This window comes from Aotus nancymaae, unplaced genomic scaffold, assembly GCF_030222135.1.
Source record: "Aotus nancymaae isolate 86718 unplaced genomic scaffold, 86718_ANA_hifiasm-v0.15.2.pri h1tg000022l_1, whole genome shotgun sequence".
Lineage (NCBI taxonomy): Eukaryota > Metazoa > Chordata > Mammalia > Primates > Aotidae > Aotus > Aotus nancymaae.
The window spans coordinates 45,676,494-45,747,162 of NW_026988435.1; the positions used below are offsets into that span (position 1 = coordinate 45,676,494).

Here is a 70,669-nt window from a genome sequence, read left to right on the forward strand (position 1 = left end):
GTGGTGGCATGCACCTGTGGTCCCAGCTCCTTGGGAGGCTGAGGCACAAGAATCACTTGAACCTGAGAGGCAGAGGTTGCAGTGAGCCAAGATCGTGGGACTGCACGCCAGCCTGGGCAACTAAGCGAGATTCTGTCCCCCCTCAAAAAAAAGAAACAATGTAACAAAACTTAGAACAGATGAAATACTTGATGGCATCCACCCCTGGGTTCCTGGGCTGAATCGCACCCACTACTAGTGGCAGATTGACCTTATCATGCTGCTGGACTCTACTAATATTGATGTGGGGTTTTTGCATCCATATTCAGAACTAGGAGGCGTAGTTTTGTGGGCCATTTTGATCAGTATCACACTCAGTTCATAGAATTTGGAAGCTGACCTTTTTTTCAGGTTGGAAATATAAGTGATGATGCCAACTTGGGCCTATGAGACCGAGATGCTGGGCGTCTGTTGCAGCCTGTGTTGGCCATCCGCTGTCCGCCTGATGTGACATGGGACCCAGGCTGCACGGACTGTAGCAGAAGGGCAAGGCCACTGGGCCTTTCTAATTGCAGAAGCCAACACCCCTTCTTGTTGTTGGAGCTGGTTGATTAGGCAGTCTGGCACCTGCAGCGGATAGCATGCTGGGAGAGCCTGGTCCACTTCGGGTCTCCGAAGCGGTTCCCTCTTCTGCAGAGCGAGATTCGATTTCTCAAGAGCTTGTGTGGGTCAACCAGGATAAAGAGCTACTCTAACGAGGTACCTTTTCTTCCTGCTTTGTCCCATGTCAACCACAACTCTCCTTGCCGGTGACTGAATTTTCAGGGAAGGTAAAATTCAACTTCCATGCCCCGATGCCCTGGTCCAGTTTTGCTACTTCAAAGCCCTTGAGATTCTAACCCTGCTGTTCCCTGCTGGACCTCTCACTTCCCAGGCTGCTCATCTGGACGAAGGGAGCTCTGGCAGCGGAGCAGCGGTTCCTAGAAGCGCTGCTTCGACCTGAGCCCCGCTTCTCAAGGGCAGAGGCGCAGCATTCGCCAGCCAGGCACTGTCTTGCTCACCACCTCTGGTGTGCACGCATGTCCCAGCGTCCTGGCGGTGCTGGCCATCAGGTGGCTGCAAAGCCCCGGAGCCTGGCAAACGTGAAAAACAAGCCACTGCAGGGAGCGTCTTAACACAGAACATACTAGAGGGGTGTCCTCCCCTGGGTCCTCTGCATAGGGATGCAAACTTAGGTGCGCAGGGTAAAGCCTGTGTGTTTTTGAGACGGAGTTGCACTCTGTCACCCAGGCTGGAGTGCAGTGGCGCAATCTTGGCTCCACTCCCAGGTTCAAGTGATTCTGTCTCAGCCTTCCGAGTAGCTGAGATTACAGGCACATGCCGCCACACACGGCTAATTTTTTGTATTTTAGCAGAGATGGACTTTCACCGTGTTGCCCAGGCTGGTAAACTCCTGAGCGCAGGCAATCCACCTGCCTCAGCCTCCCAAAGTGCTAGGATTACAGGCGTGAGCCAGTGTCCGGCCACATGTGGGCTTTACTACATTCCCTACTGTCATATATGTTTAAATATTTCCAAAATACAACTTTTCTTTCATGAAATGATGGTAAAACTTGAAAGCAAGCTAAAAAGTCCCACTTGGCAAATTAAAAGTTGGAAATCCTATGTTGATCATATTTCTTCCACAAAATTTATGTGGAATGTGAAATTCATGGTCTGGGAACTGCTGGACTAAATAAAGTGTTTTTTTGTTTTTGTTTTTGTTCTGAGACGGAGTCTCACTCTGTCGGCAGGCTGGAGTGCAGTAGCACGATCTTGGCTCACTTCAATCTCTGCCTCCCGGGTTCAGCGATTCTCCTGCCTTAGCCTCCTGAGTAGCTAGGATTACAGGCATGCACCACCACACTTGGCTAATTTTGTATTCTTAGTGGAGACAGGGTTTCTCCATGTTGGTCAGGCTGGTCTTAAACTTCTAACCTCAGATGATCTGCCCACCTTGGCCTCCCAAAGTGCTGGGATTACAGGGGTGACACTTTGCGCCTGGTCTGTACCAACTTTTGAGACATGGAGCACAAGGGCATAAATGACCTACATTGCCAACACTGCCAATAACCCATTGAAACTTATCTGCCCACGACTGTAATACACAATTTTTTCTAAGTCAAGGTCTCACTGTTGCCCAGGCAGGGAGTGCAGTGGCTATGATCACAGTCCACTTCAGCCTCCCAGGTGATCAACATGACCACCTTTTAGAATTTCATCACACAAACGGGCTTTCGTGAGATACATGGGTCAAGTGGTGACAATCTTCACTGAGTGTGAGTTAGGGCCTAGCCACTCCCCCACCTGGTCAGCGGGATCTGTCAGGGAGGCCCCACGGGGAGCGGAGCAGGACAGGAGAGCCTGGCGACTCCCACGCACAACTGGGAGGCTTCTGAGGGTGAGGTACATGGCCACTGGGGCGTGGTTTGGCATAGCCACTCTTTGAACGTCTCAGTGTTAGGAGTGAAAGACCGAAACGTTCAAAGTGTGGCTATCCCAAAGGCTCAGCCCCCAGTAACTGACTTACGGCGGGATCCCTGTATCGGTCAGCTGGCTGTCACCGCGGTCACACCACCAGCACGGGCGGCCTGAATTCCTAGACACAAGCAGCTCAGGGAAAACACCAGACAGCGCCTAAAGGCAGATCTGCAGCACAGGTTTCTGGCTCCCAAAGCCATCGAAGAAAGGAAACATGGACACAGACCACTGGCCCACGGTGTGCCACACGAGCATCCACTCTCCCTCCCACGTGCCTCCCTGGAATGCACTGGGCTCTTGAAGCAGACTCAGGAAATGAGAGAAGGTAACATAGGCCGAGTGCCCCCCGTGTCTCATCACAGGATGCAGTCTACGGCTTGTGTACTAATTACGGCCAAGCATTTCATTAACCACTTACAGAATAGAACCCAAAAGGCTGTCTAGGACAGTCTCGAGAGAGTCTGGATTATGTGTTAACAAGTAGGTAAAAAGAATATTTACCCCTCACCTGGTGTTTTATTTCATGCCCTAAGTTAAAAAGTACGATGTCATTTATACTCAAAGTGGGAGATGGATATTATCAATCTTTACCTCCAACACTGATGACTAGCAGGTCTATAAAGAAGACATTTAAAGAACTTCCACGAGAAATAAGTTACACCGAGAACACTGTTATCACTACAAATTTTATTCAGAAACCCATCTTTGTGTTTTTTTTTTGTTGTTTTTTAAAAAAAATTCCCCTTATGAACTGGTTTGGTCAATCAACTACAACACTTTCTAGCAGACATAAGGTAAAAACGGCATGGCTCAGAATCGCCCAGATCTTTCACGATCTCTCGACCGCCTCCTGTCACGCTCCCGTCCGCCGCCGCCTCCACCTCCGCCACCGCCACCGCCACGACCACGGTCTCTAGACCGGGAACGACGCTCACGGGATCGGGATCTTGATCTATGCCTGCAGCCGAAGAACAGAAAGAAAAACATGCCATTCACACCAGAGCGTGCAACAGAACCACCACTCACTCCGAAATACCGTGCATCTCCTCACATCAATGGCACTGACAAAGAGAAACACAGCCAGGCTGGGCGCGGTGGCTCACACCTGTAATCCCAGCACTCTGGAAGGCCGAGGCAGGTGGATCACAAGGTCAGGACATCAAGACCAGCCTGGCCAACACAGCAAAACCCCATCTCTACTAAAAACACAAAAATTAGCTGGGCGCAGCAGCAGGCGCCTGTAATCCCAGCTACTCAGGAGGCTGGGGCAGGAGAAGCGCTTGAACCCTGGGGGCGGAGGTTGCAGTGAGCTGAGATCGCACCACTATACTCCAGCCTGGGCAACAGAGTGAGACTGCCTCAGGAAAAAAAAAAAAAAAAAAAGTGCGGCTTACAAGTGAACAGTGTAATACCTTCCGTCTTCTGTCTTCTAGAACCAGCTCAAATGATCACAGGAAATCCTGACAAAATGAACTGGACACACACCATCCTCAACCCTCACTGACTGACACTGCGCTTCAGGGACTTTCCAACCAAGCCCCCTCTCTTCAGGCGCTTATAGCTACTGTGCCTGTCAGGCCGGTTTTCGGGCTGGGGACAGGAAGGTTATTTTTCTTTTATGCTTCTTTTGTGTTGACAATAAAACAACCACCATCTATTTCCTAAGACACATTTAACCAAAGAGGGATAAGAACCCTTCTAGACTCAGACCTCAATCTAACCAGGAAATGCAACTTGTTAGAATGTGCCATCTTGGTCTTCTCTCTTCTGTGACCTGACTGTCGGGCATTTACATGTAGGATTGGACAGATGTGACCACCAGGCTCAATTCTGCTAGCGTCCCGAAAGTTGGATGCCACCGATCCCCCAAAACAAAATGAAATGCCTTGAAACTAACAAACAAAACCAGAAGCAGCCCCAATGGACATGTGAGATATTTAAAGCAAGCTTGTCCAACCTGCAGCCCAACAGACAGATCCATCAACTTTCTGAAAACATCATGAGATGTTTTTGCAATTTTTAAAAAAGTTATCAGCTAGCATTAGTGTATGTTATGTGTGGCCCAAGACAGTTCTTCCAGTGTGTCCAGGGAAGCCATCCCTGGAGTAAAGGAGGCCACGACATCTAGTAGTAGTAATAGTATCTGGCAGAAGAAACCGAGTGCCCACCTTCTCCAAGAGCCTCATTTCTAAGGCTGCCCAGCTACCCGCCCTCCTACTTGGTTATTAAGCTTTGACCTCTACTTGAGAAGCTGGATAATGAAGTTACCTATGTGCAGGTGAATATTCTTCTCCAAAGAGGATACTTGGATATTTAAAAACATGTACTATGTTCTAAGCACTGCCTTTAAAAAAACAAAAACGACACCTATGCCAAACTGTTTTTTTGAGGGGTGATGGTGTGAGGAGAGAAAGCAGCCACAGAGCGTAACAACGGACACAGGAACACTCACTTCTTGCGACGGCGCCCATACAGCTCCCGCCGCAGCTCTCTGGAAATGGGCTTCAAATGCATGAAGTTGCAGAAGCCGCCTCGCGTGCATTCTCTGTGGGTTGGAAGGAGACACTCACTACCTCGTGTACACAGAGCCCCGGACTGTGTGCAGTCACCACGTCGGTCGCCCCACACTCACCCCATCTCATACTGACGGCAGCAGGCTTCTCTGAAGTCCGTCACGGGCGACAGCTCGGCGTGGATCGGCTGTCCATTAAACCAGCGGTTATTCAAGTCAATCACAGCCTTCTCCGCATCTTCCTCACGGCGAAACTGGAGGCGGAAGACAAACGCGCTTGCCACCCACGCTCTACTAAGACTTTCCCAATGACTGATCCAAATATGTATCAGAGATGCGGAATGGTACTGTAGGGTAATTTAAAAATTCTTTATTTTCAATCAGATTAACTTCAAGATTTTGCCAAATGCCGCTTTCATTTTCAAATTCAACTGGTTAAGGGAGCGAATATGACTGTGTAGGCAAAGAAAGTTTTATTCAATAAAAAAGCAGCCAAACCTGTGAGTAAACCTAACTTTTCCTTAGTCCAAATAGCTTCTAACTAACAGGCAGTAAACATTCTACACTGAAATAATGACTGAGTATACCATCCGTCCTTCAGTTCTGCTGGCCGGGCGCATGGGCAGGCCGGCCACTGCCACGCAACGCAGCCAGTAAGTGGCGAGCCAGCGCACCCGAGCCCTGCTGTGCGTCTGAGCATCCAGGACCCCAGGGTCAACCGCGACGGGCACCCCTCCTGCCGGCCCGAGCACCGGCGCACGAAGGTCTGGCTCCTACCTTGACGTAGACGTTCCCCACCAGGTGGTCGCCCAGGTTATCACAGACGTTCATCTCCTCAACTTCCCCATACTTCTCCTCCATCTCTGTAAAAACCTCCTGAAGGGAGATCACAGTGGTTTAAGGTTTGTTATGCATTAAAAAGTATAATGAGATATAACTCATGTATGTTTATTAGTGGAGAAAAACTTTAAATCCTTCCAAACAGACACAGAAGGTGAACAGGTCTATCAGTTACAGAGGTCAATTCTCTCACCTCAAAAAATTCATCATAGTGTTCCTGCATCTCAACATCGCTCACGGCACCTGGAAACAACAGAAATCTTGCTGGTTAGAACTTGTTAACCCAGTGAACTCGTGCTTAAACTCAAACTGCTACAGTAACACACACAAGATTCTCTAGAGGAAAGCCCAGCAGAGCTGCGCCCTGCAGGAGGCTGAGCCACACGGCTACTTGGGAATGGTGTCCAGTGTGGTGAGATGCTACATGCCCCCATGGCGGTCTCGATTCTGGCCACTAAAATAGTAAAATCACAACCAGTTTTAATCAGCATTGAAAGGGCCACATTTTGAGAAAAGTGTGAGCAAAAAAGTGACTCTCAAACTAAGAATTTTCTTCCCTCCCAAGATGCAGTCTTGCTCTGGCACCCAGTGGCTGGAGTGCAGTGGCACGATCTCGGCTCAATGCAACCTCCACCTTCCGGGTTCAAGCAATTCTCATGCCTCAGTCTCCGGAGTCCCTGGGATTACAGGCACACGACACCACGCCCGGCTAATTTTTAAAAATTTTTTTTAGCAGAGATGGAGTTTCACCATGTTGGCCAGGCTGGTCTCAAACTCCTGACCTCAGGTGATTCCCCCCCAGCCTTGGCCTCCCAAAGTGCTGGGATTACAGGTGTGAGCCACCGTGCCTGGCCTCAAAATAAGAAATTTTAAGATAAAGGGATTTCCAGCTCTCTGGAATCCCCTCCCACATAGTGGGAGCTCAAAAAAAAAAAAAAAATTTTTTTTAAGATAAATTTTTCTTCCTTTTAAGATTTAGAATAAAGGCCAAGTAGCACACTGATATTTTCCCTTCTTCTATTAGTTTAAAATGAATGCCGAAAGCAGGGTAAATGATTTAGAGTGTATGTTCCTAACTAGTCTTTTATGGACCACCAGCCATGGAAAGCTCTGAAATTCTTTCTGATGTGATTAAAACCCAAGCAACCATGAAGACTCAGGAGGACAGTTACCACGCAACACCTCTGGATGCCGCAAATAAAGGGAATGTTACAATGCTTTGTTGATAAAGCATTCTTAAGTTTTATATTCCCATACTATTTTCATCAGTTTATTCTTCATAATTCACATGTATTAAGTAAAATCAAGTCTGTTGTATGGGTAGATTTTGCAAATTTACACTCTATCCCCATTATCATTCTATCAAATTTAATTCTTTTTTTTTTTTTTTTTTTTTTTTTTTGCCAGGCTGGTCTCAAACTCCTGACCTCAGGTGATCCACCCACTTCAGCTCCCAAAGTGCTGGGATTACAGGTGCAAGCCACTGAGCCTGGCCCATTTTATCAAATTTTATGTTCAAATCCTAGAATTCTCTAAACCCTGAGAAATCACAAAGCTAGTATATCAATAAACATGTTTACATCTGCTAGATCAGGAGCTAGCAAAAGCCAGACTGGTTTCCAGGTTGGGCCAGCTGCCTCAGCCTGCGCACCCAACGTGGGCATATGACTGCTGGCACAAGGGTCTTTGAGCTTTGCTTAAAACTTTAAAAATAAATTTTTAAAAATTTATTTATTTTTTTGAGATGGAGTCTCGCTCTGTTACCAGGCTGGAGTGAAGTGGCGCCATCTGGGCTCACTGCAACCTCCGCCTCCCAGGTCCAGGCGGATTCTTCTGCCTCAGCCTCCCAAATAGCTGGGACCACAGGCGCACGCCACCATACCCAGCTAATTTTTGTATTTTTAGTAGAGGCGGGGTTTCACCATGTTGGCCAGGATGATCTTGCTCTCTTGACCTCGTGATCTCCCCAACTTTGCCTCCCAAAGTGCTGGGATTACAGGCGTGAGCCACCGCGCCCAGCCCCCTTTTCATCTTTAACAATAAAAAATAACTTCTTGTCTTTGAATTCTGAGAATGATTTAAGTTCACTTTCTAATCTGGGCTGTTTTAGCTATTTCTGAACTTCCAGGATTCTACTTTGCTTTCAAACCCAAATTTTATTAAGTGTGACTACTCTGCCAGTCGGCCAATCGTATCACAGGATATCTCAATTTAAAAGCTACTGGGAATGTGCCTTCCTCTCTGAGTAGAAATCAAGTTATAAACAACAGAAAAGCAGGCCAAAGAAGCCTGTAACCAAGGGCAGATTGTAATATTTAAAACTCATGTCCTTCCCCACATCAGAAGAGTATGAAGGGGAGAAAAATATTTACATGCTCAAACTTCAAGCAGCTTTGAGAAAAGGTTTTGTGGTGATTATTTTAAACTATTAGCTACATTTATTCTGCTTAAAATGTTTCAGTCAATCAAATGACTTGAAAGGCAGAGATAAGTGCATTACAATATTGATTTAAAACCTATTCATGCCTCAACCTATGTTAAATACTACAACTTGGAAAACAAAGCAGTTTTCTTAACAGAAATATCATTCTTAAACTGGGATTGATACTGAACTTTAACCCACACATGTGAAGCTTATTTTTCTACATACTAAAGGCTATGTTAAAGAGAGCCAGTAATTTTAGGCAACTGATTTCTTCCTAAAATGATGAATTAGAATTTGATCTTATTTGTAGAATCTGGACCCCAGAACTGGAATATATCATAATTGCTAAGCTTTTGGTTTGTAGCGTATACAAAACAAAAGTACTGTGAACTGCAAATAAAGACACAAAGAAAACTAATACAACATTCTATTGTCAATAAAGCATACACAGTCCCCAAATCAACAAGCAGGGCAAAGAATTAATCACTGTTACTCAGTCATCTACTTCCATTCGCTTTTATCCCAGGGCAGGCTTATTAACAAAAATTCTTTACTAAGTGCATATATAAACATTTCCCTCCTCCTATTCATCTTATTTCTTTAAAAAACAAAAGAAAGCAAACAAACAAAAAAACAGGAATTTTAAATCATGGGTTACCAAGTAAATCCTGCTACCATCCTACTCAGGGAAAGAAATCTCTACCGTCAGGTCAGCATCAGCACTGAGAGCACTTAGAGTCTTGGCAGGAGAGGCTGACAAGAACGTCCCCATCCACACGTGGAAATGTGCACCGCTGTGGGTGAGGAAGCACAACCCTGAGGCCAGCTCCAGAGGGGACTGTCCCCTGGATCACGCACCCCGTGCAGGTTACCCTGTTAACTGAGGGGCTCTGGTTCAAGTGTGTACACAGTTTAGGCTTGTGGGTATCCAAGCGCACCTCGATTTTTACTGCTTTAAAACAGAATGGTGAATGGGAAGTGTCCTAACTTTGGTTTGGACTTTTTGATTTAACCAAGAGTCCAGGCGTTCATTTAAATTTATCCATAAATGACTACATTTATTCAAGAGCTGGATGGCTGTAAAAATTCATTTTAGTTTTCTGACCTTTCCAATCATACGCATCTATATCTTGTTCTCTAAGAATTATCTTTAAGTAAATATCCACAATCTAAATTTAATATTTCCCAGTACAGGAAGAAATTGGTAGCATCTACTGAATGCCTAAGTTTAGAGCTATTTCTAAATGGAGCAAACCAATTCCATCTCCTAGAGCTGGAGACTGGATCCATGCAGTGTGTGGACAGAGGGGACAATCTTTTCGGCCAAGGGCCTATCCGTGGAGCACCCCCGCGCAGGTTAGACGGGTTGGCACGGGGCTGCTGGATGAGGAACTCAGGGGCAATGCAAGCTGCAGACCCTCATCTGGGGAACTTTCTAAGAACTGCTCTCACAAGTAAAGGGTGTACTCCAAAATGGAGTTCAAGGAAAAAAGGCTAATAAATAAAATCTGAAATAACTTCTTTTTAAAATTCCAGAAGGTGAGAGAAATGTTCAAATACTGTTGCTCTTAAGAGGGAAAAATAGGACCGACGTTTAATTCCAGTGCGTTCCCTCTAGGATGACGGCCAAAGGAAGGGAAGAGGGAGCAGCAGCAGCTCCTGACTGTTGTAAAGGGTGCCCTTTCCCTGTCCAACACACAGGCGGGAGCTCAAATCTCCAGCACAGGTGGTTTCCGTGGGGTCAGTGGGACGAAAGCTCCTTGCCACCTCTAGTGAAATACGGTCCTTGACACTAGCACGGCAGACCAGATGGAGTGGACACTGAGCTCTGACACGCAAGCCCAGGGAACCGGGGAAGGAACTTGTATGAACTTACAGCGCAAACCGTCAGCAGACTGGGAAGAGTTTTGAGGGTTACGGTAAATGTTCAAGAGGGCAATGGTCTGAAATACAAAACGCAACAACTTTATATTATGGAAAATTAAAGGTAAACACTTAACCGGCTGCCTCTGGCAAGTGCTTCAGTTGAGATTCAGTGCTGAAAAAAGAGCAGGTTATTTCTTCAGAAGCAGAGATGTTTTCTTAGCTGATGGCTGCCTTGAAATACCCTAACACTGCAGTGTAACGGAGGTCTCATGATATGCCAATCTTGTACTTCTGCTTACACAATGTGCAAATTCTCCTTTTTAAAATTCCAATTCAGGTAAAAGCACAATCGTTTGCAGGCTAGCACTAAAATGTTCTTAGATATGACAGAAAATTTTTAATAAACTCAGAAAGAATGATGCCGACGTAAACTGAAGAAAAAAGTTACTGTTACTAGAGAAATACAATTGTTACATATCATGACATCTCCACTTCCTGGGGGAAAAATGGTAATGGTGAAATAAAAGCCACACTTACTGGGCGACTTACCTTACTGATTCCTTAACAGTCCTACGAGTTTTAATTTTACAGAAAGAACTTAATAGCGGCCAGGGGTTCAGTCACTGCAAAGACCAATGAACGGCTCAAAAGGTTAAAATCCGTTTCACGTGGACGGACCTGCTCTCATGACCAATGTCAATCGATGGAGGCGGCCGGGCCAGTGACCTTCCCTAGAAGGGAAAAGCCTCCTGAACGTGGCCGCGTATCAAGTTCTTGCTGTGTGCGCCAAGGAGTTCCGGCACCTTGTCCTGTTTGCAACAGCTCTATGTCAGCAGCTCAGAAGCCAACATTATTGTCTCAATTAAGAGTGGGCTCTTTAACACCATTGTTTTAAAAAAATTTCTCCAACTGTGGGACTTACAGTGTGAGCCGTCAGCCGTCTGTGCACTGTTTTGGGGATTACGATAGATGTTTTGAATCAAGATGGTCTGCGGGGAAAAAAAAATAAAAAGGGGAATTCTACTGGCTGCTGTGCATATATTAGACAATTGCAAAGAGACAATTTGTTTGCAAATGGCTACACGCTTGCTTTCTCCCGCAAGTCAGACACTTGTCTTCTGAAGAGTACACCAAAGCTCTCATATTATGAAAACAGAGCTTGAGCAGTGACTTGGTCAAGTCAGCCAGCGACCAAGAAGAAGCTGCACTGTTCTGAGTGGTCCCCCGTTTCCAGTGTTCAAGTGTTTTAATGCAAGATCAATAATAGAACACTAACATTTTCTTGTACTTCAAGCTAGCAGACACCAAGATGTGGAAAAATTCACATTATAATCATATTCCTCACACAAGGTATTTTTTCAAAACCACATGCGTAACTCAGCTGTCTGCAGTACATCAAGTTCTCTGGTCTCCTAGCAAAACAGGCACACCAAACAGGTTTCTCAACTGTCATGGACACCCGGCTCTGATTGACACTTTCTTGGTGGGATCTCTGTTTACATAATACAATAGCTTAAAACATTTGCTCTTTTCCGATCCTTCTTTTAAGGAAAAAAAATCCTTTTAGCCCTTGTGCTTTAAACTGGATCAGGCAGACTTGAAACCTTACACTGTACCGTTCTTCTTAAAATCAAGTTGTCTGAAAAAACAAACCATGTTTAAGTTAGTAGGCTAATATAGTACATGAATCTTAATGTCCATATCACTGTAAGCAGCTTATAAAGACACCCACCCTAAATTATGCTAGAGGTTTACAAGCTAATCGATCACTCGTATGATTTGGAAAAATAAATGTTTCATCTCAACAGTATGCATGGGAAGCAGTCTGTCAGTGGTGGTTTCACAAAACCAGCCAATTCCATTTCTAGCTCCATTGAAAGGGGAGTGGTTGTATGAAGAGTGCCCCTCGGTCAAAAGTCTGCAGCCGGGAAGCCCACCTAAGAGGGAGGTCTGACAAACTACTGAAACATTCAGACTCAAACTGGCATCTGCATCAGGGCTCGTCTCTTCCCTAAGCTTACATCAAGTACCGCCCGGAGTCAACTGAACTCAGGCCTGGGAGGTTTCCCAAAGCTGACTTTACTCATGACAACTCTGATGAAAAACTAAACTGAGCCCAATTACTCAACAGTAAAATTCACAGTTGGTCTCACTCAGATATTCTGGCAGTGGCTATTTAATGAAGGAAGCTTAACATAAAAAGGCAATGCAGTCCCATTAAAACAGGGGTGGCTAGGATTGCCTAAAACCAACCAGAACGAACTCACACATCAAATTAGGGTGCTTAAGCTGACACATTCTACTGGCTCCATCAAGCTCCAATGGGCTCTCCCCACCACTGATCCGGAGTGCCTAAACTAAGTTCACATTCTCAGGTAATCCCCGATCCAGACAAATATAAAGCAAGTGCCTCTGGCCAGATTAGAGAAAACTTTTAGAATCGGGAACAGCTTATTTCTCTTAGCCACTTGGGACACCCCCTGCCAATCAAAGAACTGGGAGGTCACTTAAGGGGGGCCACTGGCTTAATTAGGGGAGATTCAGTTCATAAATCAAAACATACAAGAAAAAACAATTACAATTTTTTTTTTTTTAACAATTGTAAATTTAAAACTAGTTCTCCAAGATTTTGAAATTCACAAAAAGAGACATGTCGAGAGCTATGAAAAAACAGACTGCTGTTACACTAACCACTTGGTAATTAGGACAATGGAGGAAAAGCCATCATCCTCTTCTAAAAACACTGTGCGCTGTGGGGTTGGCCATGGGCCTCACCAGGAGAAAACCCGTGTTTCCCCTCCCAGCTCATGTATACCAAGTGGCAGATTTTCTTAAATGCGCACAGGAAAACATACACAGAAAGATGTGAGCTCAAAGGCAGACTCTGGCAGCTCCCAGGGGCTACGCACAATACCTACTCAACGGTTCAGAGGCTGCACATTTAGACTTCAAGTAGGGGTAGGGGGTGGCGCTGGAAGGAGCTCCCCAACCCTCCATCTAGAAAGACTTGGGCATAGATTTTCAAATTTCAAATGTTCTCATCAACTTGGGCCCAAGTTTTCTGCTCCTGATAGAGGTGATTTCTCCCTTTCACCCGTAAGTGATCCTTTATAGTGTACAAACCTGTCTCTTCTTCAACTGACCAACAATAAAACTATCAAAAAATCACAGCTTTTGATTGAACTGAACTCAGAGCGGCTCTAAGCCCAAGATAACAGGCACTCCTCAGTTCACTGAACAGATCCGCTCTGAGCAATTTACGGCCCATTTTCTACGTTTAAGCTCCATTTTTCATGTTTCCATGACATGATGCAACTTGCTGTTTCCTCAACTAGGGATGTGAAAGTGAGGACACAGTCAGAGAAACTCCAGCAGCACCGCGGGCCTGGTGACAATCATGCTAGCTCGTACAGTGGCTCCATCACCTCTACTGTCTGGAGACAGCAGAGAGCAGAGAGCCCACTCTGTGTCCACTGGTGCCTGGGAGAGGCTAAGCCAAGGCTGGCATGGCCACCCCCTCTGGACTCATGTCTATTAGAGGGGTAGGGAAGATGGCAGGGCAGCAAATGTCAGGCACAGGCAAGACACAAACATCAAAAACTTGTTTTTAAAGTTTCTCTAATGATAAAAACAAGGAGTGGTGCTCTCAGACCTTCCACTGGGAGAGGACCTGCCTCATTCTAACAAAAGAACACACTTATGAATACAAATGGAAAATACAACTAGAGGAAAAAAATGACTTGCTTAATATGTAGAAATTAACCGTCTTTGAAAAGAACATGAAATTTTTACAATTTACATGAAAAAAAAAAGGAAACAAACCTGGCTAAACGTCGGTTTATTGTGCAACCGAGAGCACCTGTCTCCATGACGACATGCTCCAATTTTGAAATAAAATGAACAGTTGACTCTGTAAGGGAAAATAAGAGCTGATTATTTTGCTGGGAAGATACCAAACACACGGAAATATGTCATCAGCATGATACACACTATCAAAGTACTTTTTAACCTCACAGAAGCATGACACAGTTTTTTGTGGTATTAAGCACCTCCTCTTCCTTGCTGTATTTTAGGACAACTGAACTTCAACTTCCCCTTCTTCAAACATACTACTCGTTCAACAAAGACTATTCTAATTCCAACTTGACTCCTCCTCACTGAAATCCCCTCCACTTTCCTAACTCTACAGCTTTTCTCCTGGTTTTTTCTTCAATGGAGTATTCAATTAGTCTAAAGCTAAATGTAACTAAAGCTTTATCTGCTCTCCAGTTCTCCACAATGAAGCTCTCTCTTGAAAACACCAGTGTAGTGAGGGTTAAGACCCCAACTCTGCTACCAGCGGCCTGGGCTTGGGCAAGTCACCCTAGCTCCCAGGTGTCATTTGTAATGAGGAAAACTCCATGTGGCACTGTTCTGAGAGTCAGCTAGAACGTATGTGTGTTTAATATACAGTGCTCACAAAGTGCTGCCATGATTTAAGGAAAATGGAAAACCAAGTTCAGAGTCTCTCTAAACCCTGATACCAGACCAACAGGGAGTTCCAAAAAATAGGTCTGAAGTAAATCTGAAGTAAATCAATTCTCCTGGTCTCAGTACAATGAAAACCAGCTGTTAGAGGACTGACCAAACCCAGCTTAGGAAACACCTAACTGTCTCTTGCAAAACCCTCCCTTAATACCGTTCAAAGACACTGACAATCCAGATCCACAGCCAGTGGAACCAGCAATCACGCCTGTGTGCCAGCAATGCCAGGTGCGGACGCAGATCTCTAAGGAATTAGGACATCTTACTAGATGGACTCCTTTCAAATTCAATTTTTTTTTAACCAAGTGTCATTATGTTTTGAACAGTCAATCCAGAGTTAAGATCGAAGGGCCTCACCCTCAGTGAGATCTGATGGGCGCTGAAGACTGACCAGCCATCGATTTACTATCAGGCAGCAATAAAGACGGGAAAGTGAATTTGCCAGGAAAGGAAAGTGATTATGTATATTTGCAAACTTATAGGTCTGACTTTAGATTATCTAACTTGATGAGATAATAGCATATCTTTAGGAAGTCATCTGAAAATAAAGATTATTGAAAAACTGCCTCAGAATGGGCAAGCCCTGTGGTTAAACAATAAATATCCGATTATTCCATATAATTAAACCATAGACAAGCTATCAGGATATGCCTGAATCTACAAAACATCTATGACTTCAAATGTACAAATAAGCTGAATATTTTTTAATTGGTAGAGATCTATATTTTATTCTTAGCTTAAGTAATAATTAAAACAAAGTTAAGAGAAACCATCAGCTTTATTTTTTAGGAGCTGATCCTGTTTCCTGGAAGCTAAAGCCCCATTCTCCCTGAAAAGAAAACACAAGTAAACCCAGATTAAATAGTCAACTTTTCTGAATTAAAACCATAACTTTTACAGTATAGCCCAAATAGGCTGAAATATGATTACAGCAGAAATATAGGAACATAGCCTTTTACAAGACACAAAAGTCACGGCACAGATGATTATGAAAAGGTGAAATTAATGATGCCCCCTGACCCTACACGTGTTCAGTTCTTTATCCTAAACTCAGAGAAGCCTCTTGTTCCAGTAGAGCTGTCTATTCATTCGCCAACATCATACCATGAGTTCCTTAAGGATAATATCCAAATTTTACTCATGTTTAAGGCTCCAGAAATTGGCCTATAGTTGACCCCCACTAAATGTTTCTGGAGTGTGACTATTACTGGTGATTTTGACTTAAAATTTTGCTAGAAAGAAATATAGCCCCCTCATCCAAACAACACAGGAGATTCTACCATGTGTGAAGAGAACATTTTACAAGATAGACTCCATCCTGGAAAAGAGAAACATTTTAAATAGCGTTTGAAAAAAGTGGCATTAAAAACATCTATGACAAATTTAGGGGTTTATCATTGAAAACATAAAGTCACGTTAGCTTTGTATGGCACGGAGGAATGCCGAGATAATCTACTTACTGAACGAGATTAAGCCAGATGCCGAGTCTTTAGGTTTTCAAAGAAAGAATTATCCTTCAAACGTCTGAAAACATTCGCTTTAGTCTAAACTACAGCCAACTCACTGGAAATTGATACGTGTCAAGGTGGCAATTAAACAAAGCTGAAATTATGTCTTGCTTTAACCTAACAGTTGATTAGGGAAAGCATGCAACCTTAAGGAAAAAACGCACCAAAACATCTTTTTCTTTATATTAGAACTATGTCAAGAACAGTCACGGACTTAAAAGCTTTCAACTTATACGATGGGTTTATCGGGGTATCAAAGGCATTTTCGATTCATGATGGGTTTATCGGAACGCAATCCCATCGTAAATCGAGGAGCACCTGTATTTTAAGAGCAGATCACGTCTTTTGTGGTTAGACAGTTAATCCAGTAGTCTCCACCATACTTTCCTCGTCATATGTCCTTACTGCCGGCCCAGTGGTCGCTTAAACAGGCAAGAGGCTTGCTAAGTGGATAAAACACCAACGCTTAGGACCCTAAGTTAGACAAGCGACTGAATCCTGGCGAGGCTGGTACCAGAGCTTGCTCCACAGGACTTTCACAGCTGAAAGTTGGAGCAAACGTGTCCACATCGAAAAGGCCCGGATGCGCCAGGCAACTTTCAGCGCTGCTCGAGGCGGCTTCCGGGGACCAGGGGCTGAAGGCCCGGACATCGGGCGATCAGCCCGCCCAGGTCCCAGGGCGGGAGCGAGCGCCCCAAAAAGAAGCCCCATTCATTCGCCCCGCTCCATTCTTCCTCCGCGAGGCCCACGAGGCGGCTGCGGCGCGCGGCTCCCGGAGGGCGCGCAAGGGACCGGAAAGGCCGCCGCACCTTCCCGCCGCCGAGCCCCTCCCCCCGCCGCCGCTGCGCCGGCCCGCTCGGGCCTCCCCGGTCGCCCTTCCGCCGCCTCAGCTGCCCCGCGCCCCAATCGCGCCCAACCCGCGACGGGCGGCTCCCACTCACTTGTCTTTCTCGGTGCCGAAAATGGAGGCCAGATACTCCGCCATTTCCCACCCGCCGCCGCCGCCGCCGACACTGCTGCCGACGCCGCCAACCCTGCAGACGCCCGCGGGAGACGTCACCCTGGCGCGACGACGCTCTTCCCCGCCCCGACGTGGCAGCAATACCCAATCAGGCGAGGCGCTGCCTGCGCGTGGGCGGGACGCATGCGCATAGGAAGCACGTAGTGCGCGCGGAAGGCTCCGCCTTTTCGGCCCCGGGAAGCCGCCCCGCCCGGCTGTCGCCTTCCTGTCCGGCGCTGCCTCTGCTCGGTGCTCCTCGCCGTGGTTTTGGGGCTGGCAGTTCAACCGAACCGGGGCCGAAGGGCTTTTCCGCAGAGCCTCCTGGGGCTCAGTGCGGGACGCTCAGCTCGACCCCAGTGCAGGGAATATTGAGAAGTGCGGCGTCCCCTTCCCCACACGCTTGCGCGTGTTGCGGGGGAACCGTCGACCTTAAAGAAAAAAAGCTGAGGCAAACTTTATATAAGTAGAGAGGTTATTTGGGCCAGGTTTGAAGATTGCAGCCCGGGAGCACAGCTTCAAGTTGCCCTGAACATAGGATTAGCAACCGTTACAAGTGGGTTTATAAAGCAGAAGAGAGGGACAGTTTTTAAATTGCTCACTAAGAATTTACATGAAAGTAACAGAAGCTATTGATTGGCTATACGTTGTTCTTTGTGTCGTAATTGCAGTAAAGGAAGATCATGGGTGAAGGCAGCGGGTCTGGAGCAATAGTGCCTTTAAACAATTGCCAGGCATGGGTGGGGACCGCTGAAGCCCCATAGACCTGTCTCTCAGGGCCTGATTAACCTCGCACACCTCACATAGCTTGGGCACTCTGTGCTGTTTTTTTTCCCTCGCACCCCGCTCGGCTTCCCCCTCCTTGAACGCTTGCCAGCTGCGACCGCCCCAAGACCCTGCGTTCTTTCAGTGGCGGGGCCTAGGCCACCCACAGGTGGAGCTGGAAGGCCAGTGACTTGCCTCTGGGATACCCTTTCGGTCCCCTTAGGGCACAAGGCTGGAATCATTCCGTTGGAAGAGTTCTATTCCTCCCCGCTGTGTTTTAACCACCCCATCAAGTAGCCATTTTCATCTGGTTTCCCACATTCATCCACTCACCTTCGATTTACCTAATTTCCAACCCAGCTGTCTACTCTGGTTGGGTAGAAGTCCGACAGGGCCTACTTCACTTACCTCCCCCTCAAGATGAGCCCCAGGCTGTGGGGAGGAGCGTGGGGTCCTCTTGGCTGGCCAGAGCTGAACGCTGAGCACTAGTGTTTGGACAGAGTTGCGCGTTAGAATTGCATCTCTTGGCAACAGAGCATCTTCCCACCTGGGAAGGATCTGCAAACTGGAAACTTGTCTTAGGAACAGTAGGGACTCGGAGGTGTAAACCAAAAAGTATCTGAGACAGAGCTCAATGAATTTAGAAGTTTACATTGCCAAGGGTAAGGACGATTCCCCGGGGGAAACACGGAATCACAGAAACGGTCTGGGGTCTGTGCTTTTCTCCAAAGATGACTTTGAGGGCTTCATTATTTAAAGGGGAGAAGTGGGCTGGAGGGGAAAGCAGGACAATAATTCCCTAACCCTAACCCCACACATTGCAAGAGAAAAGAAGTGGATGGGGAACAGCGAATTGTGTACTGCTCACACTCAGCAAACCCGCACTTTATGTAAGAGAAGGGGATGTTGAACCTTTTATCTGTAGCCATCTGCTTAGGAACAAAAAGAAAGGCAATTGCTTGCTTATATGACAGCTTTCAGCTCATTTTTTTTTTCTTTTTCTGAGACGGAGTTTCGCTCTTGTTGCCCAGGCTGAGTGCAGTGGCACAATCTCTACTCACTGCAGCCTCCGCCTCTTGGGTTCAAGTGATCCTCCCGCCTCAGCCTCTTGAGTAGCTGGAATTACAGGCATGCACCACCACGCCCGGCTAATTTTGTATTTTTGGTAGAGACGGGGTTTCTCCACGTTGGTCAGGCTGGTCTTGAACTCCTGACTTCCCGTGATCAGCTCACCTCAACCTCCCAAAGTGCTGGGATTACAGGTGTGAGCCACCGTGCCCGGCCTAACTCATTCTTTTCCTTTTGGCACAGTGAACTGGGGTCCTGAGTTTTATGTTCTTTTCGCATAGGTAAGGCCAGAGAAGTGACAAGACAGATGCCAGTCCAGCAGGTGGTCATGTCCAGAGCGTGCAGCCTCAGGACACGGTCTGGGAAGAAAGACTGCTGGAGAGTTGGAAGCTGGCAACAGGGTCTCAGCTGTAAAGTCCCTGGGGTAGGGGAGAAGTGGTCGAAGAAAGCAGAGGTAAGGTCTATGCATGGGAACTGAACTGAAATACAAGGCTTTATTAAAAGGAATTAATCTGGTTACTAGAACCAGGGTAGATGATCAGACCAGGGCCACCAGCAACATCCACCTGTTTTTCCTGAGAAAAGAAAAAATAAAGCAGTCTGAGCTCTGTGAGGTGTGCAAAATGATGAGGCCCAGAGAAACAGGAGTGTGGGACTTCATTCAGTGCCCCTTCCACCACAGAAGCAGTTGTTGGGGGCAATTGTTTGAAGGCATTTTTGCTCCTAACAGGCTGCCTCACCCATTACCTTCATGTTCACATGGAATTAGTGATTCAAAGAACAATGCATAGCCAATCAGCAGCTTCTGTTATTTTAATGCAAGTTCTTGCTAACAACTTAGGGACTGCCTCTTCCTTTCCCCTAAAAATCCACTTAGGCCAGGCTCCGTGGCTCACACCTGCAATCCCAGCACTTTGGGAGGCTGACGTGGGTGGATCATGAGGTCAGGAGTTCAAGGCCAGCCTGGCCAATATGGTGAAACCCCGTTTCTCCTAAAAATACAAAAAAAAATTAGGTGGGCGTGGCGGCACGCACCTATAGTTCCAGCTGCTTGGGAGGGTGAGGCAGGAGAATTGCTTGAATCCTGGAGGCAGAGGTTGGAGTGAGCACAGATGGCACCACTGCACTCCACCCTGGCCGACAGAGCAAATCTCCATCTCAAAAACCCAAAAAACAATACAAAACCCAGTGTAACTGCTGCTAAAAGGAACACATATTCAGGGGAACCTAGCCGGTATGTGCCCAGCTAGCCATCCTCAAGCTTGGGCTCAAATAAACTGTATACTTAATCATATTTTCTGAATTTCATTTCTTTTTTTTGAGACCAGGTTTCACTCTTGTTGTCCAGGCTGGAGTGCAATGGCACGATCTCTGCTCACTGCAACCTCCACCTCCCAGGTTCAAGCAATTCTGCTACCTCAGCCTCCTGAGTAGCTGGGATGACAGGCATGTGCCACCACACCTGGCTAATTCTTTGTGTTTTTTTGGTAGAGATGGGGTTTCACCATGTTGGCCAGGTGGTTTCGAACTCCTGACCTCAGGTGATCCACCCACCTCGGTCTTCCAAAGTGCTTGGATTACAGGTGTGAGCCACTGCATCTGGCCTGAATTTCGTTATTTGAGGTTGACATTTTGGCGACCCAGATAGGAGCTGAAGCAGGCCTTCGGGGATTGCCACCACTTCGTCAATAGTTGAAGCCTTGGTACCAGCACAAGCGACTACTGTTTACTCGACCTCACTGGGGCTGGCAGGGGTCTCTGGTAACGCCTGTCGTGGGATCTGAATCCTCCTGACTTGGTTGAAGATTGAGACTTACACACTAAGAATTTGATAGGGTTGGAACTGAAGCTCCACTGAAAGGCAGGAGTTTCCATTTTTATTCTCTAGAGAGGCTGTTGACTGCAGATTTGTGGTTTTCACTTTTCTCTCAGGTTCTGCTTATCTTACTTTTTAGAGTTTGCAGCCTTTTCCTCATTTGAAATTTGGTCAAGGAGAAAGTGTCATCTTTAAAACTGGGCACATTCTGAAACTTAGTTCAACTGACAAATCTAAACTTTCTTCTTTAGTGACTGAAATTCCTCCCCTTACATATTTTTGCCATCGGCAGAAATGGCAGCTGTATTCATGTGTGTACTCACGGTGCCACCTTCTGTCATATCGAGAAAATTGTCTCTCTTAACCCAGGAAGACCCCAGACTACAATAGCGAAGATGGGGTGCCTTGAAAATACCTAGCTTAGTTTATGCACTCAATAGGAAAAAGCTGTATCTAAAATTAAAAAACTGAGAGAGCTATTTTTCAATGATACTTAGGAGCTTCTAAAAGAAGTTCTGATGAAGTAATTTCTTTGCAAGAAAAAACAAAAGGTTATCTGAAACTATTTCTTTTTGTTTGTTTGTTTTGAGACAGAGTCTTGCTTTGTTACCCAGGCTGGAGTGCATTGGCGCGATCTTGGCTCACTGCGATCTCCGCCTCCCGGGTTCAAATGGTTCTTCTGCCTCAGCCTCCCAAGTAGCTGGGATTACAGGCATCCCTTACCTTGCCCAGCTAGTTTTTTTTTTTTTTTTTTTTTTTTTGAGACACAGTTTCACTCCCAGGCTTGAGTGCAATGGCGCAATCTCAGCTCACTGCAACCTCCGCCTCCCGAGTTCAAGCGATTCTCCTGCCTCAGCCTCCCAGTAACTAGGATTATAGACACCTGCCACCACGCCTGGCTAATTTTTTGTGTTTTTAGTAGAGACAGGTTTTCGCAGTGTTGGCCAGGCTGGTCTCGAACTCCTGACCTCAGGTGATCTGCCTGCCTTGGCCTCCCAAAGTGCTGGGATTACAGGCATGAGCCAGCACGTCTGGCCAGTCCTTTGTTTTTCATTTTTATTTTTAGAGACAGGGTCTTGCTCTGTCACTCAGGCTGGAGTACAGTGGTCCTATCATAGTTCAATGTAACCTTGAACTTCTGGCTCAAGCAATCCTCCTGCCTCAACCTCCCAAGTAGCTAGGACTACAGGTGGGCACCACCATGCCTGGCTAATTTTTTAAGTTTCATTTTTGTAAAGATAGAATTTTGCTGTGTTGGCCAGCCTGGTCTTGAACTCATGACCTCAGTCCTTCTGCCTCAACCTCCTAAAGTGCTGGGATTATAGGTGTGAGCGATTGCACCTGGCCATGTTTATTTTAAGTTGTTTGTGTGACTCTTGACCTTTTGGGGAACACATTTTTTTGTTCATCCTTTTCCCTTCCATAAACTGCTTTTGATTTCCTGTAGTTTCTGTCTGTGGGGCATGCAGGGCTTTTGGATCTTTATGTGTAGGTGCTCAGCTGAGAAGCTCAGGTCCTAGAAAATATGGCTGGGCAGAAATTAGGATTGGACTCCACATGCAGCTAGCAAGATTTTCTTTCTTTCTTTCTTTCTTTTTCTTTCATTCTTTCTCCTTCCTTCCCTCCTTCCTTCCTTCCTTCCTTCCTTCCTCCCTCCCTCCCTCCCTCCCTCCCTTCCTTCCTCTCTTTCTCTCTCTCACTTTCTCTCTTTCTTTTGACAGAGTTTTGCTCTTGTCACCCAGGCTGGAGTGCAATGGCACGGTCTAAGCTCACTGCCACCTCCACCTCCTGGGTTCAATCAATTCTCCTACTGCAGCCTCCTGAGTAGCTAGGATTACAAGTGCTTACCACCACGCCTAGCTAATTTTTATATTTTTAGTAGAGACGGGATTTCACCATGTTGCCCAGGCTGGTCTGGAACTCCTGACCTCAAGTCATCTACCTGCCTTGGCTTCCCAAAGTGCTGGGATTACAGGCATGAGCCAGTGTGCCTGACCATGAATGGTTTTTAGGGGATTCAGTGGGCTTGGACATTGTCTGTTCAGACTCTCAGCCAGAGGCTCAATGACCTTTAAATCAAAATTTCTAATCTTGTAGCTAATTTATTAGTCTTACAAAGGCAGACTGGTTCCTAGGCAAGAAGGGGATCTTTATGGGAAAGGACTATTATCAATTTTGTTTCGGAGTCAAACTATAAACTAAATTCCTTCGCAGGGTTAGTTGGGCCAGTGCCCAGGAATGAACAAAGACAGCTTAAAGGTTAGAAGCAAGATGGAGTCGGTTAGGTCTGATCTCTTTCACTGTCACAATTTCTTCAGTTCTAATTTTTGCAAAGGCGGGTTCGCATTCCTCTTTCTCCTGTGCTGGATGCTTCCTCTGTTCCTCCTGCCCTTGGATATCAGACTCCAGGTTCTTTGGCCTTTGCACTCCCGGACCTGCACCAGTGGTTTGCCTGGGACTCTCAGCCTTTCAGCCACAGACTGGCTTTTCCCTACTTTTGAGGCTTTTGGACTCGACTGAACCGCTCCTGGCTTCTTTCTTCCTCAGCTTGCAGACGGCTTGTCATGGGACTTGGCCCTGTGATGGCGTGAGCCAATTCTCCCTAATAAACTCCCTTTCATATGCCCATCTATCCTACTAGTTCTGGCCTTCTGGAGAACCTGATGATTGCAGACCCTTGTGTAACTTCTTTGGTCTCCAAAATATGGCTTTCTAGCATTTAGCTGGCTCTATTGAAACTCTTTGTAAAAAAAAATTACATAAATGAAATGTCCATTTGTAAGGGTGTCCCCTCCCTGCACCCAAACCACTAGAAAGTGAAGATGGGGAAGACATTGGCTTGAAGTTGACATCACAAATGGTAGTCTTTGGAGACACTTTTCCTGGCAGTCTCATCTTGACTAGGCTTTACCTACACCCTTCTTCCTTGGTATGAGTTTAGCTCTGTGCTTTTGAGATGTGAATTTGTTCTACTTTGTTTCACCTGAGTCATCCCTTTAGAAGTGCACATTTAGTGGTGGGGCATGGTGGCTCACGCCTGTAATCCCAGCATTTTGGGAGGCTGAGGCAAGCGAATCACCTGAGGTCAGGAGTTTGAGACCAGCCTGACCAACATGGAGAAACCCCGTCTCTACTAAAAAATACAAAATTAGCCGGGTGTGGTGACACATGCCTGTAATCCCAGCTACTCGGGAGGCTGAGGCAGGAGAATCGCCTGAATCCACGAGGTGGAGGTTGCAGTGAGCCGAGATCACGCCATTGTACTCCAGCCTGGGCAACAAGAATGAAACTCTGTCTCAAAAAAGAAAAAAAAAAAGAAGTGCACATTTAGTGTTGCCTAGCTAACGGTTGCTTAGAGATCATGTAAAAAGGGGAAATAAAAACTATTTGAGAGTGTAATCAGGCTGAGTATAATGCTAAAACTTACTTTACAAATTAGTTCATCCCACTACAATTTATCTTTGGTAGAAATGGGGAATTTGAGAGAAGATTCTTTATAGAAGCTATAAGATCTGCTTCTGTCTCTATGTCTATATGTTTATATGCGTCATGTGTATGTGACATTTCACTACCAAAATATATGAAAATGCTATAATTAATTGGCTTCAAGAAGGGACCACTTACATATTTTACCAGAAAATAGAAACTAACTCAAATGCCTTTTCATTAACATGACTTGGGTCAATTTTTGGTAAATGAAAGTGTTTAATATTGTTGGTTTATCTTCTGAGTTATCAAGAAATATACATGTATTTAATTTTAAGGTTTTTGATTTTATGATACTTGCCTCATATACAGTAATGTAAAGATAGTTAATAGAAAAATAAACTTGAAGACTGGGTGCGGTGGCTCATGCCTGTAATCCTGGCACTTTGGGAGGCTGAGGCAGGTGGGTCACTTGAGGTTAGGAGATTGAGACTAGCCTGGCTAACATGGTGAAACCCCGTCTCTACGTTATATGTAAATTTTCAGTGCCGCAAAATAAATAGCTCTCCAATGTAAATTTCCTCAGCAAGGCAATTTACTTCTATAGAGGGGTGTGTCTCACAGATGGAGCAATGGTGAGCACACACCTGGACAAGGAAGGGAAGGGGTTCTTACCTCTGATGCAGGTAGCCCCTACTGCTGTGTCGTTCCCCTATTGGCTAGGGTTAGACTGCACAGTCTAAGAATTCCCATTGGCTATTTTAAACGGAGCAGGGGTTCGAGCTGGAGTGGTGGGGTGGGTAGTTTGATGGGAAGGATGGTTATGGGATGGGTCAGAGCAGGTGACTGGGGTGACTCAGGTCAAAGCAGGTGACCAGGGCAGGTGACTAGAGCAGGTGACTGGGATGAGTCAGGATGGAGGAAATGACCGGGGGAACAGATGTGAGCTACTGATTAGAACCACTGGAAAAGGTTGTTTACTGAAACTACAAGGAAGTTAAATTTTAAAATGGAGAATTAAAGAATAAGAGAGCTGAACGTACTGACATACTGATTCTTTGAAGAGAAACTTGGAGTTTACTATATCTAACATCTATTAAAAACACAGAAAATTAGCTGGGCATGGTGGAGGGCACCTGTAATTCCATGATCTCAGCTCACTGCAACCTCTGCCTCCTGGGTTCAAGTGATTCTCTGGCCTCAGCTTCCTGAGTAGCTGGGATTACAGGTGTGCACCACCATGACTGGCTAATTTTTGTATTTTTGGTAGAGACAGGGGTTTCACCATGTTGGCCAGGCTGGTCTTGAACTCCTGACTTCAGGTGATCTGCCCACCTCAGTCTCCCAAAGTGCTGGGATTACAGGCGTGAGCCACCATGCCCAGCCAAGTGACATGTATTTTCATAAATAAAGTTGAAAAGCGAGTAATTTTTTTTCTTTTGCATGAGAGAGAACTTCGTGTGGTCCAAATGATAAGTGGGAAAAGAAAGAAAATTTTTGGCCTAAGGTAGAAGGCTAAAATGAGAAAAGGAGATATAAGGACTAGGTGCAGTGATCTGTAATCCCAGCACTTCGGGAGGCCAAGGTGGGTGGATCACCTGAGGTAAGGAGTTTGAGGCCAGCCTGGCCAACGTGGTGAAACCCTGATTCTACTAAAAATGCAAAAAGTAGCTGGGCGTGGTGGTGGGGGGTGCCCATAGTCCCAGCTACTTGGGAGGCTGAGGCAGGAGAATCACTTGAACCCGGGAGGCAGAGATTGCAGTGAGCTGTAATTGTTCCATTGCATTCCAGCCTGGGCAACAGAGGGAGACTCCATCTCAAGAAGAAAAAAAAAAAAAAGAGAAAGAGAAAAGACAAATAGTGGTTTACAATCAGCTACAGTCCAAAATTTGTCTTTCCTTCAAGGAAATTCATGGAAAAGATATTGACAAGTACTCTTGAATACAGGTTTCTAATAACCTTAGAGATCATACCAGTGGACTAGGTAAAAACTTCCAGACCGCTAATGAAAAATTGATGCATTCATGAAGATTGCTAACCCAGCATCAGGGATTACAATAATTAATTACACTGGACTGAACTGATACGCTGAAATTATTTTAATGACTTTTTTGTTGAAACAATGCTAACTCTTTTTTTTTTGTTTGTTTGTTTCCGAGAGTCAGGAAATTTTTTTTTTTTTTTTGGAGTTTTGCTCTTGTTGCCCAGGCTGGAGTGCAGTGGTGCCATCTCGGCTCACCACAACCTCTGCCTCCCAAGTTCAAGCTATTCTTCTGCCTCAGCCTCCCAAGTAACTGGGATTACAGGCATGTGCCACCATGACTAGCTAATTTTTTTGTATTTTTAGTAGAGACAGGTTTTCACCATGTTGACCAGGCTTGTCTCGAACTCCTGACCTCAGGTAATCTGCCCACCTTGGCCTCCCAAAGTACTGGGATTACAGGTGTGAGCCACCACGCCTGGCCAAAAATGTAAAAAAAAAATCTGTTTAGAGCTTATAGCAACTGGGTAAAATATTTTTTTATGAGCAAAATTGAAGCATTGACCTTTCTTTCTACCTGATTTCTCGAAAAGCAGAAACTATTAATGAATATTCTTAATTTACTGTAATATAGTTATTTGCATAATTTTAGTAAAGAAAATTTTTCCCTTTTTAACAGGACACAATTGAAGACACTGGATATTCTACCAAGGCTTTGCCTGGAGTGACATACTTTCAGATATGACCAGACTGCTTTGAGGGATTGAGATTGGCTTTATAGAGCCAATAAAAAGCTACTTGGAAAGACTGGCCATGTACCTTGTCTATATAGTTCCCTTACAAGGTTCCTGACCTTGAGGTAAGTAAATAATTTCCCTTTCTGATAGGCCCAGGAACCGCAGAATATTTTGGGGCCTTGAGAAAAGAGGAACTCACCCAGTTGATGCAGGTTTTACAGGCACAATCTGGTGATGAATCAATCTTTGGATTTTCAAACCCTCAAGGCTTTAAAACGTCTAACCTGAAATTATCTATGAAAATTCCTCAAAGCCAACTTGAAAAGAACCTTTATGGTCAATCACGACTCTTGCTCCACTTTATACAAATAATGAGTCTGAGTATAATGCTAAAACTTATCTTACAAGTAACTTGGTCCCACTAAGATTTATTTTTGGTAGAAATGGGGAGTTGGAGAGAGAAAAATTAAGTTTCAGAAGAAAACTGTTATATACCTACTATTAGATTCCAGCCTGATGATTGTTTCTGAGTTTTTATTATTTTCCTACAATCCTTAATTATTTCATAGCTACAAGTCTTTAAAGAACGGCTGGCTTTTAATTTTCTTTATGATGTTTTTAGTTCATTCATAAATTGAATTTTTTTTCTGTTCAGGCATACACATTTCTTTTTGATTATAATTCTTATGTGTATTATGTTTCTACTATGTATCTCTCATTTTTTTGTTTTTTGTTTTTGTTTTGAGACGGAGTTTTGCTCCTGTTGCCCAAGCTGGAGTGCAATGGCACGATCTTGGCTCACTGCAACCTCCGCCTTCCTGGTTCAAATGATTGTCTTGCCTCAGCCTCCCAAGTAGCTGGGATTACAGGTGCTCACCACCATGCCCAGCCAATTTTTTATATTTTTAGTAGAGACAGGCTTTCACCATGTTGGCCAGGCTGGTCTCGGAGTCCTGGTCTCAGGTGATCCACCCACCTCTGCCTCCCAAAGTGCTGGGATTGCAGGTGTGAGCCACCACTCCTGGCTGTATCTCTTATTGTTTTGCTTCTCCTAAGAAAACCAGATTCATGGTATTCTGAAGACTAGAGATGATTCAGCAGGCAACAGCAGCTATATAAATTGATGACTGAGGTCTCATTTTGCCACCCTGTGATGCCTTCCCAATTTGGCTTTTGGCTTTCTTCAGATTCCTCACTGAGAGGTATCCGTCCCCAACATAATTTGGATATTTGTCCTCACCCAAATCTGATAATGAAATATAATCCCCAGCATTGGAGGTGGGGCCTGGTGGGAGGTGCTGGATCAAAGGTGTGGGTTTCTCATGAATGGCTTAGCAGCATCGCTTTGGTGCTATCCTCACGCCGGTGAGTGAGTTCTCATGAGCTCTGGTCGTTTAAAAGTGTGTGGCCCCTCACCTGCCACTCTCTCGCCCTCTCTCTCTCATGTTCCTGCTTTCCATTTGTGACATGCCTGCTCCCCCTTTACCTTCTGCCCTGCTTGTCAGCTTCCTAAGGCCTCCCTAGAAGCTGAGCAGATGCCAGCACCAGGCTTCCTGTAAAGCCTGCGGAACCATGTGCCAGTTAAGCCTCTTTTCTTATACGTTACCCAATCTCAGGTATTTCTTATTTTTATTTATTTATTTGTTTATTTTTCTTTTTCTACATTTAATAAATGTTTGTTGAGTAAGTCAGTATAAATCAGTGACCATCAAATCATGTGAGCAATCATCAGAGTATCTGATTTCTAAAAAGATGCAACAAAAAATTTTTATTGTAAATGGACGATTTATAATGGTATAAATTTATGGGTTATAAAATGATGTCATAATTTGTAGATATAATGTGGAATAATTAAATCAAGCTAGTTAACATATCCAGTACTTCAAATACATTTCTGTGATGAGAATATCAATTTTGAAATGTATAATACTCCATTATTAAGTATATGTACCACACTGTACAACAGAACTCAAAAAAAGTACAAAACATATTCTTCCTGTCTGAGATTTTGTGCCCTTTGACTGTCATTAAGTATTTTTTTTTTGAGACAGTCTCACTCTGTCACCCAGGCTGGAGTGCAGTGGTGCAGTCTTGGCTTACCGCAACCTCTGCCTCCTGGGCTCAAGTGACCGTCCCTCCTCAGCCTCCCCAGGAGCTGGGATCACAGGCATGTGACACCACACCCAGCTAATGTTTTCTGCATTTTCAGTAGAGATGGTGTTTTGCCATGTTGTCCAGGCTGGTCTCAAACTCCTGACCTCAGGTGATCTGCCCACCTCATCCTCCCAAAGTGCTGGGACCACAGGTGCGAGCCACAGTGCCTGGCCTAAAATTTTTGTAAGACAAAATATCAATTTCACAACAGCATCAAAAAGTGAGCAGGCCAGGCACAGTGGCCCACACCTGCAATCCCAGCACCTTGGGAGGCCGAGGCATATTTTTCTGTACTAAAAATACAAAAGTTACTAAAAATACAAAAAATTATCTGGGTGTGGTGGTGGATGCCTGTAATCCCAGCCACTCAGGAGGCTGAGGCAGGAGAATCGCTTGAACCCACGAGGTGGAGGTAGCAGTGAGCCGAGATCACACCACTGCACTCCAGCCTGGGCGACAGAGCAAGACTCCATCTCAAGAAAAAGAAAAAAAGTATTTCTCTCTACTAAAAATACCAAAAAATAATTAGCCAGGCATGGTGGTGCGTGCCTGCAATCCTGGGCACTGGGGAGGCTGAGGCAGAAGAATCACCTGAACCTGGGAGGCAGAGGTTGCAGTGAGCCAAGATCGCACCACTGCACCCCAGCCTGGGCAGCAAGAGGGAAACTTGGTCTGGGAAAAAAAAAAAAGTGAGCGAGCATATTTAACCATCCTCAGCTCATAATAGAGCAAATAGGTCAACAGAATAATAATTCATGTTATTGCACTTGTAATGAACTGGCAACAAGCGAAAGTTGGTGGAAGAAAGGCAGAGGAACTGCGTCTTCTAAGAATTAGAATCAAGGGACACGATAATCATCTGGGATCCGTTCAGTGTTGTATCTATGGTTAGAAATGTACATGATAGGAACTCCAGGAATTTTACAGATTCTTCTTTTAAGCTCTTGGTGCGCTGTGGCCACGATGTAACACGCTGAGTTACTCTGTGTACTAAGCAGTCGTCTGCACAGGTTCCTTTGTGTGTGCACGGTGATCATTCAAATCGTGGGTCCTTGGCGATCCTTAGAGCCACTTGACACTTTGGCCCCAGTTTCCCCATTTCTGCTATTACGCAATCAGTGATACAAGGAATACACTTGGCACACAGACAGTCTATCACTTACTGCACTCAGTCCAGTTTTGCTTTTATGGAAAAGTTGATAAAGTTGGTATCAACGAGCATGTGGTGAGGTGGGTTCAGCTGTGTATTCTACCGGAAAAATAAGCGGTAATGGTGTTGGGGAACTTTGCTTTCCTTTAATGCACTGGGATCCTTCTTTTCTTTTTTCTTTTTCTTTTTTTTCTTTTTTTGAGATGGAGTCTCGCTCTGTCACCCAGGCTGGAGTGCAGTGGCGCGATCTCAGCTCACTGCCACCTCCACCTTCTGGGTTCAAGTAATTCTCTGCCTAAGCTTCCTGAGTAGCTGGGATTACAGGTGCCCGCCACCATGCCCAGCTAATTTTTTGTATTTTTAGTAGAGACAGGGTTTCACCATGTTGACCAGGGTGGTCTGGAACTCCTGACCTTGTGATCCACCCACCTCGGCCTTCCAAAGTGTTGGGATTACAGGTGTGAGCCGCCGGCACCCAGCCATGGATCCTTCTTTTAGGTTTCAATCTGTCCTTTTCTTGAAGCCTGTGATGTCTGAGACTAAGCGTTTGCTCCATGGTCACATGCTTCCTTGTTTTCTTTTGCTTTCCGAAGGTCACGCCACACTCCTGTTTCTTCCGATATTTATTTATTTTCATGTGAGATAGGTTCTTACTTTGTCACCCAGACTAGATCATGGCTCACTGCAGCCTTGTCCTGCCAAGGCTCAGGTGATTCTCCTTCCTCAGCCTCCCAAGTAGCTGAGACTACAGGCGTGCACCACCACGCCTGGCCAATTATTTTGAATTTTTAGTACCGATGAGGTTTCACCATGTTGTCCAGGCTGGTCTCAAACACCTGACCTCAAGTGATCCACCCACCTTGGCCTCCCAAAGTACTGAGATGACAGGCGTGAGCCACCACGCCTGGCTGGGAGTGTGGGACTTTAGTCATGCTCCACTCACCTCCACCCTCCTGCGCTCATGCCAGGGTCAATTGTTTGGAGACATTTTTGCTCCTGACAGGCTGCCTCACCCATTATCTTGATGTTCACATGGAATTTGTGATACAAAGAACAATGCATAGCCGACCAGTAGCTTCTGCTAGTTTAATATAAATTCTCAGGAGCAACTTAGGGACTTCCTCTTCTTTTTCCCTTACAAATCTGCTTGTCTATCCTGGACAACATAATGAGACCCTATCTTTATAAAAAATGAAAAAAAATTAGCCAGGCATAGTGGCATGTGCCTGTGGTCCCAGCTACCGGGGCAGGCTGAGGAGAGAGAATGCTTGAGCCTGGGAGGTTGAGGCTGCAGTTAGCCGTGATCACACCACGGTAATCCAGACTGGGTGACAGAGTGAGACCCTGTCTCAAAAATAAAAAAAATAAAAAATAAATAAAGAAAACCCAGTTACTGCTGCTCATTGGAGCGTCTGTTCAGGGCAACTTGAATTAGGCTCCCAGATGGGCATCCTTAAGCTCTGGGCTTGAATCAACTTTGTACTTAATTATATTTTATAAATCTCATTATTTAAAGTTGACAATTCATACTTCCTTTTATCTGTTCATCCATATATCTCTCCTTTCACCTACCTATCCACCCATCTATCCATCCACCCATTTGTCTATTAGTCTATCCATCCATCCTTCTATCCATCCACCCACTCACTCATTCATCCATCTGTCCTTTCACCCACCCATTTATTCATCCATCCATCCATACACTGAGTCATCCATCCGTTCATCTATCCGTCCATTTGTCCATCTGTCCTTTCATCCACCCGCCCATCCACCCATCCACCCATCCGTCCATCTGTCCATCCATCCGTCCGTCCATCCATCTACCCACTCACCCAGTCATCCATTCATCTATCTGTCCTTTCACCCACCCATTTATTCATCCATCCATCCATCCATCCATCCACTGAGTCATCCATCCATCCATCTCTCCATCCATTTGTCCATCTGTCCTTTCATCCACCACCCATCTACCCATCCATCCATCCATCCATCCATCTATCTTATATTTTGGGGGGCATGTCTGATGTGTCAGATACTGTGGCAGGTGCACAGACACAAATTCGGAAGACAGATCTCCACTTAGAAGTCTGCCAGACACCTCAGCTCAACATGTCTCCAGCTGACTTCATTTTATCCTCCTCCTCCCATCTCTTGACCTTCTGTTCAAGCATTTAGTGAATGCCAGGCTTCCACAGCCTGAGCCCACCTGGGTTGCCCGCAGTTGTTTGACTCACATCCACTCCAGTTCCTTGACTTCCCTCCACCATGTCTGCTCCTCTTCCTCCTCTTGGCCATTCCCGAGTGTACCTGGATCACCACAGCAGTATCTATGCTGTTTCTTCCTTTTCTAGGTGACCATTTGTCCCTCTACCAGAGGGCTCTGTGGAAAATGCAGATTCCATCATGCTGTTTCTTCCTGGGAACTCTCCCTGGCTCCCAGTCCCCGGAGTGTGCTGGGCAACCTTCAGCTCCTGGTTCTGGGAGCCTCCCACCTGTGCAGTGTGTGCTTCCTGGGCCCATGGCCACTCCCTTCTTCCCAGCACTGCAGCTTTGCCCTTGAGACCTCCTCGGAGTCATCTCCCTCCCAGATGCGCAGTGCATTTTGGGTTTTCACAGCCTTCCCTCCTTACCTGGAGGATTGAACAGAACTGGATCTGATATCCTGCTTTGCCACTTCCTGCTTTGTGACCTTGGTTATGAAGTTCTCTGGACTCAGGGTTTCCATTGGCTAATAGGATCAGCCAACCTGCCTCAGAGGAGTGGATGAAGCTTGGCACTCAGTAGGTGCCCATGAGGCATCATAAACTGCCCTTGCTGAATGAGGCTGTAATGCAGCATTGACATCTCTGTCCTACCAGACTGGGGTTGCTTTAAAGACTCCACTTCTGTCTTTTCATCCTGATTCCATGATGGAACATATCCACAGGCCCTTATCAGCAATTCCAAAATGCAAACGCTGTGAAAATGGAAAGGCTTTTTCCCCCCTGTAAATTTGGTGCCAATATTTGCTTCAAAAGCTGACCTGACCTGGTGTTGGCAGCATCCCAGCACTCCCGGTACAGGCATCTCTGCTGGTCGCTGACATTGTGTGTGTTTTCATTTTTAAAATGCGCTTGGCCTTTTGTGACCTTGGTTTAATTGCACTATGAATTCATACAAGAAGGGTCACATGTACCCATTGCTCACTGTGGGAGGGACACATAGAAACTTTCTTTGAGGCTGGGTGCAGTGGCTCATGCCTGTAATCCCAGCAGTTTGGGAGGCTAAGGCGGGAAGATCACCTAAGGTCAGGAGTTCAAAACCAGCCTGACCAACATGGCGAAACCCCATCTCTATTAAAAATACAAAATTAGTCAAGTGTGGTGTCACATACCTGTAATCCCACCTATTCATGAGACTGAGGCAGGAGAATTGCCTGAACCCAGGAGGCAGAGGTTGCGATAAGCTGAGGTCGCAGGATTGCACTCCAGCCTGGGCAACGAGAGTGAAACTCCATCTCAAAAGAGAAAAGAAAAAAGAAAGAAAGAAACACTCTGTTTGTCCATAGTGCAGAAAGTGTCAGTGATGTTGGGAAGACCCCATGACTTAGAAAATCAAAAGACAAGCAGTTGGGCTGTGCGCAGTGGCTCATGCTTATAATCCTAGCACTTTGGGAGGCCGAGGTGGGAGGATTGCTTGAGATCAAAAGTTCAAGATGAACCTGGCCAACACAGCAAGAACCCCTCTGTGTTAAAAAAAAAAAAAAAAAAAAAGACAAACAGTTGAAGATTTACAATAATTGTGATTATCCAGAGCCATTGAAATATGGAAAACACAAGGCAAGTGCTGTGTGGTGTAGGGACCAGGAATGGATGGAATGTAGCTGGCAATGCAGAAGTCACCATATGCCAAGGAGTGGTTTGTTGGCTATGAAAGAGCTGGAATATAGCAGAAAGAACTGAACTTTAAAGGTGAACATGAATATTCAAGAAGTGTCTTGGTGTAAAACAATCTGCATAGCTGTGGTGGAAAAGCTTCTGATCAGGAAACAGCTGAAAATTACATTGATGGATTTGTACCCTATGAAAACCTTAGTCTCAGCCGGGCACGGTGGCCCACACCTGTAATCTCAGCACTTTGGGAGGCCAAGGCAGGTGGATTGCTTGAGCCCAGGAGTTCAAGACCAGTCTGGCCAACATGGCAAAACCCCATCTCTACAAGAAATACAGGAATTAGCCAAGCACGATGGTGCATGCCTGTAGTCCCAGCTACTCTGGTGGCTGAGGTAAGAGGATCACTGAGCCCAGGGAGGTTGAGGCTGCAGTGAGCTAAGATGGTGCCACTGCACTCCAGCCTGGGTGACAGAGAGAGATCCTGTCTCAAAAACAAAAAACAACAAAACCTTAGTCACAACAAGTTTGGGGGCTCATGAGTCAGGCAGCTCCACCTGTGCTCCTTTCTAGACAGGCAGGATGGTTGAGGAGAGTCACAACAGGCGTCCAGGAGGGGATGCATGGGATGAAGCTGGCCAAAGCTGGTCGTGTTGGAAAAAGCCACTGGTGTGGACGGTGTATGCTAGTATGCAAAGGAACATTTACCGGGGACCCGAGACATGTGTCTGCATGGTTTAATAATCCCTTCGTATCCGTGCCAGGAATTCACTGCAGATAAGCTGGTCTGGAAGAAAAACGAACATTTTGTTATTTCTGCACAGCTGCTCCACACGTTCCCTTCCTGAATGTCTTCTGAAAAGCAATGTTTCTGACATTTAGTTTTCACCGATTTGTGAAGGGAGTTTTACACTCCAATAATAGTGAATAGAAATGCTTTTTTGGGGGAAGGGGGAATCCTGCCATTAACAGAAAGGGCTTCCTGATGAAGTTCACTCACAAGATTGCCATTCGCACAGTGGCAAATGCTCGGATGGTGTGGACAGCTCTCCTACGTGCGCTTGGTTGACTGTGAACTCTGAAAATTTGAGACAGGTCTCAGGTCATTTAGAAAGTTTATTTTGTCAAGGTTGAGGACGCACACCCATGACACAGTGTCAGGAGATCCTGATGACATGTACCCAGGGCAGTCAGAGCACAGCTTGGTTGTATACATTTTAAGGAGACCTGAGACATCAATTAACATACGTAAGACGAACGTTGGTTTTGGTCAGGAAAGGTGGGAAAACTTGAAGCAAAAGCGGGACTCAAAGCAGGAGGGGCTTCCAGGTCATGGGTAGGTAAGAGACAAGTGGTCGGTTTCTTTTGATTTTCTGATTAGCCTTGCCAAAGGAGGCAATCAGATTTGCATTGATCTCAGTGAGCACAGGGGACACTTGGAGTAGAATGGGAGGCAGGTGTGCTTTAAGCAGTTCCCAGCTTGACATTTCCCTTCAGCTCAGTGATTTTGGGAGCTCAAGATATTTTCCTTTCACAACTGCATGAGCACTTTGACCTAAAACCATTTTTTTTCTTTTTGAGATGGAGTCTTGATCTGTTGTCCAGGCTGGAATGCAGTGGCACGATCTCAGCTCACTGCAACCTCCACCTCCCAGGTTCAAGTGATTCTCCTGCCTCAGCCCCCCAAGTAACTGAGATTACAGGTGTGTCCAGCTATTTTGAATTTTTAGTAGAGGTGGGGTTTCACCATGTTGTCCAGGATGGTCTCGAACTCCTGACCTTAAGTGATCTGCCTGCTTCGTCCTCCCAGAGTGCTGGGATTACAGGAATGAGCCACCAAGCCCCGCCCTAAAACAATTCTTGAAACCAAACCTGGAGATAAAGCCCATCCTATGGCAGAAGTTGATAGCAAACAGAATTTATTTTTATTTTTATTTTTTGAGACAGAGTTTTGCTCTTGTTGCCCAGGCTGGAGTGCAATGGCACAATCTCAGTTTACTCCAACCTCTGGGTTCAAGCTATTCTCCTGTCACAGCCTCCCAAGTAGCTGGGATTACAGGCATGTGTCACCATGCCCGGCTAATTTTTTGTATTTTTAGTAGAGATGGGGTTTCTTCATGTTGGTCAGGCTGGTCTCAAACTCCCAACCTCAGGTGATCTGCTCGCCTTGGCCTCCCAAAGTGCTGGGATTACAGGCGTGAGCCACCACACCCGGCCGCAAACTGCGTTATTTACCCTCAAAGTTTATCAGCCAACAGTAGAAGTCGGGAGAAAGTCACAGAGAAGAAATGCTGGCTGTTGAAATGGGGCACCTCTTGTGTCTGCCTTGCGTGATGGAGAGACTGCTAGAACAGGCTGAATACCAGTGAGAATGGGAGGGGAAAGGTGAGGAAGATGTGGACCCTGGGGAGCCCCACAGAACATCTGGCAATAATCTGTGGGCTGCCAATTTCTGGCTTCAGGGACATTTGTCAGTGAGCAGGAGAATCCCTGAGTTAGAGAGATGCTTAGACATGGCCCTGGTGATCTGGGAGGAGGTGCCGAAAGCCCATTGACACGGTGTGGCCTCAGGACTTCAGAGACTCTTCTTCAACCCATGCTCCAATGCTGCCTCCAACCCCATGACCTCAGCAAGGCGTCACTGCTGGGCCACCTTTCCCAAGACCCTCAAGCAGCTAGACATAGCCTGGCTCATTGCATGGATCCATGCAGGTGTCAACCTAAAATAATCAAAAGGGCCAGAACCTAGTTGAAGGAGAGTTTATTCAAGTGCAAAGTTCAAGTACAGCCACCCAGGAAGCACAGATTCCAAAGAATGGAAGTCGGTGTTCTGAAGTCTAGAAGTTCAGGACCACGCGCATAGATAAAGTTTAGGGAAGCTTACTGGAATTTCTTTTTTTGGATGACCAAGATTTTAATTTTATGTATTTATTTATTTATTTTTGAGATAGAGTCTTGCCCTTTCACCAGGCTGGAGTGCAATGGCACCATTTCAGCTCACTTGCTTACCGGAATTTAAACATCCATCTTCCTTCCTTCCTTCCTTCCTTCCTTCCTTCCTCTCTCTCTCTCCCCCTTTCTTCCTTCCTTCCTTTCTTTCTTTCTTGTTGAGATAGAGTCTCGCTCTGTTGCCCAGGCTTGAGTGCAGTGGCGCGATCTCGGCTTGCTGCAACCTCCACCTCCTGGGTTCAAGCGATTTTCCCAGCCTGAGTAGCTGGGATTACAGGTACACTCCACCACACCTGGCTATTTTTTTTTTTTTTAGTAGAGAAGGGGTTTTGCCATGTTAGCAGGATGGTCTCAATCTCCTGACCTCATGATCTGCCCTCCTCAGCCTCCCAAAGTGCTGGGATTACAGGCGTGAGCCTCCACGCCTGGGCCCTCAACATCTTTCTATATAAGGCTTTAATGCATAGTTACAATGGTGTGATTAGTCGAGGTGGTCTTTTTCTTTCAAGAAAGGGATATTTGGCTGGGCTCAGTGGCTCTGCCTGTAATCCCAGCACTTTGGGAGGACAAGGCGGGTGGATCACCTGAGGTCAGGAATTCAAGACCAGAGTGGCCAACATGGTGAAACCTTGTCTCTACCAAAAATACAAAAATAGCCAGGCGTGGTGGCACGCACCTGTAAGCCCAGCTACTCAGGAGGCTGAGGCAGGAGAATTGCTTGAACCCGGGAGGCAGAGGTTGCAATGAGCAGAGATCACGCCATTGCACTCCAGCCTGGGCGACAGAGCCAGACTCCATCTCAACAACAAAAAAAAGGTGTTTTTAACCTTCCATACGGAAGATGCAACAGTCGTGAGGCCTTTGTGCTCTCTGGTCTGAGCCGCGTACAGGACAATAAAGGAGGCAGCTAATCTGTAACAAAGGTCAGGGATGGGAAGGAGGAGGTCTGGTCTCTGGGAGACTGAGGCAGGAGGATTACTTGAGCTCAGGAGTTTTTTTTTTTTTTTTTTGAGATGCAGTCTCGCTTTGTCGCTCAGGCTGGAGTGCAATGGCATGATCTCTGCTCACTGTAATCTCCGCCTCCTGGGTTCAAGTGATTCTCCTGCCTCAGCCTCCTGAGTAGCTGGGATTACAGGTGCCCACCACCACGCCTGACTAATTTTTGTATTTTTAGTACAGACAGGGGTGGGGGGAAGTTTCACCATTTTGATCAGGCTGGTCTCAAACTCCTGACCTCAAGTGATATGCCCTCCTCGGCCTCCCAAAGTGCTGGGATTACAGGCATAAGTCACCGTACCTGGCTGAGCTCAGGAGTTTCAATCTAGCCTGGACAACACAGCAAGACCCTGTCTCAGAAATAAAGAAATATTATACTATGACTTTGCAGCTCTTCATGTCTCTGCGAGTCATATCCAGAACAAGGACCATGGCGAGGAGAGCGAAGCTGCAATCTAAGCAGCAGAATTTGCACATGTGCTACTGACTCAGTCTCCAGGGCTTAACTTCCCCTTCGGCGTAATACATTTAGAGGGTCCCGAAATTTTATTTGCTTTTACATAGAGTTGTTTTTTTTTTTTAACACAGACATTTAGCTTCACTTGAACCTGAACGTGTTTGAAGCTTTACTGAATGTTTTCCTTGGGAGTAAGAAGTACTAGAAAATGTATGGTATGTGATTATCTTGCTATTTCATGACTACTTTTTACTATGTAAATCAGCAGAAGCAAGCTGTAATACTGTTGGTGGGATATTCGTTCTACTTAGCGTGATGAATTTGGCTGCAGAAATATCAGCATATTTGCCTTTGGGGTCCTGCCTCAGACCCATGATGGGGGCTCTGCAATCTATGGTACTTGCTTTCATTTGTTTATTCAGCTCTAAATGGTTTGTTTGCAAAAATAGCCTTCGTTTTCCCTTCACTGTTTCCATGCATCTTAGAAACAGGACTTTGCAGCCGGTCATGGTCACACACACCTGCAGTCCCAGCGACTTGCGAGGCTGAGGTGGGGGTGTGGCAGGCCAGGTCTCAGTAACGCAGGCTTCCATAACAACTATTTCAGTACTGACTGAGTGGTTAAGTTAAATATTAAAAGCTGAAAGAACCAGTGCCCTTATACAGAGGCCGGAATGTAATAAAAGCCCACCAAGACTTTTGCCCAGGTCTTTCCTGGCTTTAAAGCATGACGAGGTAACAAAGGAATTCTTAACAGGACCCGTTTAGGATTAAACAAGTTTTACTGCGGGTCTGAAGAAACTCCCCAGGCCTCCACAAACAAGCCTTAAAGGAACACCCAAACCTCCATGACTTAGTGGGAAGGAGGTAAGGATCGTCACCCCAGCACCTGGACCCATTTAGATTAATTAAATTTACTGAGGCTCCAGAGGAAGGTCTTCAGGACTCAGACCTTAGTTATAGATGAGAAGAAGTTAACCACTTACTTTTTAGACGAATGCACACTTACACATAGACATATAGCTTAGAAGGTATACGAGCTCTGGAAGACGTAATTTTGAGTTGGTCTGGTGATAATTTCCAGGACTTCTCTCTGTAACCGTTTACAGAAATAAAAAGTCCCTTCTCTCCCAGTTCATCTGCATCTTGTTATTGGGCCACGAAAAGAAACAGCCTGCCCCTTGGTTTGGTCTGGGAACAAGATTTGGCTTGCGAGCCAGGAGGCCGCTGGGATGGTGTTGCGTTCAGCAGCCAGCAGTTTGCTGTGAGACTGTTTTCAAGAGGATCCTAGCAGCTGCCAGTGAGGTTTTCCCGGGACCCTCCCGAGGGCTGTCCCTTTCACTTCTGGGATCTTTAAGAAAAAGTATGGTTTAGACACTTAGAAATGTCTTTGGGAAGAAAGAATTTTAGTGAACTGTGAAAACATCACATAGTCTAACCTCATAATAATTTTCCCGTTTTGAAAACCCAGGATTCAGTATGGGCTCTGCCCAGAGCGCAAAGATCCAGTTAAAAGAGGTAGTCAGTATCTAACAAAGTTAGTCTCCTTACACAGTCCAATGACAGAGTTCTATAATTTTATGTTTCATCTGGCATCCATCTTTAATCTCCATCTAGCACCACCGGACTTTTTCTTTCTGTACATTGAGATGTAAATCTTGCCATCTGATTTTTCACCTAAGAGTTGTTTCCTTCAATATGCAGATTTAGGGCTACTTACCTGACAACTGCCAGAGTAATAAACCAGGTTATCAAGAGCTTGGAAGTCTGAGGTAGGAAAAAAGGAGATCTCATAAATCTATAAAATATACTTCTCTTGGCATGTCTAGTGTGTCTATGTATTTATGTGTTGTGTGTACCATGTTTCACTGCTGAAAATATGTAAAAGAGCTCTAATTATTGGCTCAAAGAAAAATAAAAGGCCTTAAATACTTTTTAAGGAAAAAAGACTAGTCAAATGCTTTTTCAAGTTTGCATGACTGAAGTAAAATCTTTAATAAATAAGCTAGCTTTAAAATTATTAGTAATGTTAGAAATGTCTTAAGAATTGCCAGCATACATTTTTGTGTGCATTTATTTATTTATGTAATTAATTAATTAATTATTATCTTTTTGAGACAGAGTCTTGCTCTGTCTACCAGTCTGGAGTTCAGTGGCAGGATCTTGGCTCACTGCCGTCTCTGCCTCCCAGGTTCAAGTGATTCCTCCTGTCTCAGCTCCCGAGTAGCTGGGACTACAGGGGCCCATCACCACACCCCGCTAATTTTTGTATTTTTAGTAGAGATAGGGTTTCACCATGTTGGCTAGGCTAGTCTCAAACTCCTGACCTCAAGTGATCTGCCTGCCTCGGCCTCCCAAAGTGCTGGGATTACAGGCATGAGCCACCACACCCAGCCTGTTTACATTTATTGGTCAAGCCATTTCACAGTTACCTCTTCCAAATAAGATGAAATGTCAAAATTTGGCATAGAAGCTACAAAACTATAAACTCAGCCCAAAACAGAATGATCTTTGCTTGTATAATTTTTAATGAACATTCATATTGGTTTAATGAAGATAGCTACATGTTGAATTACTTAGTAAAATACCCTAACTTCTAATCTCGTGTCCTTAGGCACTCTCTAGTTCACAGATATGAAGGAGGTTTGTTCTGGGAAAGGACTGTTACTGTCTTTGTTTCAAAGCTAAACTATAAACTAAGTTAATGAACAAGAATAGCTTGGAGGTTAGAAGTAAGATGGAGTCAGTTAGGTCAGATCTTTTTCACTGTCTCAGTTATGATTTTGCAATGGCAGTTTCATAACTTTAAATGATGACTATTGCAGTTTTCATAAATTATCTTGGTAAATGATTAAAATAAATAGGTAAATGTAATGGGCTAAATATTCATAAAACACTTGTCATATTTATAATCTAAAGTCAAATTTAAAAATAGATATTTCATTATTTGGACATTTTTCAATAAAAATATAGGAAAACGTTCTTTCTAAAAATTGTGTCCTTTTAAAAGTGTAAGTTATTTTTGTCTAATTTAAAGCTTATTTAAAGGTTATATATGAAACAAGGTAAAAGAAATAGGAAATAAGAGAGATGTAAAGAAAGTTATAAAAATAGGGTTGGGTGTGGTGGCTCACCCCTGTAATCCCAGCACTTTTGGGAGGCTGAGGTGGGTGGATCACCTGAGGTCATTAGTTTGAGACCAGCCTGACCAACATGGTGAAACCCCATCTCTACTAAATACAAAAAATTAGCCGGGCATGGTGGTGCATGCCTGTAATCCCAGCTACTTGGGTGTCTGAAGCCGGAGAATTGCTGGAACTCAGGAGGCGGAGGTTGCAGTGAGCTGAGATTGTACCATCACACTCCAGCCTGGGCAATAAGAGCAAAACTCTGTCGCAAAAAAACAAAAAAAAAGTTATGAAAATAAAGACAGTTTTAAAGATTATTAGCAAAATAAAATTATCTTCAAAAATGTAAACATTTGGTCTAAATTATGCAGGTCAAATATTGGGTTTGCCTGGTTATGTATACACCTATGCAACAACCCTGCATGACCTGCATGTGTACACCAGAACCTAAAGTAAAAAAAAAAAAATTACTGGGTTTGCTAAATGCTTTAGGTCATAAACTGCTTGTTTGACTTAAAAATTGTTCAATTTATTTTGGCACATTAGATTCTAGATAAGGCCTAAGGACATGTGAACTTAGCCATGCTCCCTAGCTATGCAAAAGGTGTTAAAGAAGAAAGATTTTATATAAGAAAGGATCTTGTATGGTAAATTCTTATCCTAAAGTAAAGTGACTGTTTGTTTAAAAAGAGGGATGTTGGCTGGGCGCAGCGGCTCATGCCTATGATCCCAACACTTTGGGAGGCTGAAGCGGGTGGATCACTTGAGGTCACGAGTTCAAAACCAGCCTGATTAACATGGTGAAACCCCATCTCTACTGAAAACACAAAATTAGCTGGGCATGGTTGGCATGTGCCTGTAATCCCAGCTACTTGGGAGGCTGAAGTAGAATAGCTTGAACCTGGGAGTCAGAGGTTTCAGTGAGCTGAGATTGTGCTATTGTACTCCAGCCTAGACAACAAGAGCAAAACTCCATCTCAAAAAAAAAAAAAAGATGGATGTTTTGGACAAGTCAGAAAGTCCACACGTTGTAGATCATCTGTGTAAGTCATGAAATAATTTATACAAAGGAATTTATGTAAAATTGTGCAATTTAAAGATGATTAGGCCTTCTAAATGCTTCATAAAATGCCACCATGACTCTTAGCTATACAACTTCCCTGCTTTACAGCTAGGTAAGGCCTGGGACTCATGGAGTTAGATGCTGGAAACAGTCAGACCTTATCTGCACTTCTGTCTAGGTTCTAGGCTCCACACCTAGTACATAATTAAAATCTTAAACTCACCACAGTTTTCACCAAAGATGTAAGGGTCAACAGGGTAACATGTATTTGAAACTATTGAAGAACAGTTTTACACGCAAGGTGTGTAAGGAAAGTAGAATATACCTTTGGTAAAAAGATTATAAGAAGGCACGGGAATGTAGGTTTTTACCTAAATTAAAAGGTTAAAGGATTGGCCAGAAGTGGTGGCTTACACCTGTAATCCCAGCACTTTGGGAGGCTGAGATGGGCAGATCACCTTAGGTCAGAATTTTGAGACCAGCCTGGCAAACATGGTGAAACCTCATCTCTGCTAAAAATACAAAAATTAGCTGAGCGTGGTGCTGTGTGCCAGTAGTCTCAGGTACTCAGGAGGCTGAGACAGGAGAATCTATTGAACCCGGTAAGTGGAGGTTGCGGTGAGCCAAGACTGCACTACCACACTCCAGCCTGGGTGACAGAGTGACACTCTGTCTCAAGAGAAATAAATAAATAAATAAAATAAAAGGTTAAAGGATTATTTTAAGTTGGATAAAATAAAGCTGAAGGTTTAAGCAAATTGTGGAAGGTTTATGAGAAAATTAATTGTAAAAGAAATTTTGTGTGTCAACATATTGGCTAAAGTTAAAGGGGTATCATCCAGTGTTTCTGTAAATTGAGCATTAAAATAAAAGCATAATGGGTTTCTCTTAGAGCACTAACCTGCTCTTTAACAAAAATTATAAAGGGCTCTGAAAGGTTTATGACAATCTTACCTTATGGTCAAACATTGAAATGGAGTAAATATGTCTATTAGGTTTTATTAAGAATTGGGTTTGACATTAATAGTATACTTGCATAAAGGTGAAATTTGGCTTCTTTGGTACAAAAGTCATATAGGAAGCATTGTCAAATATAAAATAGTGTTTGGCTTTCTTTGTTTTTTTTTTTTTGTATAAATATTTGTATTTGTATAAATATGTTATTGGCATGTTTTCCAAAGTTATGGGAGACTCTTTTAATTCTGATATTTCTTAGCATACATTATCAACAATAAGTATAATTGTTATGTTAAATTATTGTGTGCCACAGAGGTAACAAATTCCCTTGACAATTGTGTCTTTGACTATGGCTACCGTAAAACTTTTGTCATCCATGAACCATTGTTGTCTTGTTTTGTTACTCTTTAGGAGGTGATTATATGATTATTGATAAAGCTCTAACAAGTACTCTTAAATGCAGACTTCTGATAACTTTGGAGATTGTGACATCAGAAAAGAGGGAAATGTTCAGGACTCTCAGAGAGCTAAAATGTTCAGTTATTAAGCAAGACAAGAATTAACTATATGAACTGAACTAATAGGCGACTGAAGTGATCTTTTTGAATTTTGCTTAAAACGTTGCTGATACTTTGTTTTGCTTTTCAGAGTGAAGGGAACTTTTCTTTTGCACTATTGACAGCTTTTAACAATTAAGTAAAGTATACTCTTATGAGCAAAATTTGGAGCATATTTGTTTCTCTCTACCTGATTTCTTCAGAATTTGAAAACTATTTGTGAGTATTCTTAATTTATGGCAGTATAATTATTTGTGTAAGTGCAATAAAAATCTGTTTTCTTTTGTAACAGGACACAATTGAAAAAACTGGTTACCAAGGCTTTGATTGGAATGATGTGCTTTCCTTTGAGGAATCAAATTTGACTAATGGAGCCAATAAAGCCCTTGAAAACCAGCCTCATATTTTGTGTAGAGTTGCTGTACAGGGATTCTGACCTGTGATAAGTAAAGAATGTCACTTCCTGACAGGCCAGTAGCCCCAAGTTATCTGGGAATCTAGAGAAGAATTTGCCCGACTCACGGTATTTGAGGGTACAGATCCATGGCTAGGCCCAGCCCTAAAAGGTCTTATCTCAGATTCCTTCTGTGGAACAGAGTTCCATCAAATCCAATTTCAAAGGCCTATCTGAAAAATAATTATTCTTGCTGTACTTTATACAAATAATCTGGCCAAGTGTAATACAGTAAATCAGTCCTACTATGATTCGTCTTTAGTAAAAATGGGAAACTGGAGAGAGAAAGATTATGTTTCAAAACTAGAGTACACCTGTTGTTAAATTCTAGTCTTGTCTGATGTTTTTCAATTTTACTACTTTCTAGTTTGGAATTCTAATTTTTCTGGCTACAAGTCTCCAAAATAATGTTTTCATTTTTTTCCTTCTTCTTTTCCTTTTTCCCCATTTTTTCCTAATTGGAAATCGCTGAAACACTGTGCTTTCTTACAGCCCTGCGACCTGAAGATGAGGCAACCTACACTTCAGAAGAAAACAGCAGCAACCTCTTTATCTGTGTTGCTGTCGTATATTGTTCCAAAACATCCCTTGAGCTCATACTATTATGTTTCAGCAGGCGCTGCCTCTAAGCCCCCAGAGAGAGAGTGCTACTGGGAGCAAATTGACCTCTTCCACTCCAATGCTGCATTCAGTGCCCTAAAACAATGAACCCCTTCTCAGCAGAAAGTAGCCAGAAAGATTACGATGCCCCATCTCCCTACAGTTCTCATGATAAATAAATATACAAGCCTGATAGAAATCATGAGCAAATTGACAGCGAGGATTGTGGCAGACTGGGTCTCACTAACGCAGGCCTCCATAACAACTGTTCCAGTACTGACTGAATGGTTAAGTTAAATATTAAAAGCAGAAAGAGCCAGCACCCTTATACAAAGGCTGGAATGTAATAAAAGCCCACCAAGAGTTTTGCCAAGGCCTTTCCTGGGCTTTAAAACATGATGAGATAGTAAAGGAATTCTTAACAGGACCTGTTGAGGATTAAACAAGTTTTACTGGGGGTCTGAAGAAAGTCCACAGGCCTCCACAAACGAGCTTTATTGGGGACTAAAGGAACTCCCTAAACCTCCATGATTTCTCAAGAGGCAAGATACGGGTAATCACCCCTGTCATCTGGACCCAGCTAGATTAAGTAAATTTACAAGGCTCCAGAGGAAGGTCTTCAGGACTCAGATCTTAGTTATAGTTTCGAAGAAGTCAATTGTTTATGTCTTTAGATGAATGCACACTTACATGTAGACATATAGCTTACAAGGTATACAAGTTCAGGAAAACATTGTAATTTTGAGTTGGTCTGGTGATAATTTCCAGGCCTTCTCTCTATAACCAGTTACCGAAATAAAAAGTCCCTTTTCTCCTGGTTCATCTGCATCTTGTTACTGGGACATGAGAGTATCCGGCCTACCTTTGGTTTGGTCTGTGAACAGGAGGATTACTTGAGCTTAGGAGTTCTAGTCCAGCCTGGGCAACATAGCAAGACCCTGTCTCAAAAAGAAAGTAAGAAGTGATGATATGGGTTTGCTGCTCTTTAAATCCATGACTTTGCAGCTCTTCATCTGAAGAGGTGGCATCTGTTTTCTCTGTTTGAGTGTGGCACATCGAGGAAAATGGCTTTGAGCAGTGGTGTGGCAGACGTGACTGTAGGCCAGCTCTGAGCTGAAACTGCCAGGGGACTGCACACTTCCTCTCTCATCTCTGCCAACTGCTGCAGCATGCCCGGGCCAGCCCGCTGGAGCACAGAGCCCAGTGCATCGGGACAGCCACAGCAACAAGGCTCGCCTGTTGCCACCACAGATGCGTGAGGGTACCCGGCTGAGAGACAAACCGCGCAGCAGGCGGCTTTTCAAACGGAGTCACAGACGAGCTCCATGGCTGTGATGGAAGTTCTCCCTGTGCCAGGACTGCACTTGGCCCCTGACTGCTTGAGCAGCCGGTGTGACAGCCAGCTCTCCGCTGCCGTGCGTGTCGGCTGGGCTGGAGCCAGTGCATCAAGAAGTAGACGCAGCAGTGGATCACGAGCGAAACATTCCTGAGAGCTGGCAGAAGCTGGTGTCTAAGCCGTCGGGACACAGGTGGGCACTCTCCTGGCAGCGGAGGAACGGCCTCCTGGCAGAACCAAAGCTTGCTTTGTGCCTTTGATGCCTCTGCTGCAGAGTGGTTTTCTGTCCCAAACCCGAGGCCATGTGTCTATTCTTTCTCATTTATTTAAAGGAGAAGAAAAAAAATGATTGTGTATATTTGCTCGTGCACACATAACCTAGTATTATTACAGTGTCTTACAGGCCAGGCATGGTGGCTCATGCCTATAATCCCAGTACTTTGGGAGGCTGAGGCAGGCAGATCACTTGAGGTCAGGAGTTCGGGTCCAGCCTGGCCAACATGGCGAAAACCCATCTCTACTAAAAATAAGAAATTAGCTGGGCATGGCAGTGCGTGCCTATAATTCCAGCTCTCGGGAGGCTGAGGCAGGAGAATTGCCTGAACCCGGGAGGCTGAGGTTGTAGTGAGCTGAGATCGTGCCACTGCACTTTAGCCTGAGTAACAAGTGAGCCTCTGTTTTTTAAATAAAGTCTTACAGACCCAAGGATGAATTTGCCTTCCTCTGTGAGAGGGGAGATGTGCTCTGATGATACAGGAGAAAACCCCAAAATCAGCATCAGCCCACCAACCATGCCAGCGAAGCCCCACCCAGGCGCGCCCAGCGTGGTAGTCTGTGAGCGGCCAGGCTTCTGGGAAGGGCAGTGTTGTATGGAACCACGCTCTGCCAGGCCATGTTCTGGGGCTTCCCGTCACTCAGTCTTTTGTTACTCATCCATTGCATGTTTCCCCAGCACCTCCTATGAACCAGATGCCGCCTGAGGAACTGGGGTCACCAGAGCAAATGAGACCAGGCCCCTGCACTCAGGGGGTCCAGGCTCAGGGGAAGAGAGAAGACAAAAAATAGGAAAAGAAGTCAGCTAATTTCAGACCGTGCTCAGCGCTGTGGAGAGAATGCGTGGCACTCGGATGCCCTGAGCAGCCCAGATGGTGCAGCCGCTGGGGTTGTGGCGTTGAGGGTGTGACCCTGAAAAGATGTAGAGTTGGGAGTGAGTGGAGGGGCGGTGGCGGGTGGAGAATGAGCTCTGTGTTGAGGAGCAGTGAGCAGCCACTGTGCCTGGAGCTGGGTGGGGGCTCAGGGCAAAGGGAGACTGGCAGAGTTTGGGGAGGGGGCTCCTGGCCCAGATCAGGTGGGCTGTGACATGGAGCATGATGATATCCTAAAACCATTCTAAGGACACTACTAGGCATTTGAACAAGGGGAGGATGGAGATCAGTTCATGTTTCTAAAAGTCTCAGAAGTAGAGTATGACATCTGTCCCTACGAGCTTGTACAAGAATGTTGATAGCAGCGTTAGTCACAACAACCAAAAGGTGGAAACAATCCGAAGTCCCTCAGCTGACGAGCGGGTGAACAAGGGGTGGTGCATCCCCACGACGGAACGATCTCCAGCCCTAAGAAGTAACAACGCGCCGACACATGGCAACCTTCAACGCGGGTGAACCTTGAGCAAGTCAGCGTGAAAAAAGGCTCGAGAAAAAAGTCTCTCTACACATTGGGATTGCTCAGGAGTAGAAACAAGGGTCATCATTCAGAATGCATGGAATGGCAAGCCCCCAGCCCATTCGGTGAGGGAAGGGTAAGGGGAGTTTTACTGGCAAAAAGAGATTTATATAAGCTGCTTAGAACAGAGTCCATGGGTCCCAGAGGTCCAAGGTCAGAGTTGCTGTCAGTTCATTGGTGAAGATGCTGTTCCTGGGCAGGAGTTCTTCCAGGAGCGTCTTGCCTGAGTCACCGCCATCCTAAAGGACATGTGCTGATGACCTTATCAAAGCCCAGGACGTGCGAAAGACACGAACGGGTTTTAGGAAAGTTCTTGAAGCAGTCATCTCGGACACCTAAGTGTGAGCCTCCACTGTTTTTTGCTTTCCCAGACCTGTTTTGTCTGGGTCTGACAAAAGTGAGTTCAGGCCGGGTGTGGTGGCTCACACCTGTAATCCCAGCACTTCGGGAGGCCGAGGCAGGTGGGTCACATGAGGTCAGGAGTTTGAGACCAGCCAGGCAAACATAGTGAAACCCCGTCTCTACTAAAAATACGGAAATTAGCCAGGTGTGGTGGTGGGAGCCTGTAATCCCAGCTGCTTGGGAGGCTGAGACAGGAGAATCGCTTGAACCCAGGAGGCAGAGGTTGCAGTGAGCTGAGATCATGCCACGGCACTCCAGCCTGGGCAACAAGAGTGAAACTCTGTCTCAAAAATAAAAGTGAGTTCATCTCGATATTGGCAATGTCGATAAAAACATTATGCTCCGTTAAAGAAACCAGACACAAAAGACCATGTATTGTTAAGATTCAATTTCTATGAAATATAGGAATAGGCAAATCTATAGTGACAGAAAATAGATGAGCAGTTGCCTCAGCCTGGGGGAGGGGAGGGTGAGAGGGACTGCCGATGGCCTGGGGTTTCTTTCTGGGGTGAGGAAGATGGAATTTGATAGTGGTATTGGATGTACAATTTCATGAATACTCTAAAAACCACTTAATCATATACTTTAAAAGGGCTGCTTTATGGTATGTAAATTAATTCTCAATAAAGCTGTTTTTAAAAAGTAGAGGTTGGAGAGTTGGGGGCAGGGCAGCAGGAAGAAGGCAGGCAAGGGGTGATCCTGGGACAGGAGGTGGATGCTGGGCCAGGGTGGAGGTGGAGGTGGAGGGAACGGGACAGGAGGTGGATGCTGGGTCAGGGTGGAGGTGGAGGGAAGGGGATAGGAGGTGGAGGCTGGGCCAGGGTGGAGGCTGGAGGTGGAGGGAAGGGGACAGGAGGTGGATGCTGGGCCAGGGTGGAGGTGGAGGTGGAGGGAACGGGACAGGAGGTGGATGCTGGGTCAGGGTGGAGGTGGAGGGAAGGGGACAGGAGGTGGATGCTGGGCCAGGGTGGAGGTGGAGGTGGAGGGAACGGGACAGGAGGTGGAGGCTGGGCCAGGGTGGAGGTGGAGGTGGAGGAAGGGGACAGGAGGTGGGGGTGCAGCCCTTGCTGCGGGGTTGGACGTGCAGGGTAATGGAGAGAGAAAGAGCAGCGGGGAGTAATAGTGGTGGTGGAGGTGTGGGGCCAGCAGCTCCATGTTGGATTTGCCATTTCTCAACCAGCCTAGGATGACGACGGGCACTGTGTGGGGAATCAGGGCAAACAACAGCCCAGGGCCTGGCCTCTGGAACGCTGCAGACCCGGGCTTCATCCTGGCCCCACCATGGGGAGAGGTCGAGACCTTGGGCATGAAAGTTAATTTCTCAAGATCTCCCATTTGTAAAATGAGGATAATGTGTGCTATGTTGAATGTCCCCTCCAAAACTCAGACTGAAACTGTCCCCACTGTGGCCGTATTGAGAGACGGGCCTTTGAGAGGTGACTGGACTCTGCCCTCATGGATGGAGTCATTCATTCATTCATGGTTAGTGGATTGATGGGTTATCATGGGAGGGGAGCTGGTGGCTTCATAAGAGGAAGAGACCCCTGAACTAGCACATCAGCACACGCAGCCCCTCGCCACGTGACCGGTGGGAAGGCTGTCACCATGTGGCCTCTTGGCCTTGCACTTCTCAGCTGCCAAAGTCATTTTAGTTTGGCAGCTGTGAGAAGTAGCTGTGAAAAATAAGTTCCTTCGCTTTATCAGTTACTGAGTTTCAGATATTCTGTTTATAAGCAACAGAAAACAGAAGACGATAATAAGCATGCCTACCTTTTACGGTGTTGTTGGGATAGGGCTGGATAAAGCTGTTAAGTGCCCAGCCTAGGCCCGTGCGCTGTGAGGGCCAAGTGTAGTGATGCAGCTGTGAGACTTCAGACCGTCACTTCCTCAGTCTGGGCCTTGGTTTGATGCTCTGTGGAATGGGGGTTGGACTAGCTGATTCCTGGGGTCCCTTCTGAAACCCCAACTTTGTGAGTCCATGACATGAAACTCAAGCCCCCTGCCATGGTCTCTCCCTCCCCAGAGATGTTTAAGAGTTAGAAGCTCGTTTCCCTGGCTGCCCAAAGTGCAGGGAGCCTCATGTTCCCGTGACTCTCACTTTCCTGTTTCCATGTTTCACACGGAAGTCATTTAGCAAGTGAGTCTCGGTGGAAGGAAGGCATTAGCATCTGTAATTGATCAGACCATGTAGTTAAACCCCTAAGAAGGCTTCAGGTCTTATCTCACTCAGCGGGGGCTGCTGTGAAGAATGCCACAGATGAGCAGATTAAACAACAGAAATTGATTTCTCACAGTTCTGGAGGCTAGAAGTTCAAGATCAAGCTGCTGGCCAGTCCTGTGCCTAGTGAGGTCTCTTCCTGGTTTGCAGACGGCCGCCTTCTTACTGTATCCTCAGATGATGGGGGAGACAGAGTGAGCAAGCTCTCTTCTCTCTTCTTATAAAGGCACTGACCTCATCATCGGGCTCCACCCTCACAACCTCATTACCTCCGAGTCCTCACCTCCTAACACCACAGGGGATTAGGGTTTCAACATCTGAATTTTGATAACTATTCAGTTCATAACAGGTCTGTACCTGGGGTCCATGTAGGTCACTTTTATTTCCAGCAGAATAGTCGTAGTCTGTACCACCATTACACCAGTCTGTATGCAGGTAACTCGTATATGGCTTTCCACAAATGGCTTTATTCTGTCCCAAAATGGCAATTTTATTTTACTTACTTACTGTATGTGTGATTAATACATTCTCATGGTTCAAGATAAAAATAACCAAGAAGTCCCCTGCTGGCTCTGTACCCAGCCTCCTACGACCTCACCAAGAGCAGCCAACGTGCCCAGTTTCATGCGGGTCCTCGAGATACTTTATGCAGTTACAAGCAATTGCATGTGTATTTCCTGTTTTGGCATGAGGGTTAGCACATCATACACACGTTGTTCTCCGCCTTATTTTTGTGTAATAAGCTGGAGATATTTCCATATCTCTAGGAGGAAGGAGATAGGAAAATAATTTCTTTTTGCATGTGTGCCACAATAGCAAATAAATTTCCTCATTTTTTAATGGTAAAAGACACATAACATAAAATTCACCATCTTAACTATTTTACTAATAAGTGTACAGTTCAGTGATATTAAGTACATTTGCATCGTTTTGCAATCATCACCACCATCAGCCTCCAGACCTTTTTTTTTGTTTTGCAAAACCAAAACTCTGTCCCCGTTACACACTAACTGCCGGTTCTCCCTTCCCTCAGCCCCTGACACCCACTATTCTATTGCCCGTCTCTATGCGTATGACTACTCTAAGAAACTCATACAAGTGCAGGGGGCCAGGCGCGGTGGTTCATGCCTGTAATCCCAGCACTTTGGGAGGCCGAGGCGGGCAGACAGATCACAAGGTCAGGAGTTCAAGATCAGCCTGACCAACATGGTAAAACCCCGTTTCTACTAAAAATACAAAAATTAGCTGGGTGTGGTGGTGCACGCCTGTAATTCCAGCTATTCAGGAGGCTGAGGCAGGAGAATGGCTTGAACTCAGGAGGCAGAGGCTCCAGTGAGATCATGCCACTGCACTCTAGTCTGGGTGACAGAGTGAGAGTCCATCTCAAAAAAAAAGAGACTCATACAAGTACAATCATTTGTCTTTTTGTGACTGCCTTTTTTTTTGAGATGGAGTCTTGCTCTGTTGCCCAGACTGGAGTGCAGTGGCATGATCTTGGCTCACTGCAACCTCTGCCTCCTGGATTCAAGCGATTCTCCTGCCTCAACCTCCTGAGTAGCTGGGATCACAGGCATGCATCACCACAGCCCGCTAATTTTCTTTTATTATTATTATTGTATTTTTAGTAGAAACAGGGTTTCACCATTTTGGTCAGGCTAGTCTCGAACTCCTGACCTCAGATGATCCACTTCCCTGGGCCTCCCAGAGTGTTGGGATTACAGGCGTGAGCCACTGTGTCCGGCCTGTGACTGTTTTATTTTACTGAGCACATTGTCTTCAAGGCTCATCCACGTTGTAGCATGTGTCAGAATTTCCTTCTTTTTTAAAGTTGAGTAATATTTCATTGTGCGTAGCGACCACATTGTGTTTATCCATTGACCTGTTGGTGGACATCGGGGTGATTTCTACCTGTTGGCTGTTGTGAAAATGCCACTGTGAACATGAATGTGCAGATTTCCTGATTTCTCCAGCACCGCCGGATGTTCCATGCAGCAGAAGCGTGTACACCTACTCTCCAGGGGCACATTTCGGTAGCGTCCGTTCCTCACTAACACCAGCCGCTGCAACAGTAATCTGTGCACAGGTGAATCTGCACATGCACAGCTCTATTGGTAGGGTACAGTTCTGGAGGTGGAATGCCTGCATCAAACGGAACGTGCGTTTGTAACTTGGTTACCCCATGTCTCTAAGGCATTTTACTTCGGGAGCTATTAGAAGCTGGTTTCAGATCAAGTCTTGCAAGTGCTGGGAGGGTTGTGGGTGTCTTTATCAGGCTAGAGTCATGGAAAGAATTTGCCCATTTCTGACCTTGACCTCCCTTGGGCTTACATCTTTTTTTTTTAAATCATGCTTTAAGTTCTGGGGTACATGTGCTGAACATGCAGATTTGGTGCATAGGTATACAAGTGCCATGGTGGATTGCTGTACCCATCACCCCATCGTCTGCATTAGGTATTTCTCTTAATGCTCTTCCTCTCCTAGCCCCCCACCTCCCGACAGGCCCCGGTGTGTGATGCTCCCCTCCCTGTGTCCATGTGTTCTCATTGTTCCAACTCCCACTTCTGAGTGACAACATGCAGTGTTTGGTTTTCTGTTCCTGTGTTAGTTTGCTGAGAATGGTGGTTTCCAGCTTCATCCACATCCCTGCGGGATACATCTTTGAAGGCGCCGAATTTCCACTTTGGAAATGGAAGTGCCCCACTTGCTGTGGTGACAGACGCTAGAGGGCGGGGTTCTCCTGCTTTTAGGCAACGCAAAGGCTCAGTCCAATCCTCTGCTTCTGCAACTACAGAGATGACTATTTGGGACCACTGGCTGGGGGAAGAAAGTCAGTGCTTCCCAAGGGGTACTGCACAGGACAGAGAACAAGTGTTGGAGATGAGAGACTTGGGGACTCGGAGACCGAAGCCATCACCTTCACCTTGGGCTTTTCACCTCAGGCCCCATGGAAATGGGCCATGTTAGTACCTACAATTTCTTTTAAACAGATAATGGCATACAGCAAGTCCTCAGTCTCATCACAGTTTCCTGGAAACCGTGACTTTATGTGAGACAACATATAATGAAACCAATTTTACCAAAGGCTAATTGATATAAACAAAAGTTAAATTCCTACGGCATATTTCCATTCTCAAAACATCACCAGAGCAGGCGCAGTGGTTCACACCTGTAATCCCAGCACTTCGGGAGGCTGAGGTGGGCAGATCGCTTGAGGCCAGGAGTTCAAAACCAGCCTGAGGAACATGACAAAACCCCGTCTCTACAAAAAATACTCCCCAAAATTAGCCAGGAAAAGGTGGTGTGTGTCTACAGTCCCAGCTACTTAGGAGGCTGAGGTGGGAGGATCGCTTGAGCCTCAGAGGCCAAGTTTGCAGTGATCTGTGATCACACCACCACACTCCAGCCTGGGTGACAGAGTGAAACCTTATTTCAAAAAAAAAAACTCCACAAAAAACAAAAAACACCATCAAATTTCTAAAGACCTAAACATTTCTAATATGAAACGTTGAAATAAATGTAAGCTATCCCTACAGGTATAGGTAGCTACACCTACATAAGAAAGATCAGTGCAAACAAGTGAGAATTATCTACAAAGTGTTTGGTGGGGGTGGTGGCACTGAAATCAAGGAATCTGTGTCTGCAGAGTGAGAGCTGTTGGGAGCGCCTCCTCCCACCGCGCAGCTGAAAGACAAGCAACCGTGAGTATGGCGGCTTCCCGAGCACCCTCACACGCGGCGTTTAGTGTCATGCATTTGTGTGATTACCATAGGCTTTATATATATACTTATTTTTTTTGAGTCGGAGTCTTGCGCTGTCGCCCAGGCTGGAGTGCAGTGGCACGATCTCGGCTCACTGCAACCACTGCCTCCCGGGTTCAAGTGATTCTCCTGCCTCAGTCTCCCAAGTCGCTGGGACTACAGGCACGCAACACCATGGCCCGCTAATCTTTTTGCATTTTTAGTAGAGTTGGGGTTTCACCACGTTAGCCAGGATGGTCTCAATCTCCTGACCTCACGATCCGCCTGCCTCAGCCTCCCAAAGTGCTGGGATTACAAGCGTGAGCCACCGTGCCCAGCCTATAATTTTTATTTGATAATAATTTGTATTCATTTATTTATTCATTTTCTAACTTGCTTTCTCCAGTTTAGGGTGGCAGGTGGCCAGGGCTCATCTGGCAGCTCAGGGCCAAGGCGGGCACCCGTGCTGGATAGGACGTGCCTCTGTGGGACCTCCGTGGGACACCCACACTCACGCAGACTGGGCCCATGTAGACATGCCATGAGCCTCGGTACGCCCTTGGGATGTGGGAGGGAACTGGTGCACCCGGAGAAAGCCCACGCAGACCTGGGGAGGCCTCAGCCACGCTCTGTAGAAAGAACTGGTATTTGAGGACCTGCTGCGTTTATTTGTCTCAATCCAGCGGCCCTGGCCTCCAGTTCATGGCGGTCCCTGCTGCTGGGCACACATCCCCTCATCCTCAGTCCGTTGACCAGGACTGGGCACACGGCCTCACCTGGCTGCGGGCGGTGGCTTCTGCCCACTCTGAGACTCTAGGAGAGTTCCCTTCCTCGCCTCTGCCGGCTGCTGGTGGGTGCCGGAAACCTTGGAGCTCCTGATCTGTGGAAGCCTCACTCCTACCTCTGCCTCCGTGTTTACACGGCCTCTCTGCGTGTCTGCCTCCGTGTTTACACGGCCTCTCTGTGTGTGTGTCTGCCTCCGTGTTTACACGGCCTCTCTGTGTGTGTGTCTGCCTCCGTGTTTACACGGCCTCTCTGTGTGTGTGTCTGCCTCCGTGTTTACACGGCCTCTCTGTGTGTGTGTCTGTCTCCGTGTTTACACGGCCTCTCTGTGTGTGTCTGTCTCCGTGTTTACACGGCCTCTCTGTGTGTGTCTGTCTCCGTGTTTACACGGCCTCTCTGCGTGTCTGCCTCCGTGTTTACACGGCCTCTCTGTGTGTGTCTGCCTCCGTGTTTACACGGCCTCTCTGTGTGTGTGTCTGCCTCCGTGTTTACAAGGCCTCTCTGTGTGTGTCTGCCTCCGTGTTTACACGGCCTCTCTGTGTGTGTGTCTGCCTCCGTGTTTACACGGCCTCTCTGTGTGTCTGCCTCCGTGTTTACACGGCCTCTCTGTGTGTGTCTGCCTCCGTGTTTACACGGCCTCTCTGCGTGTCTGCCTCCGTGTTTACACGGCCTCTCTGTCTGTGTGTCTGCCTCCGTGTTTACACGGCCTCTCTGTATGTCTGCCTCCGTGTTTACACGGCCTCTCTGTGTGTCTGCCTCCGTGTTTACACGGCCTCTCTGTGTGTGTCTGCCTCCGTGTTTACACGGCCTCTGTGTGTGTGTGTCTGCCTCCGTGTTTACACGGCCTGTGTGTGTGTCTGTCTCCATGTTTACACGGCCTCTCTGTGTATGTGTCTGTCTCCGTGTTTACACGGCCTCTCTGTGTGTGTGTGTCTGCCTCCGTGTTTACACGGCCTCTCTGTGTGTGTGTATCGGCCTCCGTGTTTACACGGCCTCTCTGTGTGTGTGTATCTGTCTCCGTGTTTACACGGCCTCTCTGTGTGTGTGTATCGGCCTCCGTGTTTACACGGCCTCTCTGTGTATGTGTCTGTCTCCGTGTTTACACGGCCTCTCTGTGTGTGTGTGTCTGCCTCCGTGTTTACACGGCCTCTCTGTGTGTGTGTGTCTGCCTCCGTGTTTACACGGCCTCTCTGTGTGTGTGTATCTGTCTCCGTGTTTACACGGCCTCTCTGTGTGTGTGTCTGCCTCCGTGTTTACACGGCCTCTCTGTGTGTGCATCCACATTTCTCTCCTCTTACAGGGTCGCCAGTCATTCGATGAGGGCCCACCCACTCCATTGTGATCCTGTCTTGGTGTCATTACATCTGCAAAGACCGCACTTCCAAATAAGACCACATCCATAGGTCTTGAGGTTGAGACTTGAAGACATCGCTTTGGGGGACACAGTTCCACGCGGTGCAGGTCCTCAGTGAGCCAGGTTGAATGAGCTGGTGGTGTGGACCACGGCTTGAGAGAGCTGCCATGCCTGTAGCTTTGTCGAAGTTTCAGGGCTGTAGTTTCTCTGAGACCATTTGTGTAGGTTCTCAGTGGGGGCTGGAGGAGGCCGTGGGCATTTGTATCGGGGTGACGGGGTGGAGGTGGCCGGTCCGCCTGCCCATGCAGCAAGGGGAGAGTCTCCCATGGGTCGGGGCAGGAATGGAGCAGCTGCCTCCCTCCAGCTCCCAGAGCCACCCCAGGCTGTGTGCGACGTTGAGATCCAGTCCCTCGTCCGCTCTTTCCTCAGCTTCCTCCTCTCGGCTGTGGAGCCGACCGTCCTTCCTCAGACAGCTGTGGTGCTGTGTAGGTGAGTGGTCATTGCCTTCATCTCCATTTTATAGTTGGGGAAACTGAGGCTCAGAGGAATGAATAGCCTGGGGAGGAGAACGGAAAGAGCAGAGCATGGGCGGAGGACAGGGAGTCGTCACCCTTGACCGTCTCACTGTGGGACCTTGGTCACGTGTGTCTGGGGCTCTCGCCTCCTCCCAGCTCTGAGGTTCTCTGCATGAGCTCCAAGTAAACAGCCTGTTCTGGGATGGCAGGAGCTGGTGGACTTCCAAGACAGAAACACACAGATGCCACGAGCTTGCGGTTCTGGAAGCCCCTGGGGTGTTGGCTAGGTGTGACGTGCTGGTCGCCCTGGTCAAAAAACTCCTAAGAGTGGGCAGAGGGGAAGGGAGGTGGGAAAACACAGATTGGCAGTCTCAGATTGGACCCCAGGTGACGGCCTGCTGGTGTCCACCTGGCCAGAACTTTCTCTTTCTTTTTGTACAGGTCTCATGGAACAAGGAAATTAAGAAAAAAAACAGCCATTCGTGCACAAATGGATTTACCGAAACCTTCTGTGCCCCAGTCCCTGGGGATGGAAATGTGAATGAGACGGCACTCAGTTAAATTTCTGTGCCCAACTTACCAACGTGCACAGGTATGGATGTGGGGACACCTGCTCTAAGGCAGCCGGGAGTAGCGAAGACCCTCCTCCCTGTGAACTCCCCCACCATGGCCAGCCCCGTGGAGGTCCCCGACCTTGGGAGTCAGCCCTTGTGGTTTTTAAAAATTTTATTTTTGCTGGACGCAGTGGCTGTAGTCCCAGCTACTCGGGAAGCTGAGGCTGGAGGATTGCTTGAGTCCAGGAGTTCTGGGCTGTAGTGTGCTATGCTAATCGGGTGTCTGCACTAAGTTCGACATCAATATGGTGACCTCCTGGGAGCGGGGAGGTTGCCTAAGGAGGGGTGAACCGGCCCAGGTTGGAAATGGAGCAGGTCAAAACTCCCGTGCTGATCAGTAGTGGGATCGTGCCTGTGAATAGCCACTGCACTCCAGCTTGGGCAACATAGCGAGACCCTGTCTCTGAAAAAAAAAATCTTTGTTTTTAGAGGCAGGGACTCATTATGTCACCCAGTGATAGGGTCTGGCTGTGTCCCCACCCAAATCTCATCTTGAATTGTGCTCCCATAATTCCCACATGTTGGGGAGGGACCCGGTGGGAGATAACTGCTCTTGTGTAGTGAATAAATCTCAAGAGATCTGATGGTGTTATAAGTGGTCTCTGCTTTCACTTCGCCCTCATTCTCTCTTGCGGCCTCCATGTGAGATGTGCCTTTTGCCTTCCGCCATGATTGCGAGGCCTTCCCAGCCATGTGAACTGTGAGTCTATTAAACCTCTTTTCTTCCCAGTCTCGGGGATATCTTTATCAGCAGGATGAAAACGGGCTAAGATACCCAGGCCAGAGTGCAGTGCGCCATCTTGACTTACTGCAGCCTTGACCTCTGGCTTTCAGATGATCCTCCCACCTTGGTCTCCCAAAGTGCTGGGGTCACAGGTGTGAACCACCACGCCTAGCCAGTCCTTGGGTTTTGAGATGCTCAAGTTACAGGTAAGAAGTGCTTTGTTTGTTCCTGAATCTCTAATCTGTGTCCTGAGAGGGTTAAAGACAAGGGCTACCCAGCCCCTAGAGCCTGGCAGTGTCCGGGGAGCTGTGTGTGGGAGCAGGAGGGAGGTAGCAGTTCTGTGCTGTGGGACACCCTGGCTTTTCTTCTTTCCTTCCCTCCCTCCCTTCCTCTTTATCTCCTCCCTCCTTCCCTCCTTCCTTCCTTCTTTCCTTCCTTCCCTCCTTCCCTCCTTCCTTCCTTCTTTCCTTCCTCCCTCCCTCCCTTCCTCTTTATCTCCTCCCTCCCTCCCTCCTTCCTTCCTTCTTTCCTTCCTCCCTCCCCCCTTCCTCTTTATCTCCTCCCTCCTTCCCTCCTTCCTTCCTTCCCTCCTTCTCTCCTTCCTTTCTTCTTTCTTTCTTTCCTTCCCTCCTTCCTTCCTTCTTTTCTTTTCTTTTTTTCTTCCTTTCTTCCTTTCATTAGTTTCACTCTTGTTACCCAGGCTACAGGGCTATGACACAATCTTGGCTCACTGCAGCCTCTGCCTCCCCAGTTCAAGCTATTCTCCTGCCTCAGCCTCCCCAGTAGCTGGGATTACAGGCGGGCACCACCACGCCTGGCTAATTTTTGTATTTTTAGTAAAGACGGGGTTTCACCATGTTGTCCAGGCTGGTCGCAAACTCCTGATCTCAGGTGATCAGCCCACCTCAGCCTCCCAAAATGCTGGGATTACAGGCATGAGCCACCACGCCCGGCTCTTTTTTCTTTCTAGTAGAGAAGCAACATTTTGGATAAACCCACGGAAGAGTGGTGGCTCATCTTATCTGTTTCTGTGTGTGAAGTTTCCCCGTGCTTACCTAACTGCGTTTAGGGAAATTCACTTGTACGTTTCCCCGAGGGGAACGAGAGGCTGTCAGCATTCTGCTTGTCCATTTCATACCTGCTTTTACAAATTCATAGCGAAGAAGAGAAAGGAGCTGTAGTTTTCATTGTGACTGACATCTGACTCTTTGATTCAGGAATTTCACTTCTGGAAACTTGACTTAGGGGAAATGCTCTCAGAGGCACGTGCAATGTTTGTAACCAGCACAGCTGGCGATGCCCTGGGCCCCTCACGAGGTGGCTGCTTGCGCCCATTTCTACTCCCACTGGCGGTGCAGAGGGAGCGAGGCAGGTCCATGCATTGATGGTTACGTTGTTACTTTTTTGAGAAGGAATCTCCCTCTGTTGCCCAGGCTGGAGTGCAGCGGCGCAATCTCGGCTCACTGCAACCTCCACCTCCCAGGTTCAAGCGATTTGCCTGCCTCAGCCTACCAAGTATCTGGGATTACAGGACATATGCCACCATGCCTGGCTAATTTTTGTATTTTTAGTAGAGACAGGGTTTCACCATGTTCGCCAGGCTGGTCTCGAACTCCTGACCTCAGGTGATCCACCTGCCTCGGCCTCCCGAAGTGCTGGGATTACAGGTGTGAGCCGCCTCCCCTGGCCAACGGCTAGTTTTATCCATGTTCTTCCTGCTGCAGCTCACCTGGAGGCCCTGGTGGGGCAGGAACTTGGCCGGCCAGGGTTGGAGCAAAAATGGCAGCGTTGGCTGGGGGCGAGGCAGGTGTGTGGCTGTGCAGGTGTGGCCCCCCACGCCACCTCTCCAGGGCGCTTTCCCTGTCCTGTGAGCTCCTTGAGGGCCGGACCTCGGCCTGTCCATTCTGGGCTCCTTCCACTTCCCAGCAGGCCCTCAAGAAGTGTTCCCTAGATGTGTTCTGTTCTCATAGGGGCATACCATTCAGCCTTTGAAAGGAAGGGAATTCTGACCCAGGCTACACAGGGATGAGGACATTAGGCTGAGTCAGAGGCCAGTCACAGAAGCACGAGTTCAGTGACCTCCCCTTCAATGATTCAGTGAGGCCCGGGAGGAGTCAGATTCACAGAGGCAGAAAGCGGAACGGTGGCGTGGGGGCGGGGGGATGGGGAATGGGGACTGTGTTTAACGGGGACAGAGTTTGCTTTGCAAGAGGAAAAGAGTTCTGTGAGCGATGGCAGGGATGGTCGCACATGGCCGTGAATGTGCTTAATGCCACAGAACTACACACTTAAAAATGGTCATGGTGGTAAATTTCATGTGTGGGAAGTAAAGTTCCTTTTTAAAGTTTCCTTTCTTGTTAACTTTGTGAAGCCCTATCCTACGTAGTTGTTAGACACGCCACACTTACAGGCACGTAGCACATTCCATGTCCTTGTACTTTAACCAAGTTATCTGTGCTGGACGTGCTCACAGGCAGGTCCCAGCTCTCCACTGCTTTTACCTCTTTAGAAAAGTGTTAAGTTGTCAGTCGCATTTTAGTTTAGATTGTGAGGTCTGGCTCCAGCCAGCGGAGATCAGACACAGCAGTGAGGACGGCCCCAGATGCGTAAGGGACAAATGTGTGTGTTTTCCTTTGTTCATTGTACTCTCGTGGCACGATGGCTAGCGAGGGTCCCCTTCCTGCAGTCCTGGAAGTAAAAATTGCGTTCCTGAAAAATCCTTTGTCTCAGTGCTGATTTTTCTTTGCGGCACCGAGCATCTGTTTCCAACACCGTGTTATACAAGTTTGACCACAGTTTAAAAAAATATTTAAAAAAAAAGCACCGTGTCCCTTGGGTTGAGTGACGCCAACCTCTCTTTGTCCCTCTGCTTCCCACCTGGGATTTAATAATAAATCCTGATGCACTTGGCGGCGTGCAGCAGTGGCTGTAGCCCCTTGGCGGGGGAGGGCCTGTGAGCAGCCAGTGCCGTGCCGGCCTCCTAGGCTGCTCCTGGCTGCCTGGTATATCCTTCTGGTGCCTGCTGGGCCAGTCTCAGGTCGGCCCTTCCAGCTCCGCAAAACTCAGAAGCCCTTTAGGGCAAGCACTGTGCCTGACGCCCTCTCTGCGTCCCAGGACCTGGTACAATGAGATGACCGTGGAATTGAACGGAACAGAACCGTGAGGTGTCCACCAGGCCACACTAGAATGGACTGGATTCACCTGTGGTTTCGACAGCAGTTTACACCGTGACGCGTGATTCTGTGCTCCTCCCGATTAGTCTGCCTTCTGGCCATGTATCCTGTGGCGCAGGCGCAGGCCCTCTGGACTGAGTGCCCTGTGCAGGTTTGGGGACAGAGCTCTTTATGTGGCCAAGGTCTGGCCGGGCATGGCGGCTCAATCTGTAATCCCAGGACTTTGGGAGGCTGAGGCCAGAGGATTGCTTGAGCCCAGGAGTTTGAGAACAGCCTGGGCAACATGGCAAGACCTCATCTCTACAAAAAATAAATAAAAATTAGCCAAGTGCGCCTGCAGTCCTAGCTACTCCAGAGGCTGAATGGGAGGGTGAAATCACTTGGGCCCAGGAGGTCGAGGCTGCAGTGAGCTGTGATTGCATCACTGGACTCCAACCTGGACAACAGAGTGAGATCCCGTCTCAAAACAAAAACCAAACAAGTGGCCAAGGCCCTTTCCCAACCTTTCCCAAGACGTCAGGACAGATGTGTGGAGGGGCAGCCGGAGTCTCAACGAGCGCTGTGCCGTTTGCAGCCGTGCGCAGCCCTGTGGGTGCCGGAATGGACCGCCACAGACCCTGCGGCTGAACAGAACACACCTCGGTCGTCTTGCAGTGGAATTCAGAAGCCTGAAGCGGGTCCCGCTTGGCGATGATAAAAGCGCCGGCCAGGCTGCGTTGCTTCTGAAGGCTCTAGCGGAAAACCTACCTCCTCGCCTCTTCCAGCTTTTAGAGGTCGCCCTGTTCTGTCATAGCTCATGGCCCTGCGTATGGTACAGATGTGACTGCGTTCGCGGCCTCAGCTCCTTCGCCGACCCTCCTGCCGCCCTCTTCCCCTGTAAGGACCCCTGTGGTGATGTCAGGCCACCTTGGTATCCAGAGGCGTTTCCCCAGCCCAGGGTCCTTCGCTTAATCCCATCTGCACCTGCAGAGTAACGTGGCATATTCACGGGTGCTGACACCTTGGGGTAGGGATCATTATTCTGCCCACCACACCCACCAATTGAAGTCAGTGGGGATGAGAACTGGAAATGGTCCCAGTACGATTCTTTTGTTGCCAGCCAGGAGCACGCAGGGGCTGGGCGTGGGAATGCGCCACACACGAGGGTGCTCTCACGGCTCAGCGCTGCTTCCAAACACGGTGCTGCTAATTGGAGCCTGTTTTGGTCACAGCTCTCACCTGCATTTTGGTGTTTTCTGGCTTCCAGGTGAAGTTGGTTACACCTCCTGGGTGTTCAGGCATCTATGTTCACCTTCATTAAAGCCTGTGATACGTTTTAAAAATCGTGGTTAGGTTGTGTGCAGTGGCTCGCACCTGTAATCCCAGCACTTTGGGAGGCTGAGGCGGGTGGATTGCTTGAGGTCAGGAGTTTGAGACCAGCCTGCGCAACATGGCAAGAATTTGTCTCTACTAAAAATGCTCACACCTGTAATCCCAGCACTTTGAGAGGCTGAGGCAGGGGGAGCACCTGAGGTGAGGAGTTCGATACCAGCCTGGCCAACATGGTAAAACCCTGTCTCTACCAAAAATACAAAAATTAGTCTGGCGTGGTGGTGGGAGCCTGTAATCCCAGCTGCTTGGGAGGCTGAGGCAGGAGAATCGCTTGAACTCAGGAGGCAGAGGTTGCAGTGAGCCAAGATCTCACCACTGCACTCCAGCCTGGCCAACAGAGTAAAACTCTGTCTCAAAATAATAATAATAATAAATTAGCTGGGCATGGTGTTATGCATCTGTAATCCCAGCTACTCAGGAGGCTGAGGTGGAAGAATTGCTGGAATCCGGGAGGCCGAGGTTTCATGAGCCAAGATCACACCACTGCACTCCAGCTTGGGCGACAGAGTGAAAATCTGTCTGAAGAAAAAAAAAAGTGGTTGAATATATGTAGCATAAAGGTCACCACTTTAACCATTTTGAAGTGTACAGTCCTGTGGATTAAGTACATTCACACGGTTTGCGACCATCTCCGCCACGTTGTGGTCCGTTTTACGTCGTCTTGGTTAGGCTCCAGCCGCCCGGGACTCAGACGTGAAGCGAAATGTTGCCGTGGAGGTGTTCTGCGGATGCGATTAACACCTACAATCCGCCCGCCTTAAGGAAAGAAGGTGATCCTGACCGATGTGGGTGGGCCTCGTCCAATCAGTCGAACGCCTGGAGAGCAAAAGTGAGGTTTCCTGAGAAGAAATTCTGCCTCAAAACAGCAAGTTCCACTCCTGCCTGAGTTTTCAGCCTGCTGGCTTGTCTACAAATGTTGGCACTGCCGGCCACCACCACTGATACCAACATCAATGTGTATGTATTAATACCCATATTTCTATCTCTTGTTGGCTCTGTTCCTCCCTGCCTGTCAGAGTCTGTCTGCTTGCCAGCCCCTCGAAGTCGGGAGTTGTCTCTGTCATAGCTGTATTCAGTCAGCTACTGTGGCACACAGTAGGTGCTTAATACAAACATAGCTACCTTCTAATTGCTTCGGCGCTCGCGTGGAAGTGGCGTGAACAGTAGATGCATGGTACAGCGCTATTCCTGGCATTCCGATGGCCTGGTGTGCGTCTCGGGTAAGTCACACACTATCTTACCTTTGCCCTCTCTCCTTGTTAATGTCACCTGGCCCTCCCTGTTCTAGGTGGCTGCGTTCACTCTGGTGAAGGGAGTAAGTTCTCTGGGAACCTTCATTTGCTGAGTCAATGTGGCTACCTAGGGATTCTGCCTGGATGTGCTCCTAACACATCTGCCCCGATCTCCAGCCCTGGGTGGGCGGCTCCTCTTACGTGTTCTCATTGCTCCCAGGCATTAGCTCTAGTCTCAGACCCCAATTTTCATTCATTCATTCATCCATCCATTCGTTTGACAATCCGTGTTCAATGCCTCTTCCCATTAGCACTGGGGATTCAGTGGTGAACAAAAGAGATGACAATTCCTGCCCTCATGTAGCTTACCTTCTAGTAGGGCGGGCAGACCGTGCACGCGATAAATAAGGGGATTATACTGAATGTTAGAGAATATGTGTGTTCAAGAGGAAATGAGCTGCCACAGCAGAGGAGGGTGCGAGGTGGCGGGAGGCCTCGTGCATTGGTCAGCTCTTGTGGGGGTCATGGCACATGGCAAACACCCCTCAGTTCTGGTGGCTTCCACCCGCTCTCTTGGGTCTGTGTGTCTCCGCCTCAGGCATCGGATTGGGTTGGGTCCACCCCCTGTGCTACCCTTCCGGGGTTCAGAAGGAGGGAGCAGCGTTGATGTGGGCACAGCCTTCTCACGGTGCAGGGCTCAGCTGTGCACGCACATTGAATGCCTTCAGCCGGACGTGGCCAAAGTTCCATCTGCTCACACTCCATCGCCCAAAGCAAGTCTCAAGCAGCCAGTCAGAGGGGTGGGGACACACACTCTGCCACGGTGAGCCACGGCAGAGCCACTCACAGGGGGCTGCTGTGCTTCGAATGCTTCTCCCGAGACACACGTGTTGGGAACTTATTCCCCAAGGCCACAGTGTTGTGAGGTGGCGCTGCTGGGTGGAGACTCGGCCCCGGGGTGACTAGTGAGAGGCGGCCTCGTGAAAGGACGAGTGCCACCGTCGTGAGAGCCGGCCCCCTCCCCTCTCTTGCCTTCTCTTTGCTCTTCCACCTTCTGCTGTGGGATGACACACCTGCCAACTTCTCGGCCTCCAGAACTGGGAGGAAACACAGTTCCCTTCTGTATAAAGTGCACAGTCTGTGGTATCCTGCCGCAGCAGCACAACGTGGGCTCTGAGCGCAGGCTTGTGGTAGAGCCCTCAAGGAAGTGAGTGCACCAGCCGTGCAGAGACCTGCAGGAAGAGCTGTCTGTGCAGCGGGAACAGGCCGTGCAAAGGCCCTGAGGCAGGAGCAACATGGCACCTCAGACACGGGGCCAGCATGGAGGAGCATTGGGAACCAGGGGAGGCTGGATCTGGGTCAGGCACTGAGGGTCACCGTAAAGAATTTGGCTTTCCCCCTGGGTAAGAAGGGAAATCAGGCAAGGTGTGGAGCCCGGGAAGGGCCTGATGCCACTGTGGTTTGAGGGATCGCCCCAGCTGCGGGCTGGAGAACAGACTTGGAGGCAAGGTCATAAATAGGAACCCAGGGAGGCAGGAACGGCCCCCAGCCAGGCAGGGGACACTGGTGTCTTGGATGGAGGCGCTGGGTGGTGAGTGATGGGGAAAGTCTGGACGGGTTTTCCAGGTAGAGGTGACAGAATTTGCTGGGGAATCAGGGATGGGGTGTGTCTCAGTCCACATAGGCTGCTATAACAACATACCGCAGGCTGAGAGATTGAAATAACAGAAACTTAGTATCTCAGTTCTGGAGGCTGGAAGTCGGAGGTGAAAGTGTCAGCCAGGCTGGCTCCTCCTGAGGCTTCTCTCCGTGGTTTGCGGAAAGCTGCCTCCTTCCCGAGTCCTCACAGGGCCCTTCGTCTGGGCACACACATCCCCGCTGTCACTCCCTCTTCTCATGAGGACACCAGTCGGACTGGATCAGGGCCCGCTGCTTATGACCTAATGTGACGTTGATTACCTTTACCTCCTCCTCCCTCCAAATCCAGCCACGCCGCGGTCAGGGCTGCAGTGGCTCACGCCTGTAATCCCAGCTGCTCAGGAGGCCAGGCACGAGGATTGCTTCAGCCCAGGAGTTCAAGCCTGGCAACATCGTGAGAAGCCATTTCTTTAAAAAAAAAAAAAGTCTGGTTTGTTTGTTTGTTTGTTTGTTTTGAGATGGAATCTCGCTCTGTTGCCCAGGCTGGAGTGCAGTGGCTTGATCTCAGCTCACTGCAACTTTCGTCTCCTGGGTTCAAGCAATTCTCCTGCCTCAGCCTCCCAGGTAGCTGGGATTACAGGCGCCGGCCACCATGCCTGGCTAAGCTTTCTGTTTCTGTTGGAGATGAGGTTTCACCATGTTGGCCAGACTGGTCTTGAACTCCTGACCTCAGGTGATCCACCTGCCTCGGCCTCCCAAAGTGCTGGGATTACAGGTGTGAGCCACCGCACCCTGCTGAGAAAGAGGTTCTGATAGCTGGGTTAAGAAAGGCTGTGGGAAGAGCTGGTTTCAGACACGCCAAGTCTAAGATGCTGTCATCTGACACTGCTCTGCCTCTGTGGGGAGCCGTGGAGAAGCCAGGTGAGCTCAGGGCGGAGCTCAGGAAGCAGCACACAGAAAACAGGATGCGATGAGGTCGACCCGCTGATCCAAGTATGGATGGAAGGAGAGGACAGGAGCACTGAGCCCCGGAGCCCCCGGCCCTGGTGGGGACGAGCCGTGGAGGAGCTCGTGGTGCAGGAGAAGCAGGGGACCGCGCAACCTGCAGGCCAGGTGGAGCCAGTTCACCCGGAAGGGGAGTGGCCCGCCGACAGCCACCCAGGAGGCCAGGGAGGCCTGGAATGGACTGCCACACTCTGCAATGTGGAGGGCAGTTTCAGCGGAGTCATGGAGACAGAGCCTGATTGGTGAGAACCGGAGGGGAGACTGAAGATGGGCCTGGCCGCCTGGCTCACACACATTCCTGTATTCATTGCACTCGAGGACTGGGCTGAGTCATCGTTCACCGTGTGTGACCAGGGCTCCGTGTGGCCTGCTGTCACTCAGTATCCAGTTACCCTGGGCAGACCACCGGCGCCGTCCCCCTCAGCCAGAGGCCACAGCAACACACACGCCTGCAGGCAACCAGGCCACGCTGCACGCCCCGCGGGGACTGAGGCATTTCAGTAGCAGGGTGTTACGGGACGTGGGTTGGTGCCGTGGGTGGCTTGGGAAGGGCCTAAGGCTGGGGGTTTGTTTTAGATCGGGGTGGTCAGGGCACAGGGGCCAGCAGGTTCTCTAACAGGGCAACAGATGCTCATTTAGCAAGAGGAGAGGCGTCCGGCGCTTCCTGGGCTGTGCAGTAACCTGGCTTTTGTCCTTAGACACGACTCCCAGTGGCCTTGCTTCATTTCCTTCAGTCATGGTCCCACGACTCCTGTCTCAGCTGGCGTTTGGGAGGCTGTTGACGTCCAGGAGGACGTCCGGTCGGTTCTGGACACCAGGGCTGTGCTGTGTTCTTTTTTGTCACAAATGAGTTTCCGGACGGTTTTCCCAGCTAGTGCAGACCGACAGTGACTGAAAATCGAAATCTTTGTACATGAAAAAAAATAACTCCTGCTGGGCGCGGTGGCTCACGCCTGTAAACCCAGCACTTTGGGAGGCCAAGGTGGGTGGATCACCTGAGGTCAGCAGTGCGAGACCAGCCTAGCCAACCTGGTGAAACCCCATCTCTACTAAAAATAAAAAAAATTAGCTGAGTGTGCTGAAGGGTGCCTGTAATCCGAGCTACTCAGGAGGCTGAGGCAGGAGAATCACTTGGACTTGGGAGGCAGAGGTTGCAGTCAGCAGAGATGGCACCACTGCACTCCAGCCTGGGCGATGGAGTGAGACCTCATCTCAAAAACAAAAAGAAAAAACTCCCACGGCTGAGCTTGGCAGCTCACACCTTTAATAGCGCTTTGGGAGGCCAAGGCAGGAAGATTGCTTGAGGCCAGGAGTTCAAGGCCAGCCTGGGCAACATAGGGATACCCTATCTGTACAAAAAGAACAAATAAAAACACACAAACAAAATAACACCCAAGGCGCAGCCATTTCTTGCAGGGGTTACGGTAATTTTAACAGCAATCATCTAAGAAGACATTTTCTTTCCTCGACCCTAACGCGCTCCCTTTCCTCAAGGCTCTGAGCGCAGCAGGATGGCTCACGTTTCTGGGTTAGTGACGAGGTAACCTTCGCAGGTTCACCCCGGTGCAGGGTTAGGGTCACACATCGACTTGGCTGGGCCGGTTTGGTCAAACACCCGTCTAGATGTTGCCATGGACGGCTGTGTGGATGTGATTCATTTTAAGTCAGTAGACTCTGATTAAAGCCGGCGACCTTCCGTCGTGTGGGTGGGTCTCGTCCAGTTAGCCAGAGGCCTGAAGATCACAGACTAAGGTTTCCCAGAGAAGAAGGAATTCTATCTCCCTCAAGACTGCAATGTGGAAACCCCGCCTGGGCCCCAGCACGCCGCCCTGCAGAACTGGGACGCGAGCCTCAGTCAGCCCTTGCCTCAGTCTCAGCTTGCAGCCTGCCCTGCAGATTTGGGAAGTGACAGCCCCCGCCACTGCATGAGCCAGTTTCTTCAAATAACTCTCTTTCGCTCCATCCATCCGTTCAGCCGTCTGTCCACCTGCCCTATCGGCCCGTCCTGTGGGTTCTGTTCCTCTGGGAACACTGAGAGATGCCCCTGGTTTGGTTGGTGTCATGGTCTCTGGCACTGGCCTAGACGCTGCCGCTGTCTCTGAGCCCACAGAAGCTAAGGGGGCCATTTCTGGGGGGCCGCATTCCCCACCTCTGGTCTTGGGGCTTTGGTCCATTCGGCCGCGTGAGAGCCAGGTGTGCCACATTCAACATCCTCAGTGGGATCAGCCCCGGCTGCCTGCACCAGCAACCCTCTCACGGAGAAGCCTTCGGTGGCTTTGCTCCTTACCCCGCCTCCCGCCCCCTCACTCATTCCTGCTTCCCAGGGTCTCCTTCCAAAGGCCCCACACCTCCCTCCTTCTTGCAGTCCCCACCTTTGGGGCAGCCAGCAGTCCCCGGCAGCCCACGTCCTTGCTTCCCCTCAGAAGCGCTGCTCTCCGGGTGTCCAGAGGCAGGAGGGGAGCTCGTTAGCGCCTTCGCCTTGACCAGGCACGTGGAGTCATGGAGCCAGTGCTGGGCTCTGAGTGCACCTGCTTCCGATGGCAGGCCCAGCCAACCCGCGTCATCACCCCTGGAGGCAGGCAGAACCTCTGAGTGGGGAACGCTGGGCCAAGCTGCTCGGGGACCAAAGGCAAACTGGCCTTGTCCTCACGCCCAGAGCCGTATCCAGCCTCCTCGCCGAGCCTGGGTTGATTCCTGGAGACACCACCCACTCCTCCTCGGTGCGTTTCCTCTGTCACTAAGCACCCACTGTCCCACGCCCTCAGCCACATCGCCTGTCACCGGAGGCCTGAGTGTTCCCATCCAGAGGGCGTGAAAAAGAATTGTCCGCTGTGGGGTCTTTGAAGGGGAAGCAAGTGCCTGGGTGGGCTAGGACCGCAGATCGGATCATGAGGACTGGCAGCGCGTGGCGTTTTGTGCAGAAAAGCAAAGGGAGACGTTCTGCGCTCAGATCACATGATGGGGGCAGCTACGTGGCAGGCTTAGCCTGGGCTCTGCCTCCCGTCGCTTCCAGGAGCTTCCTGGGAATTTCGCAGACGGTGCATGAAGGGGACAGCAACGTGGCAGGCTTAGCCTGGGCTCTGCCTCCCGTCGCTTCCAGGAGCTTCCTGGGAATTTTGCGGACGGTGCATGATGGGGGCAGCTACGTGGCAGGCTTAGCCTGGGCTCTGCCTCCCAATGCTTCCAGGAGCTTCCTGGGAATTTCGCGGACGGTGCCACAGCTGTTTCCCGGCACCTGGGTCACGGTGGTTCTGACTGCAGAGTGTTTCTGTGGGGAGTCCAGGGTCCACTCAGGTGAAGCACCAGGACACCCCTGGTGTGGTGACAGCAGCAGTGTCACTGTCACGGGTGACTCGTCCACAGCTCCTCTCCCTCCTCCAGCATTTGCCTAGGAGCCGTTCATTCCTCTGGACGCAGCGAATCCCCAGGGCTTGAGCCCCTGCCCCGGCCTGCCGCCAATCATTTTCGGGTCAGGTGGACTAAGAACAAACACAGTGAGTGTTCAGTCCTGCCCTGAGGAAGCCTCCATGCAGCTTCGCTCCTGGGG

General features: G+C 47.7%; 1 protein-coding gene, 1 long non-coding RNA gene and 1 pseudogene across 4 annotated transcripts; 1 reads left to right on the forward strand and 2 right to left on the reverse strand.

Annotated features, from left to right (window-relative positions):
* Nucleotides 1–3,171: 3,171 nt before the first annotated feature.
* On the reverse strand, nucleotides 3,172–17,236 carry U2AF1 (U2 small nuclear RNA auxiliary factor 1). Of its 3 annotated transcripts, XM_012444855.3 has the most exons (9): nucleotides 17,116–17,232; nucleotides 13,965–14,052; nucleotides 11,065–11,131; nucleotides 10,153–10,219; nucleotides 6,045–6,094; nucleotides 5,789–5,887; nucleotides 5,132–5,265; nucleotides 4,952–5,044; nucleotides 3,172–3,457 (listed from the first exon to the last, which is right to left on the reverse strand). In XM_012444855.3, the coding sequence occupies exons 5-9, from the start codon at nucleotides 6,072–6,074 to the stop codon at nucleotides 3,310–3,312; spliced, it is 504 nt and encodes a 167-aa protein (XP_012300278.1). In that variant the 5' UTR covers nucleotides 6,075–6,094; nucleotides 10,153–10,219; nucleotides 11,065–11,131; nucleotides 13,965–14,052; nucleotides 17,116–17,232; the 3' UTR covers nucleotides 3,172–3,309. The 3 variants fall into 3 exon arrangements, with proteins under 3 accessions (XP_012300278.1, XP_012300269.1, XP_012300262.1); XM_012444846.2 differs by lacking the exon at nucleotides 10,153–10,219 and having other exon boundaries at nucleotides 17,116–17,236; XM_012444839.2 differs by lacking the exon at nucleotides 11,065–11,131.
* A 1,650-nt stretch (nucleotides 17,237–18,886) lies between these two features.
* On the forward strand, nucleotides 18,887–47,135 carry LOC110567980 (uncharacterized). The gene is made up of 4 exons (XR_002478310.2): nucleotides 18,887–19,198; nucleotides 19,286–19,458; nucleotides 26,907–27,086; nucleotides 44,336–47,135. It is a non-coding gene; the product is annotated as an uncharacterized LOC110567980 (long non-coding RNA).
* LOC105713303 (rRNA-processing protein FCF1 homolog) lies at nucleotides 29,958–30,851 on the reverse strand (annotated as a pseudogene).
* Nucleotides 47,136–70,669: the final 23,534 nt, after the last annotated feature.

Excerpts from the sequence above, each read along its gene's own strand:
- U2AF1 (XM_012444846.2), bottom strand. The coding sequence starts at position 17,159 with ATGGCGGAGTATCTGGCCTCCATTTTCGGCACCGAGAAAGACAA. Across the intron at positions 14,053-17,115 it reads TTCGGCACCGAGAAAGACAA|AGTCAACTGTTCATTTTATT; the intron begins GTGAGTGGGAGC and ends TTTCCCTTACAG. Across the intron at positions 5,888-6,044 it reads ACTATGATGAATTTTTTGAG|GAGGTTTTTACAGAGATGGA; the intron begins GTGAGAGAATTG and ends ATCTCCCTTCAG.